The sequence below is a fragment of the Carya illinoinensis genome, chromosome 9 (assembly GCF_018687715.1).
Source record: "Carya illinoinensis cultivar Pawnee chromosome 9, C.illinoinensisPawnee_v1, whole genome shotgun sequence".
Lineage (NCBI taxonomy): Eukaryota > Viridiplantae > Streptophyta > Magnoliopsida > Fagales > Juglandaceae > Carya > Carya illinoinensis.
The window spans coordinates 38,701,696-38,772,096 of record NC_056760.1 but is presented as its reverse complement, the minus strand read 5'-3'; the positions used below and the strand labels follow the sequence as shown (position 1 = coordinate 38,772,096).

The 70,401-nt window shown below is 35.6% G+C and overlaps 7 protein-coding genes, 2 long non-coding RNA genes and 1 pseudogene across 16 annotated transcripts; 6 read left to right on the top strand and 4 right to left on the bottom strand.

The window, feature by feature from the left end:
* Positions 1-11,071: 11,071 nt before the first annotated feature.
* Positions 11,072-13,717, top strand: LOC122275584 (probable WRKY transcription factor 49). Its single transcript, XM_043084700.1, has 3 exons — positions 11,072-11,597; positions 11,720-11,863; positions 12,933-13,717. Exons 1-3 carry the CDS (start codon positions 11,299-11,301, stop codon positions 13,510-13,512), a joined length of 1,023 nt encoding a protein of 340 aa, XP_042940634.1. The 5' UTR covers positions 11,072-11,298; the 3' UTR covers positions 13,513-13,717.
* Positions 13,718-16,072: 2,355 nt separating this feature from the next.
* Positions 16,073-21,392, top strand: LOC122277077 (annotated as a pseudogene).
* Positions 21,393-28,325: 6,933 nt separating this feature from the next.
* On the top strand, positions 28,326-30,063 carry LOC122275585. Its single transcript, XR_006228605.1, has 3 exons — positions 28,326-28,481; positions 28,624-29,094; positions 29,482-30,063. It is a non-coding gene; the product is annotated as an uncharacterized LOC122275585 (long non-coding RNA).
* A 2,015-nt stretch (positions 30,064-32,078) lies between these two features.
* LOC122275200 lies at positions 32,079-33,972 on the bottom strand. Its single transcript, XR_006228499.1, has 2 exons — positions 33,696-33,972; positions 32,079-33,634 (listed from the first exon to the last, which is right to left on the bottom strand). It is a non-coding gene; the product is annotated as an uncharacterized LOC122275200 (long non-coding RNA).
* A 5,170-nt stretch (positions 33,973-39,142) lies between these two features.
* LOC122276183 lies at positions 39,143-42,281 on the top strand. Its single transcript, XM_043085747.1, has 9 exons — positions 39,143-39,300; positions 40,380-40,455; positions 40,542-40,607; positions 40,702-40,799; positions 40,888-40,925; positions 41,078-41,165; positions 41,256-41,606; positions 41,712-41,777; positions 41,877-42,281. The coding sequence occupies exons 2-9, from the start codon at positions 40,395-40,397 to the stop codon at positions 42,027-42,029; spliced, it is 921 nt and encodes a 306-aa protein (XP_042941681.1). The 5' UTR covers positions 39,143-39,300; positions 40,380-40,394; the 3' UTR covers positions 42,030-42,281.
* Positions 42,282-46,985: 4,704 nt separating this feature from the next.
* On the top strand, positions 46,986-49,557 carry LOC122276185 (uncharacterized protein At2g37660, chloroplastic-like). Its single transcript, XM_043085748.1, has 7 exons — positions 46,986-47,366; positions 47,470-47,741; positions 47,884-47,920; positions 48,010-48,107; positions 48,201-48,262; positions 49,009-49,132; positions 49,251-49,557. The coding sequence occupies exons 1-7, from the start codon at positions 47,312-47,314 to the stop codon at positions 49,368-49,370; spliced, it is 768 nt and encodes a 255-aa protein (XP_042941682.1). The 5' UTR covers positions 46,986-47,311; the 3' UTR covers positions 49,371-49,557.
* Positions 49,558-50,314: 757 nt separating this feature from the next.
* LOC122275021 (UPF0161 protein At3g09310) lies at positions 50,315-51,659 on the top strand. 2 transcript variants are annotated; one of them, XM_043083925.1, is made up of 3 exons: positions 50,315-50,694; positions 50,830-50,973; positions 51,063-51,659. In XM_043083925.1, the coding sequence occupies exons 1-3, from the start codon at positions 50,427-50,429 to the stop codon at positions 51,119-51,121; spliced, it is 471 nt and encodes a 156-aa protein (XP_042939859.1). In that variant the 5' UTR covers positions 50,315-50,426; the 3' UTR covers positions 51,122-51,659. The 2 variants fall into 2 exon arrangements, with proteins under 2 accessions (XP_042939859.1, XP_042939860.1); XM_043083926.1 differs by having other exon boundaries at positions 50,321-50,694; positions 50,833-50,973.
* A 499-nt stretch (positions 51,660-52,158) lies between these two features.
* On the bottom strand, positions 52,159-56,466 carry LOC122275020 (scarecrow-like protein 9). Of its 2 annotated transcripts, none has more exons than XM_043083923.1 (3): positions 55,215-56,466; positions 52,602-55,119; positions 52,159-52,452 (listed from the first exon to the last, which is right to left on the bottom strand). In XM_043083923.1, exon 2 carries the CDS (start codon positions 54,954-54,956, stop codon positions 52,680-52,682), a length of 2,277 nt encoding a protein of 758 aa, XP_042939857.1. In that variant the 5' UTR covers positions 54,957-55,119; positions 55,215-56,466; the 3' UTR covers positions 52,159-52,452; positions 52,602-52,679. The 2 variants fall into 2 exon arrangements, with proteins under 2 accessions (XP_042939857.1, XP_042939858.1); XM_043083924.1 differs by having other exon boundaries at positions 55,373-56,466.
* Positions 56,467-58,077: 1,611 nt separating this feature from the next.
* On the bottom strand, positions 58,078-61,335 carry LOC122275019 (scarecrow-like protein 9). Its single transcript, XM_043083922.1, has one exon. It carries the CDS (start codon positions 60,772-60,774, stop codon positions 58,519-58,521), a length of 2,256 nt encoding a protein of 751 aa, XP_042939856.1. The 5' UTR covers positions 60,775-61,335; the 3' UTR covers positions 58,078-58,518.
* Positions 61,336-63,111: 1,776 nt separating this feature from the next.
* LOC122276616 (telomere repeat-binding protein 5-like) lies at positions 63,112-69,340 on the bottom strand. 6 transcript variants are annotated; one of them, XM_043086476.1, is made up of 11 exons: positions 68,985-69,340; positions 68,375-68,454; positions 67,281-67,401; positions 66,341-67,181; positions 65,914-66,102; positions 65,727-65,783; positions 65,567-65,646; positions 64,712-64,950; positions 64,273-64,557; positions 64,127-64,190; positions 63,112-63,618 (listed from the first exon to the last, which is right to left on the bottom strand). In XM_043086476.1, exons 3-11 carry the CDS (start codon positions 67,350-67,352, stop codon positions 63,466-63,468), a joined length of 1,980 nt encoding a protein of 659 aa, XP_042942410.1. In that variant the 5' UTR covers positions 67,353-67,401; positions 68,375-68,454; positions 68,985-69,340; the 3' UTR covers positions 63,112-63,465. The 6 variants fall into 6 exon arrangements, with proteins under 6 accessions (XP_042942410.1, XP_042942412.1, XP_042942413.1 ...); XM_043086478.1 differs by lacking the exon at positions 68,985-69,340 and adding an exon at positions 68,915-68,975; XM_043086479.1 differs by lacking the exon at positions 68,985-69,340 and adding an exon at positions 68,930-68,965.
* Positions 69,341-70,401: the final 1,061 nt, after the last annotated feature.

Genomic DNA, 70,401 nt, shown 5'->3' with positions numbered 1-70,401 from the left:
TTTTTCATCATCAGAGGAGGAATTTTCAGAATCTGAACTATCACTAAGTGTGACATTCAATGCTTTCCCTTTGTTTTCTTGAAGTTTGGACATTCAACTCTAATATGACCATACCCAGAACATTCATGACACTGAACTTTATCTTTTTTCTCAGTTTTTTCTTTTTTCCAATTTTCAGTTTCATTTTTCTTAGCAAAAACATTTTTTCTTTGTTTTTGTTTACCACTTTCTTTATTAAACATGAACTTTCTGAATTTTCTAGCAAGTAAAGCAATCTCTTCATCATTCAGACTTTCTTCATCAGAAATATTTTTATAGTTTTCTTCTATAGTCTTTAAAGCAATGGACTTACCTTTTCTTGTTTGAGGAAGTGAAGATTCATATGTTTGCAAAGAACCCACCAGTTCTTCTACCTTTATTGCATCCAGATCTTTACTTTCTTCAATTGCAGTAACTTTGGGTCGAAATCTTTCAGGTAAAGACCTTAGAATCTTTCTTACAACTCTTGAATCTTCCACCTTTTCTCCAAGATTGAACCTGGAATTCACAATATCATTTAGTTTAGAATAAAAATCATCAAAACTTTCCTCTTCCAGCATTTTAATCTCCTCAAATTTGGAAGTTAGCAATTGTAATTTTGAGTTCTTCACAATTTTTGTTCCTTCATGTGTAACCTCCAGAATATCCCATGCCTCTTTAGCAATCTCACACATGGAGATTCTCTTAAATTCTTCTGGAGATACAGCCATGAATATAGCATTCAGCCCCTTGCTATTCCAATTACAGTTGGTGATTTCTTCTTTCGTCCAATCATCAATATTTGTTTCTGGTCTGGTCCAACCTCGTACAACCGCGTTCCACACTCGCTCATCTAATGATTTGAGAAAAGCTCGCATGCGTACTTTCCAATATGCATAATTTTCACCATTGAAGTGCGGTGGGGCAGTCAATGATGACATATTGCAGGGGCACGGATCACACTCGAAAGAGTGAACCACGCTCTGATGCCAAATGAAATTCCCAATGTACCCCTGTAAAACCACGAAATTGTCTACCAATTTCCTTGAACAAATTAGTTAGATCTCAATTATAAAGATTATGAAATGAATCAAATACTTTAAAATAAATAATCAAACTTGCAAGACACAACGATTGGTTACGAAGGGAAACCCTTTAAAGAACTCTTTAAAGGTAAAACCCTACCGGGCAGCCAAACCCAGGAAAGTCAATCTCATTATTTGAAGAACAATTACAAGTAATAATCAATTACAAAACCTTTGCAATTCGACTCTCTTACTTGCCTAGACAAACGACCCGTTTGTCTTCTACCACAGTAGCAGCCAGAACCTCTGGCGATCTTCAAATGTTGACCTCCCTTTTTGGAACTCCAAAGGCTGAAACCCAATCGATGTTGCTTCGCACTCAAAGCACGATCACACTCAAGAAGATATGAAAAATCCCATGAAAATTCTCAAGTGAATTTTCTCTCATAAACACACAGAATATCCTCTGTAAAATTCGTGGCTTGAAGTCCTTGAGGAGATACAAAACCGAGTCCCCTTTAAATAGAAGATCTGAAAACAGTTCTAGTTGTAGTAGGACTCTGCTGACGGTTAGCAACAGACGCGAAAACGCGTCCCGACGGACTGCTAACATTTCGGGATAACTTCTTCTGATATAGACTGAATTCTGTTCCGATTTCTTCTGGATAAGTGTACTGCTAACAGAACTCGATTTTGACTTCAGGAACTTATCTAAACAACTCCTAATATTTCTAGATAGACTCAACATTGTTTAGACATTTTTACATTCATCCAACAATAATAAATAATATGATAAGATAAGCCTTATCATTCACTCATCTAATCCTGGCCAACTTTTTTGCCTTTACAAAAATAAATTAGAAATACCATCTAATGTGTAAGTTCATACCTAACCCTACTTGAGAATTTAGTTACCCATAAATATACTGGACAACAAAAATTTTCAGAGAAAACTGAAGCGAACGGTGGCCATGTAAGTAATTTTCTCATATCTTCAGATCTGCCTCTTGTGCCTCATCTCCCTCTATTTCGTGCTAATAATATGCTTATATAGGGTAGGAAAGAAACCCTAATGTCCTTTTAATTTTCGCATAAAAAATCACCTAAATTTTAGGACTTATCTTGGCAGCCACGTATGCTCTTTAGTAGTTTGAATTTAGAAATCCTTATTAGAGATAAAGTTATAACCCTTTAAGATGGCTTTCTAATGCATCAAGAATCGAATCAATCTGATATGTGAGTAAAAGGATACAGTTAAAAGGCTAAAGTATGTCCAGACTGTCTCTTAGCAAATTTCAGACTTGGACTTCTTGTAATTTCATTTTATGATTTTTTTTCTTTTTCTTTTCTTCCAAATTGCTCTCAAACCCCATGAATGTCATCTTTTGAACTTGACTGGGCTTGAATTGCTCTTTTATAAACTCTAAAATTAAACATAAAAAAACTGCATAGGAGTATCTCAACGTAAATAGAAATTCAATTTAAGAATATACATTAATTCCTATGATTTTTATTCACATTTTATCATTTTAGTCTGATAATATGGTATTTAGAGTGCACTTTCGCAGACTCATCACACCCCCCTACTTACTCATTGCTAATCCGTAGCAATTTTCATGTCAAAACAACGAAAGAGACCAAAGAATATCACACATAAAGGCCATCAAGTCACACTTTCCAGATTCACATATCAAAACAATAATCCATCAAGATCAATCCATCTATTGCAATCCACAGAATGTGTGTGTGTGTTTTCTAAGCCATAACCATCGTACCATTAACGTTGACACATGCAACATCAAGAACGTCTCAAGCAAAAGGTTCAATTCTATAACTCACGGGTATAATAGTGTTTCATGTAAAGACTCTCTCTATGGAGTTGACAATAGGTGTATACACACTCTCATAGAAAATTAGGCAATTATGTACAAGCAACAAGCAAACATTGATCTTATGATAGAAACACTAACAAATGAGACCAGTCTTTCCAACAGTTTACTTAGGATCAGAACGGTCAACACAAAAGGTTGTAATGTGACTTGGTTTCGGGGCTATATGAAAAAAAAAGATGAAAGAGATTCAAAACTTCCAAGTACATACAAAGAGAATTTTATTAAAATATCTCAATAGACCACACTTCTCACTTGATGTATTCTCCAACTTTTCAGATCATCAAATAATAATGATTTTCCTTCTTCTTCCTCTTATCTTTTTTTTTTTTGGGGAGCTCGCTCAATTGAATGCAACTTGTACTCTTCTCTCTCTCTCTCTCTCTCTCTCTCTCTCTCTCTTTCTTTTGTCTTCTTCCTCTTCATTTTTTAATTTAAAATAATAAAATAAAATAAAGAAAATGCAAATTCCACACCTAGTATATACTTGGAAGTAAAAAAATGTAGGAAATTCAATGTATAGGTTATACTCCAATGTGGAGATGTATGGATGATATGAGCATATGAAAAAAAAAAAAGCTACATGTGTTTATTGGCTCAAAGTTGGCTACTAGGGGTCTATGATGGAAAGGGATAACTTGAAAGGCTCAAACGTTAATCCTAAGTTGACCTTTGTCATATCTCAAGTATATACACCATCGTACCACAAACCATGTAATGATATTCTTAAAAGAAGTGCCCAATTCAACAGATCAATGAACGCTTATCACAATTTATTGTATTTGTATGCTCTCAATCCTCTCCAAACTCACATGAATACTTAAGCAAAAGAGTTCTCTAGCTACATGCGTCAAACCACCATCTTACCACAAAATTTGGATAAGTGCATTAAGGGTTCTGTGAATGCTTAAGCAAAAATGATTAGGGTGAGTTTGGTGAATTCACGAAGATGGCTATAAATGAGAATAAGTACACATGTGAAAATGATGCAAGTGTGATGCAAATTAAAAAAAATTGACACATGAAAATATGCCACAGAGTTCCAACAAGCATTTTAAATATTGAATTTGCACCACCACCCCTAACTTAAATGAAACATTGTCCTCAATATTTAAGAATCAAAATTGAATGAGTAGTAACTGAAAATAGTAGAATACACCTGATGAGTGACGTGGATAGCTCGCTAAACACTAAAGATGGTAACCTGAAATGAAGAACTGAAACTATCCTGCAATAAAAAACAAAGAAAACAACAGCAAACAAAAAGGAAAAGAAAAAAAATAAGAAAAAAAAAAACAAAGCAAAAGAAAATAAATAAAGAAAAACATACCTGGTTGGTGTGGTCAAGGTTGATGACTGGATCCACAAGTGGAATGTATTCCATTTCTGGAACTTGCCTATCAATTAATACTTTAAGGCGTTGACAATTTACTTTAAAGATCCGACCATCCTTAGGATCTTCTATTTCTACCGCCCCATTTACAAAAACATTCTTCACTACAAATGGGTTAGTCCACCTAAACCGAAGTTTTCCTTGGTGCTTGTGAAATCCAAAATCATATAAGTATATTCAGTCATTAGGTTTAAACTTATTCCTAAGAATATTTTTATCATGAAACGTTTTCATTTTAACCTTATAGACTTTAGACTTAGGCAAATGTTTCAATTTAACTCTTGGTGCTTTCATATTTACAGGAATCTGTTTTCCACATTTCTTAGGTAATTCCTCAAATTTCTGTTGCCAAGCCTGTGTGTCATAATCCTGAGTTTCATAAAAAACAACACAAATATTAATAACATCAGATGAATCACTAACAGATGTATCAAACTCAGAATTCACAAGGGAATATTCAAGGGGATCAAAATCATGAGTTGTGTGAACTCCCTTGTCTATGAGTATGTCAATCATGTACGTTTGGTGACACTCGTCATCTGTTGGCTGTTTCTCAATATGGAAAATGTTGACCTTCATAGTCATGTTTCCAAAAGATAGCTTCATCAACCCATTTCTGCAATTTATAAGTGCATTAGCCGTAGCAAGGAAAGATCTACCTAATATGAGAGGAACCTTAGAGTTAGACTCAACAACTGATTGAGTGTCCAAAATTAAGAAATCAACAAGATAATAAAACTTGTCAATTTGGATCAAAACATCCTCAACTATCCCTCTCAGTTTCTTAACTAAACGATCAGCCAACTGAAGCACAATAAAAGTAGGCTTAATTTCACCCAAACCAAGCTGCAAATAAATGGAATAAGGCATCAAATTAACACTAGCTCCAAAATCTAGCAAGGCTTGCCCAAACTCATGATTCTCAATATTACATGCAATGGTTGGACAACTAGGATCCTTGTACTTAGGAGGAATTCGCTGTTTAATTAGAGCACTAACTTGCTCTGTCAGAATTGCTGTCTTCTTAACATGGTGTTTCCTCTTAACTATTCACAAATCTTTAAAAACTTTTGCATAAGTAGGAACTTGTTTAATAACATGCAAAAGAAGAAGGTTAATCTTTACCTGCCCGAGATTCTCCAAGATTTCATTTCTAGGATCCAAAGTTCGCATACCAAATTTTAAAGCTTGAGGAAATGGTACCTTAACTGAACTCTTGATTACCTCGGGTTTCTTGGGGAACTCGGTACTATCATTGCATTGTTCCACTTCAACATCCTCTGGCTTATCTGTTGTTGGGATGTGTAAAGACTTACCACTTCTTGTCACAATGACATTGACCTCTTTCAAATTTTTTTGTGCCATATACTAACCTTGGGGTGCTGATTGAGCTCGAGAAGGAAACTTGTCACGCTCATTCACACTCAAGGAGCTCATTATCTTGGATATATGACTCTTTATCTCTTTACTTTTTTCAACAACCTGCATAATCAAAGATTCAAACTTTTGATTAGTTTTACTCTGTGCCTCAATAAAAGCCTGCAAAGTGTCTTCTAAAGGACTCCTAGAAGATGAAGGTGCATGATATGGTGCAGGATATGATCTAAGGGGTTGTGCAGGCGGCTGGTTTTCAGGCTTTCAGCTAAAATTGGAGTGATTACGCCATCCCAGATTATAGGTATCAGAGAAAGGTGTAACAGGCTTCATATACATACCTAAGGCATTACATTGTTCCTCATACATCCCTCTCATCTCAGCAAATGTGGGACACTCTTGGGTAAGGTGATCTACCCCGCCACACACAAAACATGGTCCAAAAGACTCTGCATGATTAACCATGTGTGTTGGCTTTAAGTCTTTATTCTTCAACACCTCTAGCTCCCTAGTGAGCATCTCAATCTTAGCCTTTAGGTTATCTTCTTTCCTGAGATGGTAAATTCCACCACCATATAGGTTTCCTGTAGGTCGTGATCTATTTGTGCTCTCAGTAGCACTAGATCCAGTCTAAGTGTAAGCTTTTTCAGCAAGCTCATTGAGGTATTCTATGGCCTCATCAGGATCTTTCTATAAGAACTCACCATTACACATCATCTCCACAAATTGACGCTCTTTAGGTATAAGTCCCTTATAAAAATAGCTCACTAAGCACCAATTCTCATACCCATTGTGAGGACACATACTCAATAGCTCTCTAAATCTCTCCCAAGATTGATACAAAGTCTCACTGTCCTTTTGTACAAAGGTGAATATTTACCTTTTTAAAGCATTGGTCTTATGTTGGAAAAAGTATTTATTAAAGAAGACCTGAGTCATCTCATTCCATGACCCAATAGATCGTGGTCTCAATGAGTATAGCCAACTCTTAGCTCTTTCCTTCAAAGAGAAAGGAAAGAACTTAAGTCTCACAATGTCATCAGTTGCATTTTGACTATGAAAAGTCACAACTACTTCCTCAAACTCCCTAATGTGCACATATGGATTTTCATTTTCCAAGCCATGAAAAGTAGGGAGTAACTGTATCATCCCTGTTTTAAAATCCAATTGGCGAATATTAGCTAGAAACATGATGCATGATGGTGTGGCTGTGCGTGTAGGGCGGAGGTAATCCTGAAGGGTCCTAGTGAGTTGATTTTCTTGTTCACTCATTTTCTCAGAATTAGAAGAATTATCAAACAAATTATTGGAAAAATTAAACTCTGACTCTAACATAGGTCTACAAGCAAACTGACCCAAGACGACTCTATACCTGTGCATGCAAGGTAGAGAAAAATGCAACGCTAAAACAAACTACGAAAAGAAAAAGAAAATAAAAAAAAAAGATGCAGCAAGCTAAAAGAGGGAACGAAGATACCGTCTTTACAAACTGTTGAAAAGAAAAATTATCTCACAATTCTTCTATCGTCTCCCCAGCAACGGTGCCAAAATTTGATTACGCCCAAAGAATAATGCGGTAGTTGTAGCACAGTTTTGGAGTGTCGATTCCACAGAGAGACAAATTAAAAGAATAACAAGATGAATAAAGAAACTAAAGAAAAATATTAAATAAGTAATGGAGAAAAAAGATTAATTTTAAATGTAAATTAAAGTGAAGCAAAGTGATTAAAGAAAAAAGTACTCAAATTTGACGAACAGTAGAACATCGGGAATCCCTTGCACAAATCCGATATTTTAATTGTTCTTAATTTATTGAATAACTCAATTAGGAACTCAATTTACGAAATTCTCAATCAGAAAGTATAGATTTATAAATCAAGATTAAATCAAATTTAACCATTTGAAAAACTATTCACCACTTTTAAAATATATTCAGGGAGCGATATTGCAGTAAAAAACTAAATCAATATAGATAAATAATTGATCCAAACATTATCAAAGAACTAATTCATTCAATAGAAAAAGCATGACTGAATCCATAAACAGAATAAATTCTATGATTATTTAGAGAAGAAAACATCAACGATGAATTGAGAATGATAAAACAAAAGAGTTTTAGCAATTGAAAATCTGATACATGAATTAAAAATAAATTAGAAATACCATCTAATGTGCAAGTTCATCCCTAACCCTACTTGAGAATTTAGTTACCCATAAATATTCTGGACAGCAAAAATTTTCAGAGAAAACTGAAGCGAACGGTGGCCATGGAAGTGATTTTATCCTCTTTTCAGATCTGCCTCTTGTGCCTCCTCTCCCTCTATTTCGTGCTAATGATATACTTATATAGGGTAGGAAAGAAACCCTAATGTCCTCTTAATTTTCGTATAAAAAAATCGCCTAAATTTTAGGACTTATCTTGACAGCCACGTACGCACTTTAGGAGGTCGAATTTGGAAATCCTTATTAGAGACAGAATTATAGCCCTTTAAGATAGCTTTTTAATGCATTAAGAATCACATCAATCCGATATGTGAGTAAAAGGATACAATCAAAAAATTAAAATATGTCCAGACTGTCTCCTAGAAGATTTCAGACTTAGACTTCTTGTGATTTCATTTTGTGATTTTTTTTCTTTTCTTTCAAATTGCTCTCAAACTCCATGAATGTTCTCCTTTGAACTTGACTGGGCTTGAATTGCTCTTTTATAAACTTTGAAATTAAACATAAAAAAACTGTTTAGGAGTATCCCAACGTAAATAGAAATTTAATTTAAGAATATACATTAATTCTTATGATTTTTATTCACATTTTAGTATTTTAGTCCAATAATAAGATATTTAGAGTGTACTTTTGCTCACTCATCAGCACCTTATCTAAGACCTAATTTGCCGTTACAATACAAAAATTACTTAGGGATGGAATCAACGGATCATATTTTGACAATTACGATGGATATAACCATTGTAATAACACAAAAAGTCGTTACTAAAGGGATTAGACTAAGGCATTTATTGCTTTAGCAACGATTTCTTTTGCGTCAAATTCTAAATAAAAGGAATAGAACCCTTTTCTTGTAGTGAAAAAATGAACAAGGCAAAGAAAAATATAAATTTGTGTTCATAAGGTACTATGGAGGCCGAACATGTATACATTCTCTGCACTATCGATATAACACGATTTGATTTGGAAAAAAAAAAAATTATAGATGTGCAATCAGATCTTGTTGACTGGTCGGCATTATAAATGATGTATAATCTATATTAATATCCATTTGCATGGAGAATGATTCGAAATTGGTGAAGAACTTTTAATAACGTGTAATTTAATATATATATATATATATATATTTATTTATATTTATACATAGGATAAGCGTGAAAAAATTACACTAGGTCAAACTATTGACAAAAGGAAAAAATTTTATGGAAATACAAACAAAATGGTGACGTATAGCCTAACGAAATGGACTCCCTAGATCGATGCTTTTTATTCTACTACTACTACTACTACTACTACTACTACTACAACAAGTAGTTGTGTAAAGTAACCAGCTAGTGTAACTGAATTGTTAGTGTCAATAGGGACAACACCCTTTGACATATGTTTAAATATTTAGAAGGAAAGAGATCGAAGAGTCGATGAATGCATGCTTCATATTGCTGATGTAGTCTATTTTCGAAGATGCCAAAGCTAGGAGCCATGAGGCAGGAGGAAAATGCCTCTAAGCAACAGTGAAATACCCCAAAAATTCCAAAGGGATTACGGTCCCATGTACGATCGATCTTAGCCCTTGCATGCCCCTGCGCACCCCTTTTTTGTTTGTGCCTTAAAAGACCCGATTGTGTAGTTGCACAACTTGCACCGTCGCTTCTCGTGCCAACTGCATGCATGCATGGGGCCGGCTCCTTCCATCCATCGACGTGGACAGCTCCAACCCCCCCATCCCCCCACACACGTGATCCTCGACACCATGTGGGACCCCTCTTCTCACACACGCGCCGCCCCCATTCACGAGCCACTTGGCCCCCACGTAGAGCTAGCAGGGTTGACATTTTTTTGGAGGGTGAGGGCAGTACTATTTTAACCTGTGCCAACTTCGCTAAGCGACGGCTCAGCAGCTAACCTAAGCCCACTCTGACAGTCAACTCCGCTTGTCCTTACGCAAGAGGGCATCCTATCTTGCTAGCTCGCGGTTTTCTAGGATTCACAAAGTCAAAGCCCTCACGAAAGTTCCCTAACTTTGAAGCAACCACCCCCCTGCATATTGATAATTAAATCCATGCATGCTCATGAAGATAGAATTGTAAAAGTAAAAAAGAATTTCTCCATGCATACATGCATGCATGCATTATGGTTGCATATATATAATTAACAGAGTGGATGGGCGCCCTAATAAATTCACTGCAAATTTTGATAATTGTACGTCCATTTCTGGGATCGATAGCGAATCCTCATCTTGTCAAGGTGCTACATATGTCCAGGCTATGCTTTTAATTAGTTTCTTTTTTAAAACATTAACTGGGTGGGGTGGGTACTGTTTACTATTTAGTGATTAAATACTTTCAATCGTAGTTCTAGTCGCAGATACGTATATTCCAACTTCAAAGTATGCTTATTAATTTCTTAGATGTATTAATTTAAGTGCATATTTTTATATATGTTTAATTATATTCTGCACAATCCATTTCAAAAAAATTAGATAAATCTATGGCACTATTCACATGATGAGAATATTTATTTTTTAAATGGTTGACTCTAGTTTTCTCAAAAAGAACGGTACGTGAGACTTGCATACCAGCTTTTAAAACTGTATCTGGCCCTAGCTTACTTTTTTCCTAAACTTTCTTTAGTGGTTGACCTTTGCTATGGTTTAATGATCTGGTCGTGGATCAGGTGGCTTTGGTCCACCTTAATGCATCTATACCATTCGAACCAAATAAGAAGACAAAGACACACTGCATGAAAATACAGAGAATGAAACAAAGTAGCAGCTAACAGCTATATTATTTTAAATAAAAATAAAATAAAATTGACAGCACATCTACATGATGATATAAATATTATTTCAACAATATTATCATATCTGCAACTTTTGGACTCATGCACCCTTTGCAAAGCCCTAGGGTTATTTTAAAATATATCTATTTGGCAAAGAACTTAATTACCAAACTTACCCAGCTTCATGTATATAATATGCAAAGAATTTCCATGAGCAATATCATTTTTTTTGGGGTGGGGGGGTTTGCCCCACTGGACAGTACATAAACAAACGATTGATGTTACTGTTTGACACGGATGGAATTCTGAACTTTAAAGTCAAAGTCGAATACATACAAAACAGAAACACACCGACTCTTACTTTAAAGTCAAGAGACAAACACGTAGACATATCTCACATTAATCGACTCTCCTCCTTCAATATATATCTGCTCCACAAGTCTCCGGCCTCTCTCCATCTTTTATATCTCATTATAAGCTAGCTAGCTAGCCCCTGATCTTGATCATCTTGCTTTTGACAGTTAGAATTTTGTACCTATTCTTCTTGATCGAATATTATTGCAAGGTTGACTTTGGTGCTTATCCTATAGAGATAGCAATGGAGGAAGTAATGGCGGCTATGTGGACGACAGATAGGTTGGAAGACGAGCTGGTTAGAGAGCTTTTAGACAATCAGTCTCCTTTCTTTGTGCTACCTGCAGAGAAGATCGGTAGTAGTACTAAGGAACCCTACACTCGCAGTACTACTCATGATGATCCAGATCATCAGCACGAAGAGGATATTAACAGGCTCATCTCCAATGCCTATTCCGGGCCAACAATTGAAGATATTGAGAATGTATTGTCATTGACCACCTCGGAGGATCAGCCCCACCAAGAACTTTCATCACAAGCCAGGTTAATTTGAACTCGCTTTAGAACCCTTTTTTTAAAATAAAAGTTGGATGCATGGCTGTAAAATTATGGAGTTTTTGGGTATCGTTTTAATATGTTTACTTATAATATGCTGTCTGTTGCAGAGCATCTTTGTTGGAAAGAGGTATAAACAAGGTTGAGCACAAGTACACTCTTAGAATCAAGAATTACGGCAATGTGATAGCTGATGACGGATATAAATGGAGGAAATACGGACAGAAAGCCATTAAGAATAGTCCTAATCCTAGGTACGTAAATTTTTTCCTGCTTCTATTTTCCTTGTCATTTTCTTGGCCGCCAAACGGATAAAAAAATGTCGAGAATTACGTAAGTGATTCAGCTTCTGGGTTTTCATTTTAAAAAAATAAAAATAAAATTGAATAAGATGATATATGTTGTGGCCAAACTAGGCAGTCTTTTTCTGATCATAATTTGCATTGAGGCTCATAAAACTACTAGCTACAAAGTCTTGTCATGAACTTGGATTTCGATCTGTGAAAGATATTGGGGCAATTAATTTGTGTTATTAGACCATTTTCTATTCCTAAAGAGAATGATCGATCACCATGGCCAAAGTACATGTGATGTAACATTATTACCCTTTTTGGTTTTGTTCATGATATAATGCTCAGAAAGAAAATACTTTTTCATGTGACGTGTTAGAAAATTACTTTTATTCAATAATAAATTGGAATTATGCAGAAAAAATTACTAAATAAAAGCTATTACTGTCATTTTCATTGTCAATTCAGTGCCCCTTTTTTGCCTAATTTCTTTTAGCACATTCAATAAAAGGAATAGGTCGGTGGTGGATGATAAAGGGAATGTCCTTATTTCAGACGTTTTTCTCCGAATATGGCACGCCTTTTCTAATTTTTGCTTCACCTAAACAGGCCTCTAAGTGATTCATAATGAAAATTAAATGGCTAGCTAGCTAGGAAAGAATTTATTACCCGGATAACTGGTGAGATGTAATGAGTTCATGACTTCAGCAATTTGAGTCGATGTACGTTCAAAATGCTTGGGATCAGGCAGCTTCAGCCCCAAAATTTGAAAAACTCCCTTAAAATTTCATATTTACAACTTTATAAGGTATCTGGACGTATGTTTCACCAGACTTTAAGCCTACATTTAGATATTGAAGTGATTTCAAATGATCTATAAATAGTCTGAGAAAATTTGATTTACCAAACTCAGCCTAAGAATATTTCAATCCGATCATGAAATAATTGTTAAGATTTTAAGAACTCTATCACATGATTAGAATAAGAATTACAAATCACTTGTTATCTTCTTTGTGTTCTTGATGGAATACAGAAGCTACTATAGGTGTACAAATCCAAGATGCAGTGCAAAGAAGCAGGTAGAGAGGTCCTTGGAGGACCCAGAGACACTCATCATCACCTACGAAGGGCTCCACTTACACTTTGCTTTCCCATACTTCTTGAATGGCCAAAACCAAGCTCCAGCTCCCAGTACTCCAACAATCAAGAAGTCCAAGAAGACAACCTCAAAAGCACAAGACCAAGAAACCCAACAACCTCATGAGGAAGCACAGGACCATCAATATCATCATCTAGATCAGAGCCCTCCATCAGATCTTACTACTACTACTGCGCATCAACTAGCTCATGTAGTAAGCCCATCTGAGGTAGTCTGCCCACGAGATCATCTGTATTCATGGGGCCCAAATCATCAAGAAGGAATGGCCACACAAGGGTTGCTTCAAGATATGGTGCCATTCATGATTAGAAATCCTCCCAACAATAATATTAATAATATTGCATCCTCAAACTCCTCTTCTTGCTCCTCTTACCGTTCATCACCTACTCCAAGTACTTCACCTTCTGATTCTCTGTCTTGGTGTCCTGCTTATTCTGCTACGTACATGTTTTGATATAGGCTTCTAGCTAGGCATATTAGGTGTATGCATGGGTGGAAATGAACCCAATATTAAACCTTTCTGCATGGTTTGCTTTCCAATATGTGTATTTAATAATTTCGGTTTAGGTACAAGACATTATGTTAGGATAATAATATATATATATATATATGCACTTTTTTATAGCCGTTATTATATAAAGCAAGGAATAATTTATTTATCCTTTTTTTTTATTTAGTTTATTTTGACTTTATTAAGTTGTATTAAAATGGATCTTGTGGAAGAAATAGTTGTCTTTATACATATAATATATATATAGTCGTTTGTATCTGAAATTCGATCCCACCATCTACTATTACTTCTTCTTTATTTATAGAATTTTTGCATATTTCCAAGATGAAAATAAGCCTACTTTATGAGATCAGAAATTTTGATGAAGAGAGCACTGCATGCGCCCAAGGCCCCTAAGAGACGGCTCCTAAACAAATAAGGCCTCATAATAAAAGACGGCTCGTATTTTTCTTGGGCAACTTTCGGCGGCATTATATTTTAATCCCCTTACCCCGTTCAATTCCTCTATTCTCTGCATAAATATTTGTCAGTCACTACTAACCTAAAAAGTTTAATTAAGCTGAAAGAAAGATCGAATAGATTATTTAAAGAAAAGATATTTATAATTATAAATTGTATAATTATCGTATAATCGTTTTGAAAAAAAATAAATAAACATAAAATTTACATAAAAAAATTAATTTTTTAATAGTGAATCTCATTTTTTTTAAAGCAATTACGTTGCATTTATGCATATCACAGTTATCTATAGAATTGCTCAATTATGTATATTTTTCTTTACCATTCGTGGAATATTTGATTAAATGTGATAAAATATAGAGTTGGAATTCACACAGAACCTTTCTCTGATATACACTACATGCAATTTATCACTAATCTCAAAAAATTAAACTGATGAAAAGATGTAAATTTAATAATCTATATTTGTCTTAAACTTATTTTAGACCAAAAATCCATTTCTTCCTTTGATAGACATGCATTAGATTCTCCCGACAAAAAATTGGAAAAATCTTGATTCATTAGTTCAAAGACTTTTTTTCTGAAGGATTCAACACCGATACTACTACACTAATAATCTAGCCTTACGACATGCAAACTTTTTCCCCTGCTTTTCTCAGGTGTGCTTCAAAGATCATAAGCCATCTTCACTCAACCATTAGATCAAAAGGTGGCCACAAGTATGTGCAGATAGAAAATGACCCTTCCACAAAACCCGTGGGTTGAACCACTAATTGCCTCCTACTGCTAGACTAGGCTACCTTCTGAATACGAAAAACACTTTTTGTGGGTTAATTGTCTAGCTAGTTAGCTAGAATGCTTGTGATCATATGTTGAAATCAAAGCCATGACTGAAGCTTCAAGACTCTTCTAACTGGATCCGTTAGTAACAATCAAAAGATCATCAACGCGATCAAACATCTCATCATGCCTTGTGTTATGAAAACATGTACACAGTGATGACAAACAAGTGAAAGCAAATACAAGCAAATGATCAATCACACGACATGAAATTTACATGTTTCAACAACGTGCCTACGCCCACAGAGATGCAAAGAATTTTATTATGTTAAAGAATCACAAAATATACTTTGCGGCGAAATCTCACTGTTCATTAAATATATATTTATAGTATCACACGACAGAAACAATAATTTTTATTTTTTTGCATTATTCACTCAAGTAAAGTATTGAGCATGCCTCGAGTGAGATCTTTGCTCAATGCTCACTCGAGCTACATGTCGAGCGAGACTTGAGCGAACTTTCTGTTTGAGTTTCGCTCGAGCTACCTGTCACACGAACGTCAAGTATAAACTTTTTGCCTGACACTTTTTCTGACCACAAACAATGCCATAAATTTTCCTCGAGGACGTTGCCTCAGACCTATCGACTCAAGCTTGTGCTCCTTGGCCCAAGTCTCATTGAAAATCCGCTAAAAAACTATAACACATCCTTATTGGGTCGAGTCATTCAATTGGGCCAACACATCAACAAAACTAGGCTCCACATGAAACCCAACATTTGGTTCATCTTCCCTCCACTTTTTTACTTAATCCAACAACCGAGTAAGGGCTATATGCCTCACCTCAACTAATCGATCGTTGTCCACCTTGGGCAATTTGTACTCTTGCCATCTTTTCCCCCTTTTTCCAACTTGCGAAGATGTACTATCAACAACTAGAATTCTCAAGATTAATAGATGTGGTAAAATCTTGTGCCGTCCATGCTCTCTAGTGCAACTTTGGCTCCCTACATAGATAATTATTTAAATTAGAAAACCCTAGATTAGCCCCAACTAGGTAATTATGTACTTGTATTTCTAATTGTTGTTGGTATTTGAAAGTTGATCCCACCCTCTTCAATGAGCTTTTCAAGGGAGGGCCAGGGGCACATCAAAAGCATCACTATATATAGTAAGAAGTAAGAAGGACAAGTATCGATCGTGACACTTCTTCCTATTGCCACCACTTTGTCATTTTTTTAAGATCACAATCTTTTGCGAGACATGACGAGGCTACACATGAAGGTTAGTCATGTACTAAAGCCAGTTGCTACAACCCTTAATTTACAGTACTATTGAATTGAATTTAATATTTTATCAAATAGATGAATGAAATTAACAAAACAGCAGGTTCACTTAAAATAATATATGAAGGTTTAGGTGTATTTGGTTTCTATATAAATAAAATAAGAAAAACAAATATGGTAAAAATTATTTTAATTCCTTATATATTTTCCCTTATTTAGTAGAGTGTAGAGGAAATGAAGATAGGAATGAGGTAAGAGGTAAGGACGAGCTGGGGTAGCTGGTGGGGGACGAGAAAAAGAATGTGGAAAATGGTATTTCCTATACAAGGAGACTACAAGAATCTAAGGTCCCGTTTGGAATGTGAACTGAACTGAAATCAATTTAATTTTAAACTGAGTTTAACATCCAAACACTCAACTCAGGCAAGTTTGGAGCATGTGATGAGATATAAAATTCTCATCACATCATTATAATTTTTTCTAAATTTTCACAAAAAATATAATAAATAATTCAACTTTTTCAAATTCTAATTCAACTTTTTTAAATTTCAAAACAATAATAATATTAAAAAATAATATTTTAAATTTTCATCTAAAACCAAAATTCTCATCTCACTCTCTAAACTTATCCAAATCACTAAACTCATCTCAACTCAAAATCTCTTTGCACGTAGGACCAACAATCTTTTCAGCTCAACACCTCTTTACACGCAGGACCCACAATCATTTTCAACTTTCTATAAATATATCTAAACACATTTTCATAAATACATCTAAACACATCTTAACATCAAAACACATCTAAACTCATCTTAAGTGAGTCCCACAAAATTCACTCTACCATCTCAACTCACTACTATTCATATATAAAGAACTCAACTCATCTCAACTCAGCCCAACATCCAATCAAGGTCTTATCTTCATTTGATAAGTTAAAACTTTACCTTTACCTTGATTTTCCACCCTTACCAAATGTTTGAAATGTTAAAAATACTTACAAGTAAATTACCAAATACAACCTTGGGTACTCGAAAAGAATTAACGTGATAAAATAAAGACATATATATATATATAGGGATATTAAATCAAAGGATAACAATAATTGGATTGAGGAGAAATTGCAAGTGAGTACATAGTAGATACACAAATTAATGAGAGAAAGTATCTACTACAAATTAATGAGAAAAAGTATAAGTTATGTCTTGCCCCCACACTACAAGAAAATAACTTTTTGCGTCACCTAAATTTGTTGCAAAAAACATAAAATGTGTCGATTGTAGTGTCATTAGAAAATCTACAAGTCTTGCAACATCTCTTGTCACATTGATTAATTATGATAATAAATAATTCGTTGATCTCGTTTGATCACTTTTTAACAAAAACACATGATATAATAATTTTTTTTTTTTACTTAATGTATGATCAACTTAGCAAATATGCAGCATGATTATGTAAGACTTTAACTTGTTGAGCTTTTTATTTATTTATGAAACGATTATTTTTCGTTCTTTTAACCTCCTTAATTTAATGTTACAACAAATAATTGAGAGACAATTAAACATAATATTTTTCTAATCATTTATAATTATATCTTGAGATAACGAGAGCATGCTGAAGGAAATATTACACTTTATTTATTCTATTTCTTCCACTAATTTTGTGGCTAATTTAGAAGGAAATTATTTATCAGACTGATGCATATTGCCGATAGTGCATTTTGTCTTTTCTTTTAAAAATATTAAATAAAAATCAGATAAAATGTATTATCAACCCGATGCATCAATCCCTATAACAGGTCTAATTTGGAAAAGAAATGATATTTGCAATTGCAAAGTGCACAAGCGAATCTTTTTGAAAAATATGAGTAAATACGGGATTCACTATTCACAGAAAAAATTAATTAATAGATCCCACTTTTTTTAAAAAAAGATTGCGCAATACTTATGTACTTTACAACTAGGATCGTAAACTAATGGTATCGGTGCAATTTCGGTCCAACGCCAAAATTGCATCGACAGCTACTACACAGTGATAGAACTGACCGAAACCGGCCGGTAAAGGAGGAGAAAACCGGCGATGTCGGTTTTGGTGTGATCCTGGTCACTTATCGATTTCCCTTCAGCATCACGAGTAGCTGGAAACTGAGAAATGGAGTTTCGAATCAGCAAAGTTGCGATCGTGCGATGAGAGAAGGAGATGGCTCGACGTCGCGATATGAGAGAGAGAGAGAGAGAGAGAGAGAGAGAGAGATGGCGAGATGTACTGCTGTTGTCGTAGAGAGGAGAAAAAGAGAGAAAAAAAATTAAAATGAAGAAGAAGAGAAGACAGGGAGAAAGATTAAACCAAAATTAAAAACGACGTCATTTGGTGTATTAAACGGAGTCATTTTACTTAAAATATCTATAAATTTTATATCAACCGATTCATCAGTTTGAACCAAATCGAATAAGACCAGTGTCGATTTCTTTAAATTCTCACCGCATCCCGATCGATTCTCCATTGGTTCCGGCCCGTTCTATCGATTCCTATACAGTCCTATTTACAACTACACATAGCATTCCTTAATTTGGAAACCACCATTATCCTTTTTTCCCATTTCCTTCCTTTGCAGGTTGAACAACTTGAACTTCACGAGGATCAGTATAATATTGAGCTGTAAGAAGCGGACCCTAAAAGCCCACATCAAACCAATTTCATTCCCTGGGCCCATCTAGTTTTAAATCTCAATGTGAACGTTCCAATAATTGAAAGGGAAGAAACTAGGAAATCTATAATTGACAACGGTCTCCAATGTCTATCACTCCCAAGTTTACCTTTTCGGCTTTTCCCCTTCTTAGCTTCGGAACTCAGACGGGGAAGAAGTTGGTTCCAATTATAATTTCAATATCCGGAGCGTCAATAAAATTCCAAAAACATTCTCATCAATCCGTTACTCTTTTCCAATTCATGTCCTGATCGTCCATACAAATGATCTTCTCAATAAGTAGATGCTATGCGTAGCTTGGCTCGCTACACATATAAAACGGCCACGCCTTAGTCAATTTTTTAAACGAGTTTTTATACCTCTTCTAATGATTAATTAGATATATAATTTTTTGGCTGTGCTGAATTTAATTACCGGTGAGAGGATTATGTTACCGAATAAATTGCTCTTGCACTTAACCGAAAATGCGTGCATTTGTCGATAGCAGGTTAGGGCTTTTGAGAGGTTATGTGACATCCGGTTGAAATGGGAAGTAGCTCGTTTTGAATTCATACTTGTCGAAATTCAATTCCGTCTTCACAAACCCTAGGGTTGGTCACTTTTTTCAATTTTCAATTTTAAGTTTTAATTTAGATTCTTAAGTATCAATTACAGTCTATTGATGTTATTTTTCTTTTTCTTGGGGAATGTGCTCCGCAACTCACTCAACCCATTAGAAATCAATTCATTTCTATCTTTTCATCACATTTTGCCGATCCTAATGATCAGAATCAGGTCGTAAGTTTTCCGCACTCTTGTAGCAGTTGATGTATTGGTTTCTAATATATACATAGGTTGTCTTACTTTGCTACCTTTGGTGACTTGCCATATGGCTACAAGATTTTTTCAATTTATTTTATCACAATTGCACTATGTAATAGCCAGAATGTCGATGCCTTCATACTTTCTTCCATGTAAAAAGAAATGCGTTAGTAAGTTTGGTGTTTGAAGTTTCAATGATGTACATTTGGAGTCTAGCTTCCGCCTAATGATTAATATTTAGTAAATGCTTTCTTTTGGTCTGGCATCTACTTGTCTCTCATGTCGTCCTGCTAGGGTCTTGAATATTTAAAGATTATTTATTTGGTGAAGATGGAAACTTTATGGTCTTGAATCTCTTTGGTTTCGGCATTCCTAATAAGGATAAATTAATTATGATTCCTGATGTGTTTCGCTTGCATTTTATTATTTTCTACTTTGTAACTTTTCTTCCACTGGTTGATGCATTGCTCAAATTAGTTTGTAAGAGTTCAAAATAAACTTGAACATGGTCTGGTGATCACGTTTCTATTAAAAGTGAAAAAAGAGTTGTACCTGGGTACCATATAGGACATCAAAGATTCAAAATGGGACAGTGGTGCTAATGAACTGTATTAAATTGCATGTTGATATTACTGTGACAAAAGTAGTATAATAACCCAAAGCAAAGTAATGAAAACAGGGCTAACCTTGTTTTTTGCATTATTATCCAGTTTTGTATAGTTAGTTTTTCCTATATTAAATATTCTATGGCCACCTATTCCACCAAGACCCCCAAAGGGTTTTTCAAAGCAATAAGTTGGTGCAAACCTCAACAATTCTTGGAACCAGTTCACTTGAGACACATAGGTATATTTTACAGGTGTAGTTGGGTGTAATGAGGCTAAACAGAATATCTTATTACTTATTAAAAAAAAAAGAATCCAAAGAAAGATGAGTTGGGAGCAAGAATTCCAAAAGTTGCACTGCTTGTAGGTCCTCTAGGCATTAGGAAGAAGCTTGTTGCAAAGGCAACTATAGGTGAAACTGGAGTCCATTTTCTATCTATATCTTGGTCAGATTTTATTTTTGTTTTTATCTTGTTGGCCTTAAAAGAATTATAATTTTTATTTGTGTTTGGCAACAATGATAAGAATATTATTTAAAGTGGCAATAGAATTATTCGTAATCATATATATTAATGAGATTGATGCAATTGTTTGGGCTAGGGTCTATGAAGGTTTCTCACGTGGTAATGATGAGCATGAAAGTACTCTCAATCAATTGCTTGTAGAAATGGATGAGTATGGAACCACATCTGGACTTGTACTTACTTGCACTAATAGGCCTGACATTTTGGAAAAATCCTTGTCGAGGCTTGGCCAGTTTGATTATCAAACTGCAACTGACAAACTTTATATCAAGGATCATATTCAGGTTTTTCAAGTTTATCTAAGAAAGCTAAAAATGAATTGTGAACCTTCATTTTACTCTCAAATACGTGCTGCTCTTAGTCCTAGATTTAATGGAGGCTGGAGCATACATTGCAAATGTTTGCAATGGAGTTTGATTTTTTGCAAGGAATGAGAGTGCAAAGGTCCCTATTGATCATTTTGAGGTAGCATAGATAGGGTCAAAGGTTTTTTGAAGAAGAACTAGGTAAAGTTTATCTCAATCTTGCACTTAAGGAAAAAAAAAAAAAAAAAAAGGAGTACTACTTTTTCTTACATATAATTGGTGTGATTGATGCATGATGAATTAAAAGAGTTGTTGGCTCTGATTGTAAATGTTTCACTAATCTTCAAACTATATTTCAAATGGCTTTATTTCTGTTCTTAGTTTGTATGCTAGTACTCTTCCCAACTACTTGTTTTGCTAATCTGTGACTTCTAAAAGCCCCTAAACCTAGAACTCATAATTATAGTGTACAAGAAAGATGCCTTCGTAGAATTTAAAGTAGCGTCAAAATTTGATTGCTCATTTCAAAGTAAAATCCAAAATTTAAATGAAAGAAGACTAGATCCCTTTGTCAACCATCCCTTCCTTTCTTTGTAAAATTTAATTTACTGAAATACGAATATTTAACTATCATGAAAATCACATAATTATCTTTTATGCGAAAATAAATATTTCGTAAAACATACCGGAATTAACCATAATGAGATCTCCTTCTTGAAGAAAACTTGTGGAAATTATTTCTCTCACTTAACCCATTTTCTTTGCTTCACAAGAATGTATGGGAAAATCTGATAAAATGAAAATATGAGTAAAGGGACACAATTCCTACGTACAAAAAAACAAATAGTTATCCTACTTCCCATAAAAGTAGGTAGATAGGAAAATAACTTCCCCTATTATCTCTCACTAATTAAGTAACCGTGTATCTCTGTTCCAAAGCCAATAACCACCTTAGCTCATTAAGTCAAAATAATGTCCATATTACCCTTTCATGTGGGACATATTTTAACATTCTCCCATTTAGCCCATATGAATGATACTTATTTGGATTGACAACGTAAACATAATATGCCCATAACATTAGCTTATTTGCACTTTAGTGAGATTACAATAATATCATAATTAAATAACTTACCAACATGAGTCATGGATATAAATATCAATAAAGTGACATCTTCCCTTCCATGCACTACAATGCTAGCAAATCACTTAATTATAATCTATAATAGGAAGTAACTGTAATGTCCTCATAATGTCTTTGTCAAAGACTATTCTTGTCATCAATAATCCATCTTCATAATTGCGTAATTGATGGTAAGTAGGAAAAAATGTCAGAAACACAATTAGTGATATCCCTATAGATATTATAGAACAAAAAACATAAAGATCCACAAACATATCTCAGGGATTGCAACAAAAACCCATGCGATCAACATGTTCCTTAAATGTCTTTGGTGCTAACCCCTTTAGTTAAAGGATCTGAAATCATAAGCTCAGTCTTAATATATTATATAAACACTGTTTGTTTATGAACTTCCTCCTTAACGGCCAAATATTTGAGTTCTATGTGTTTAGCTCTATTAGAATATTTGTAATTCTTGGAGAAAAAGACTGCTACAGAATTATCACAATATATTCTTAGCAGTCTGGCAATGCTGTTGACAATTCCAAGTCCTGAGATAAAATTTCGCAATCATAAAGCATGAATTGTGGCCTCAAAGCATGCCACAAATTCATCTTCCATGATAGATGATGCTATGATAGTCTGTTTGGCGTTTTTCCATGATATTGCTCCTCAAGCTAATAGAAACAAGTAACCAAAAGTTGACTTCCGACTATCAACACAACCAAAAAATCTAAGTTAGAGTAGCCAACTACCTCCAACTTATTAGACTTTCGATACGTGAGCCTACAGTGTCTTGTTCCCTTCAGGTATCTTAAAAGCTCCTTTGCAACTTTCCAATGCTCTATTCTGTGATTAGTTTAAAATCTTCCGAGCATTCCAACTACAAAACTAATGTCCGGTCTTGCACAAGTTTGAGCATATATCAAACTTCCAATAACAGATGCATAAGGAATATTTTCTATTTTTTTTCTTTTCTAATGCATTATGTAGACAATCATTTTCACTAAACTTGTCCCCTTTACAAATAGGAGTAGGAGTGGTCGTACATTCAGCCATATGAAATCTTTCAAGAACTTTAAGGATATGTCCCTTCTGAGACAACCCTAACAATCAATGTGATATATCACGAAATATTTCAATTCCTATCATGTAAGTTGTCTCACCTATATCTTTCATTTCAAAGTTCATAGAAAGAAATCTCTTATTTTCGTTCAGTAAACCAAGATCATTACTGGCAAACAATATATTGCCAACGTACAGAATCAAGACAATAAACTTGCTCACACTGACCTTTAGATATATACACCGATCAACAGTATTTTCCTTAAATCCAAAGGACATGATGGTATCATTAAGCTTAAGATACCATTGTCTGGAAACTTGTTTAAGTCCATAAATTGACTTCTTTAATTTGCATACCATATGCTCATTTTTTTTAATCAAGAAACCTTTAGGTTGATCCATATAAACTTCTTCATCTAAATTCTCATTCAAAAAAGTAATTTTCAATCCATTTGGTGTAACTCCAAATTAAAATGAGTCATCAGAGCCATTATGATCCTAAGAGAGTCATTCTTCAATACAGGAGAGAACGTCTCTTTGCAATCAATACCTCCCTTTTGAGTGAAACATTTTGCAACAAGTCTAGCTTTATATTGTTCAATATTACCATTGCAGTCTCATTTGGTCTTAAAGGCCCACTTACACCCAACTATATTAAAACCTTCAGGCAATCAACCATGTCCCAAACTTCATTTTGTTCCATTGATTTTAACTCATCATTTATAACATTAATCCACTTTTCAAAATCAATACTTTCAATGGCTTGTGAAAATGAAACTAGATCTTTACTTATCCCTAAATCATAATTAGATTATTGAAGATATACCAAATAATCATTTGAAATAGCTAATCTCATTTCTCTTTGAGATCTTCTTAATACTATTCCTTGTGATTGTTTTGCAGTTAGTTCATTAATGACTTCTCATTATGGAGTGACTGATCACTAGATCGTTGTTCAATGTTATCATAATGTTCGACAACTGGAGAAACAACAATTTCCGTTGAAGTTATGGGTATCAGGATAGGCACCTGAACTTCTTCAATGACCATATTACGTGATACATCACTTCTACTAATTTCACCATTCTCAAGGAATCTAGCATTTCCAGTTTCAACAATTCCCGTAATATGGTTAGGACAGTAAAATCTATACCCTTTGGACTTTTTTGGATAACCAATAAAATACCCGCTTACAGTTCTAGAATTTAACTTTTTTTTTATATGTAGATTACAAAGCCTAGCCTATGCTAGACAATCCCAAATATGAAAGTGTCTCAAACTCTAGCTATTTCCTTCTCATCCACAATTCAAAATGAGTCTTTTGAACTGCCTTATTAGGAACCTAGTTAAGCAAATAAACGACTGTCTTAAGGACCTTCATCCATAATGAAATGGGTATTGATGAGTTACTTAACATACTCCTAACCATTTCCATAAGAGTGCGATTACGCCTTTCAGCCACACCATTCTACTGAGGCGTACTAGGCATTGTGTATTGTGTACAAATACCATGCTCTTCTATGAATTTAGGAAACGGTTCTGGACATTGTCTTATTCCGTCATACCTTCCTTAATACTCACCACCTCTATGAAAGTGAAAAATCATCGATGAAAGTGATAAAGTACTTTTCTCCACCAAAAGATGTTGAGTCAAAAGGTCCACATATATCAGTATGGACAATCTCCAAAAGTTTTTCACTTCTTGTGGCACCTTTCTTTGTATGTTTGGTTTGCTTTCCTTTAATGCAATCCACACATACATCAAAATCAGTAAAATCAAGATTTGAAAGAATCTCATCTTTTACCAATCTCTCCATTCTTTCTCTGGATATATGACCCAGTCTTTTATGCCACAAGAAAGAAGAATTCTCATTAACTCTGCTATGTTTAGTTCCAACATCATGATGCAGGGTGAGGAGTGTTTTAGCAAAGTTTTGTTAAGATCAAATCTATATAACCCCTCAGATAAAACACCAGAACCAACAAATAAGTCATTTCTCAACAAACAAAAACCCTTATATTCAAAATACAAAGCATAACCTTTGTAATCAAGTCTTGACATCAAAATTAAATTTCTATAAATAATAGGAACATAAAGAATATCAAATATGTGCAAACAGTGGCCTGACTCTAAAAACAAATGTAAAGTTCCAACACAAACAACTAGTACTTAAATCCCAAGACTATAAAATGCTAATTTTCCTTTATGTTTTGGATCGAAAGGTATCCCTGCATCGAGTTTAAAACATGAATAGTAGAACCAGAGTCAATCCACCATTTATTAAAATAAACTTATGTAATATTTGATTTGAAACATACATAAGCCAATAGCTTACCCTTCTTCTCGAACCATAGCTTACCCTTCTTCTCGAACCAACCTCTACATTTCAGGCAATTTTTCTTTAAATGCCCATAGTTATGACAGAAATAGCATTTCGATCCATTATGTTCCCTCTTGCGAGCCCCATTGACATGAAAAGGTCCCGCAACCTTCCATGAATCTTTCTTGAAACTCTTCTTCAGTTTCTTTCTTTTGCTTCCAACTCCATAACTCATAACATTAACTGAATGTTGTCCTTGTTGCCTAAGCCTTGCCTCTTCTTGAATTAACATACTCGCATTCCACTTTTTCTTAACACTGTTATAGTGAATCTGAAATGGCCCATACTGAATAGGTAAGGAATTCAGAATGAACTGAACAATGAAACTTTCATCAACATTCATACCCAAAGATTTGAGTCTAGCAGCTAGAGTGGTCATTTCAAGGACATGCTCATTCATCCCATGGCTACCATCAAATTTCATGGTGGTAAGTTTAGTTATTAATCTCCCTCCAAGGGACTTGTCCGCTGAAGAAACCGATCTTTCACAGCCTTGAAATATCCCTTTACATTTTCAATTTGAGGAAGCATTGACTTAATATTGTTCGTAATACACATTCGTATAAACATGATGCTCAATATGTTCGATCTTTCCCATGACTTAGACAAAGCTTGCTGCTCCGAATTGCTTGTTTCAGTAATAACAGCCGATTTGTCAATTAGCAGTGCTAAGTCAAAATTCAAAATACCAAGGTGAAACTAGATCTGTTTCTTCGAGTCAGAGAAATTAGTTCCATTAAATATCGAAACAAAAGAGGCTAGTGAATGAAGTGAAACAGGAATTCACACTGCAATAAAATCATCACAAAATTAATGCTTTGAGAAAATCACTTCCATTAGTAATATTGCGTTCAATTTTTGGATTAACTAATGCAATATGCTAATATTCAAATTTAATGATGATTTTCACTCACCTAGGCATAACTGATAACTCTTCAAAGTTTGATTGGTTTGTCACCCTTGGGCATCTCTTCCAGTCTCACTATCATTTTATTAGTTATCCTAATTAATTTAATGACTACTTGAAAGTTGGTGCACCTTTAGTTCAAACCATAATAATCAAATAAATATTCCATAATAATTTTGTAAAGTCATAATTCAATTCAATATTTATAAATTTTCCCATCAAGATCACTTTGGTGACAACATACTAACCATAATATAAATATTGATTGATAAATAACCAAGCAAAAATCTGTCCACATTCAAAACAGATAAATAATATCCCAGAATAAAATATTTATCTTGAAAGAGAATAGCTCAATTGGTAGGCATGCATTGTTTTGAGCACTATGTTCTGAGTTCAAAACCCTCTACTAGCATTCTCTTTTAATTTTCTCAATTACATGCAAAATCTAGCCTTATAACAGTTCAGCCCATGCATGCATAAATACAATTATTAACCCAATAAAAGTGAGCCCATAACATAGCCACCATTGCTAATTTACTATCATAAAACATGTAAGCGGCTCATACGAAATCAAACAAAAAAAAAAAAAATAAAAATGGTCTACATGCATTAAACCATATGGCCCAACAAATGCTCACCAAAAAGTAATCATTTAGACAAAATAGTAAGCCCAATAAAACAAAGAAGATGGCTAGCAAATGTCATGACTCGAAATAATTAATGGAACATTTATGCCAATAATTCGACAGTTTGAATTGTGAGTAAATGAAACCATTATGCAACCAACAAATTCGAAATCAACTTATATGAAATCAAACCGAAACATGCTAATAAATATCCACATGGAATCATGATATTCCAATAGCGTAAAATCCCAATAAATCCGGCCACTATATGCTTTCATCAAGCTTTCATTAAATCCGGCAAACATCATATATAGGAATTTTCGGAATCAGTGAACAATGAGTTCCAACACTATGAACATAAAACATTACACATAAAACAATAGCGTGATCAAAAAATAGTAATGAAATCAATCTCCATATTAAATAAATAAATAAAATAAAATAAAAAATCAACTATCATGAAAATCACATAATCATCTTTTATATAGAAATAAATATTTCATAAAACATATTAAAATCAGCTGTAATGAGATATTGTCCTTGAAGAAAGCTTGTAGAAATTATATCTTACACTTAACCCATTTTCTTTGCTTCACTAGAACGTATGAGAAAATCTAATAAAATGAAAATGTCGGCAGAGAGAGACAAGTTCTTCGTACAAAAAAACAAACAGTTATCATACTTCCTATAAAAGTAGGTAGATAGGAAAATAAATTTTCCTATTATCTCTCACTAATTAAGTAACCGTTCATATCTTTTCCAAAGCCAATAATCATCTTATCTCATTAGGTCTAAATAATGTCCATATTACCCTTTCATGTTGGACATATTTTAACATTCTTTTGTGATCAAAAGAAGACTAGATCCCTTTGTTTCACTTAACTTCTTTAGATTTAGTTCATTGGAACGTTGCAACAAATTATAGTAGTGTAGCCTCGTGTAATATTTCAGAGAACTGTCAATTCCTGCAACAAAATTTATTTTACTTGCCGAGAAGATTTTTGGAACAATCATACATGTTTGGATAAAATGGGTGGGGTCAGCCAACCAATCTATCGCTAAACTTTCTTACACATTTTAAAAACGTTAAACTATTTGAATTAATTAAATTTAAAGAGAGAGAGAAAATAAATCTTTTAATACATGAGTTGATGCAGTTTTTTTTTTTTTTTTTTTAAGAAAATCTTTTAATTACATGAGAGAGGAAATCTTTTCAGAAAATATCATTTGATGCAGTTTTTGGCAACGATCTTACTTAGAATGCAGTTTTCTGCAACGATCTTATTTAGAGTAGTGAATATCTAATAGCATTGTGAAGTTCTTCAAATATTGAGCTAAATAGGTGAGTTTTTCATCACCAAAGAGAAAAGCAGTATGGTGAAGGCTGATGCCAACCTGGATGATAAATAGGTTATGTTTGGCAATGATGTAAACTTCTGATTGAGTCAATTAATTATGGCACTGTGGTTTTTCTCTTGGATCAGGTATTGTTGAGGAAGATCCTAACTGGAGCCCAGAATGACTTAGAGAAAGTGACCAAGACGACCTGTGCCCAAGTTGCAGTCTATGGTTTCGGAGATAAGGTGGGGTCTTCTTTCTTTTCCTCAAAGGGATGATGCATTTAAGATGACTAAAACCTGCAGCAGCAAGACTGGTTAGCTCGATATTTGACAGAGAAGTTACAGGATGGATGGCTAAGGTTTACAACAGTACTGATTAGCTGATAGTGGAGCACAAAGAGGCACGTATCCGAGATTGCAAAACTGTTTGTTTGAAAAGGAGGTCTTTCATCAAGGTGACTTGTGAGTATTAGGAGAGCGACCATTGAAGTCAAAAACGCCCACAGATTATGATAGGTTTAGGCAAGGGTTCCAAGAAAATAATGAGGCTAAGGGAACTACAAGGAACGGATCCAGGGAACTCAACAGTGCAGCTTCATCCCGCCTGCCCTCAAGGTAATGAGTAGATATTTCTGCCATTACACTAGGCGGTTGGGTGGGGCAAGGGTTTTGTAATTTGTCACACCAGATGCTTGTAAAATGAGAGGTGCTATTCATAATCCTTTTATCATTATCCTTTCCGCATCTCTTGACGTGGGATTATTAGCATCAAATGATAAAAGGATGATGAATATTATTTTCTTTTAAACTAGTTTGATTGTTGTCCTAATATCATGCGCATACTAGTTATGCCTATAGCGGATGCCCTGCTGGATGTAAGGGCTCAGGGCTTCTGGTCTGTTTTTTAATCTTCTGAAAATATTTGGTAAAGGCCATTTAGTAACTCATGGTGTATGAAATTTGGAATAGCGTGTGGTCACTATTGTTTTATTGTGAATGCAGGAGTGGACTCCTTTTTCCAGCGTGTGTGTGAAGGCATAGGTGATCACGCTGCCCACGTGCATTTCTTGTTACACTACATGACATGTTAAGGTCCCTAAAAAGTGATTGGTGTGGTCATTAAATTACTCTTAAATCAAACTCAACCGTACTGACTACAGAGAATATGTGGAGAGCAAATATGTGGTGCAGGCATATAATTCCATGCATAAAGGTCTCTGTCACACAAAATGGGGCCCTAAAAGGCGAAGCTGTGATTTTCTGTACAACCCAACAAAACTCACACTGCTTGTAATCCTATTTCGTCCTGGCCTCCAATTTTAGAATACTTCAGTCTTCATTGCATGATAATGTATCCTACTCATCAGGGGAGGGGAGGCTGCAAATGAAGTTGAGGACAGGTGGGTGTGTGTGAAGCTGAGTGGATTTTTGATGCAATGTAAATGTCTCTTTGGGTCATTGAATCTGACCACATTAATCTCTATTTTTGTTTTCTTTCTTTCTTTCTTTCTTTTTTTAATATTATCTGATTTTTTTAATATTGGGTTTTTAATGAGGGAGAATTATGTTTAGGACTCTTTTTTTGTCATTTTTTTAATACGCTTTTAATGACAAATGTACTGATTGATTCCTTCTAACCAGTTTTGGAAGCCGGTTTTCCCTCATATGACAGAAATGGTAGCCCAAAGTTGTCTAGGAAATAATTAGCATAATGATTTTTAGGATTTTTTAAGGGTTATGTATTAAGATTCAAGACTTTTCCTGTTAACAAATTTAAATCGGATGTAGTTTAGCTTATAATAAAATTGTTAAAACATGAGGTGGCTGCTTAAGTTTGGACGGTGTAAAAGCCAAGTCTCCCGACAACAGACGCACACTTAAGAAAAACATGCGAAAACTTTTTTCCTTAGTATGGTACTGCATTTATAGGTTGGATTCGATCCGATCTGTTTCTTGACGAAAACAAGGCAAAGAAGACAAAATCAACTCTTTCCAATACGCCAAGGAAGTCGAAAAGTAGTCTGATGATCAGATCAAGAAAGGTCAACACATGATGAAATTATGGAATGAGTTTGGCAATTGAGCTAGCTGTCGGCAATTAATGGCAGCAACCATTCATTGAAGGAGTTCAGCAGTACTGAACAAAAGAGTTTTAGATATTTTAATTTGTTGAGGCTGCGAAAGCTTTGCATGAATTTCAAAGCTGCATGTATGCATGTACCAGCAGAAACTACTATAAATTTATAAGGAGTTGTAGTTGATGATGGACATTGGACGCTGATCAGGAAAGTTGACAAGGAAAGATAGGAACAAGTTTCAACAAATTAGGAGATCAGCCTCTGAGGGGTGACAAGATGATTAATTGGATTAGGCTGGAAGAATTCGACTGTGATACTCCACCTTGCCCTCGAGGACGAGCAATTTAAAGGGGTCAAAATCATGTTATGGATATAATAATTAGCCATTTATTATTTATAGCAACTTCTGCTAGTATTTGTTGGGCGTTGCTAAGGGAGAGGGAGTACACTTTGTTTAGACATTAATTCTACATGTTTGAATCGTGATAGTTGAATATTAATATATATATATATATATATATATATATAAAAATGTGTGTGTGTGAATCTTTTGTTAGCCTTTAGAGGAATTTGATTCATTCCGAATTCTTTAATTCGGTTGGGTTCGCACCATGTCATTATAATTAAATGGGTCAATTATCTTGACTCAAACACTACAGTACACACCTATCTCACAAATTAATCTGACACGATTCATTTATGTATCTATTCACAACGCGATGTATTTAACCCTTAAAAATAAATAAGAGGATTGTTATAACCACAAAGAGATTATACAAAAGCAATCACACAAACTGACGTGATTTTATATGATTCGTTAAATCTACTTGACAATAAAATAAATTTACAATCTAACGAATCACATAAAACAACGTACGTTAATTTGTAGGATTACTTTTATGTAATCCATTTGTAACTAAAATATTTCTCAATAAATAATATTCACAAACACTCAATAACTCCTAACGTTGGAAGACATGGCAAAAGATATACAAGAGGATTTCAACAAAAGGTACTTTAAATGAGTGTCATGCAGCTTGTCAATTCACAATTAATTCAATTTTCAACCAAAACTCAAGTGACGATTTCTCAGTTCATTAGGTTCTTTGGGTTACCCGAGTAATCAAAATGTCTTTTTTTCTTATGGGGTCACTCGGGTAGTCTATGAATTGGCCTAACATTATCTCAATTATTAATCGGATTAGATCGAGTCGACCTGAATTATTCCGAATCTAATTATGTATATCGATGCTAATCTTTATCTTCACATGTCGTAACCGTATGGATTATGCTGGTTTATTAAAAATTGTCAATCCAAAGATCTTCATTAATGAACTTGTAAATTTTTATACTTATCCATTGCCGGCCAGCTCAAAACGGTAAATGTTGTATAAATAGCTTTTGTTGATGGAGATCACTATTTTACTTTTCGAAGTTAGACCAAATTTAGAAAGTAAAGTAAATATATAGAAGAAACCAAGATTTTGTTCTTACCTAGCTAGTCACCGAACACATTCTCGATCGTTACAATTCCAATTCACCAACTTCCATAATTATCAAAGGGAACAGAGGTGACCAGCGTCTTTTAAGCACAGTACTTAAAATTGGTTGGATGCTGACTCTACGTACATGTGCGTGCCAACTTACTTTTTTTTTTTTTTATGGGAAAATGCATCTGCATTCATTCATAATCGAAGTTACAACTGTGACTTATCAATACAGGAGAACCAAACTATAAGTCAACTAACGCAACTGCTCAGGAGCTTCCCCATCAACAAATTTCTTTGTGACGGACATTGTCTAAACTTCTACACCTTCTCTCCTGACAACAGTCAAAAGAGAAAGCGCTCTGTCAAAACCAGAGCTGAAACAACCTTCCTTCCGAAAAAGAAAGGTACACACCGCTCCATCCTCCCAAGGAGAAAGAGAATAACCAAACTCTCACCTCCCAAAGAGGAAGAGTACTAACACCTACCTTCCTCCAAAAGAGGAGTAGGACAAACACCCACATTCCTCCAAAAGAGGAGTGGGACAGAAGCCTATTTTATTATTTATAAAAAACTAAAGCAGATTTACTACAAAATAAAACTAAGGGGCTGGAAAAACAAAAAGGCCCAACCTGAACTAAAGGCCCAACCTGAACTAAAGGCCCTACCCGAGCTAAAGATCCAGCCCGTAGGACCATGGGGGCCCAACCCTATTAGGGTTTCATCTCAACACAAGCCACCGCCGCCCATCTTCCTCCCCACAAGCCTCTGCATCCTTCCCCCGCCCGGCTCCTGCTCAGCCCTTCATCCCTACAGGTTTCGACAGAAAGTTCTTTTGCCGCTCCGTGGAGGATGCGGCGTACTCCCTGCACAAGGATTACATCACCGTCTCCGTCGCCTGGCCACAACCACCAAAATACTTCAGCTAGACTAAACGGACACAGAGCCAAATCCAAAACCACACAGAGACGAAAAAACCGAGGCTTATTCCCAACCCCCAATCAAAACACCAGATCTAAACAGATCTAACAACCAAAAACGCAAATAAAGAAGAACTTAGAAAAACCATCTAACACTGCGACACCCGGTTTCCGCCACCAACCAAAAGAGTAACCACCATGAGAAGCATCCGGACTCCACCCCAACCCCTTTAAAACCTCCATGCAGCTCGGCTTACAACCCGAAAACCAACCCTCTGTTTTCCATGGATAAAACAGAGATCCTTAACCCAGCGGGAAGCACCCCAAGCCAACAAGCAAAAACATCATCTCCAGGAGCAAGTCACCCGATTCAAACTCAGGTTGTAACCCTCTGAGGAACATCCCACAGAAGACTATACAAAACAGTCAGGGATCTCGCCCAAAAACGAAACCGAGAACCTCCACCCCAAAAGAAAACCTCTCCGCCCAGCTGGGTGTAAAAAAAGAAGTAAAGGTCTCGGGTCACAGCCTCTGGTGGAGGCCTCTGGAGCCGATCTTATTTCAGGAAGAAAAGCATTGAAAAACAGAAATGAAAACAGAAAAGGTTGGGGGGGAGGGAGGGAGGAGCCGAAGCTCCACCTCCCTCGGACGGTTACCTAATTTCTTTTACCTAGAGAGAGGATAGAACGGCGGCTCCTCCCTCCCTCGGACGGTTACCTAATTTCTTTTACCTAGAGAGAGGATAGAACGGCTTACCCATTCTTGGCTAGCAGTTGTAGACCTCTTTACTAGGTGAATTTTCTACGTGCCAACTTACTTGTGATGGAATGATGGGACTGAATTTTGTTTGGCAATGGGGTCAGTCATTCAGCACGCAAGCTTTAAAATCATTCTGGCCAAATTTCACCTTCTTTTGAGAGTAAAAGCTTGCCCATGATATCAAGCATTATTGGCCTCCTTGCTGTAAAGCAAACAAAGGAATAGTCTTAAAGAGTAACTAATATTTGACAATCATTTGTGTGGTTATTGAATTTGTCGATTAGGATTGGGATAAAAGCCTTAGGTTTGGAAGTATGTTCTTTTTAGATCTATGGTTCCAATTTTTCTAGATACAAAAAATCTCTAGATATTATAGTATTGGAGGATTTTTTTCTTTGAATTATTTTTATAAAAACTTCCTTATCAAGAGCATGTGCACTCTGAAATTAGTCGGAATATTGTCTCAAACATCTAGTGCCAATAAAAATATTCTTTAGTGTCCAATTATCATCGAGGAGAAGTGATGGTAGGACATGGTTGAATGTTTCTACTCCAAAAGAAAAATGCTCTATAATATATAATTATCTTACGTATTTTAATAGGAGTGAGTTGATATGGTAGTGTATAACAACGCTTAAATTTGTTAATTATTGTTAACAATATTCTTCTAAATGGTTGATAAATAATATTATATTAACGTAATGTAACGAGAATAAGATCATGAGAGTGCAATCAATGTATAGGATAATTCACGTGCGAGAAACGAAGCCAAGCTTCAAAGTTGCCAACGATACTTATCTTACAATAATAGTGAGGCTGTCCTTCAATAATAGTGAGGCTGTCCTTTTCTGTTGTCTTTTTATTAATCTTAGATGATGTTTGTTAAAAGGAGCCATTGTTTCATGCTTTATGTAGCAGCAAAATTGACAACACTTAAATGAAAAATTGACAACACTTGAATGCCAAATAAGTATATATATTGTCTAAATCATTTTTTTTTAACAAAAATTTTATATATATTCCCTTTTACGTATTTTTGTACATTCTATTAATATGATTGACTATGCCATTTTTTTAAAATTATTTTGATCAATCATATTAATAAAATATATAAAAAATATATAAAAATAATTATATATAACATAACTTTTTTTTATTTACAGAGAAGCGGAGATTTTCAAATAACAAAAATGGTAGAAACTCAAAAACCAGATACTATTTTAGAGCCAACCTGACTGGTTTGCCAGATCAGAGTGTACAATCTCCGATGGTGTAGCTTTCCTAGTGAGCCAACCCCGCCACTGATGAATCTGCAGGGGGGTTTTCCCAAAAAACAATTGCATCAGTATTGTAATAATAATAACAATAGTAATTGTATTTTATAGGAATATGATAATATATGGGTCATAGTCATAGCCAGCCCAGGCGTTTGAAAACTGAAATAATTGAGGGAAAGAGTTAGAAATGGTGCTTTCCCGGACTCAGCTAACCCACCTTACCACCATAATATTTTTATTTTCTTTCTCCAAAAACGTAACCATCTTTCCTTTAAATTATTGTGAACGAGAAAGAATGCTTAAACAAATTAGAATCTACATCCCCTTCATTCATCTATTTCCTTTTTATCTCATATAATTTTCCGCCCAAACATTTTTTTACATGATTTAAACAAAAAAAATGATGCTTGCAGTTATGAGTGTATAAGTATCGTATAATCATTTTAAAAAAAAAAAATAAATATAGAATCTATATGAAAAGAAAATTATTTTTTACAGCAGATCTCACTCTTTTTTAAAGAGACTGTATAATACGTACACACTTCACAACTATATGTAATATTAATCTTTGAATAAAAAAGACATACATAATATGTGAATTTCATGAAACACGACATATGGTGTACGTTGTCTATAGGCAATATGAAATTCAATGTTAAGTATTGTAATGTCGGTATCTTATTGTTTTGTCTATCTCTCTTCGAGTGGTAGAAAAGTACTTGCTCCAGAAAATTATTGGAATAACTTGGCCGGTGATCCCTTTTTTCCACAAGGTGGTCTCAGGGCTCCAATTATTTATTCCCAAGTATATAATATAATGAGAATCCAGTTGTGCTGTGGTCTACATTAGTAGGTTAGTCATTTTCACTATAATAGTGGGAAGTGGCTCCTTCTCTCTTATATGTGTACGTACATAAATGCATTCGCACATCTTCACAAGCGTGCAAGCAGCGTGGCAAAATTGACAGATCAAGCCAAGTAGCATCAACACGAGTTTGTCGATGACTTCACGTTTGTCGCATGAATAGATCTGGAACTCTCTTCGTAACCATGAGTTCTTTAAAACGCAACGACAAAATACGTGCATTAGTTAATTTATACATTAGCAAACACCTTGCTTGTTAAACAAGCATTAATATATCATTATTATATTGCAATGAAAACACCAACCCACAACATTGGAAAGAGTGGTCTTGACTCTTGAGTGCATATTTTGGTATTATATGCATATTGAATTGGCAAGTTGCTAGGATCTTAAGAAGCTGCTAGAAATGAAATTAGATCATTGATACGTATATATTTTATACTTGAGAAATCAGCTTCATTATTGTCGGTTCAACATTATGATATTTGGTAGATTTTTATTGATTTTGTGGATGTAATTGATCATTCTAAAAAGAGAGAAATTAGGTCCTGTTTAGAATTTAGATTCAACTGAAATCAATTCAATTTAGTCTAATTTTAAGTTAAGTCAAATATCTAAACACTCAGCTCTCAAATTATTAAACTTATTTCAATTCAAAACCTCTTTATATATAGGACTCACAACTTTTTTTAATTCAACATCTCTTTATATATACGGAATCTATAATTTTTTTCAACTTTCGATAAATACATTTAAACTGATAGGTCCTATAAAACTTACTCCACCATCTCAACTCATTACTATTCATAAAAAACTTAACTTAACTCTCATAGCGTGTTGCTTTAATTGAATAGAAAATAATTCAAAATACGGACCTAGGAAGAAAACAAACAAATAACAAATGAAGAGCTGTACCAACCAAGGGAGAAAAAAAGAAAAGAAAAAAAAATCATATTAATAATTGAATATTTGGCACCATGCAGAGAGTTTTGAAAGGCCAAAATATTCATCATTGAAAAATGTTAAAAAAATATTGACCAAGTGTTGAAATTAACCACCATCAACTTAAATTTATTTATTTTTAAGGTAATAAGTAATTCAAAGAGTAATAATCACAAAAAAAAATTATTTATATAAATAAATAATTAAATAAAAGATTTTGTCATTTAAAATGAGGCTAGCAATCAATTTAAAAATAACACAATTTAAGATGAAAGAAGATGAACATTTATCTTTTTTATAGCACATAGTTTCAAGATTTGAGAGGATATGTTATCATTTCGTCTTTGGACTGCCTTGGATGTTGAACTCTACTTAAAAAGCAAAATCAATGTTGACACGTTCCTTTGTTTGGTGAACCCCTGATCAATTACCAATTTATCACATTCTTTCTTTCTTTCTCTCTTTCTTTCTTTCACTTTTGTCCTCTATCACCCACACCTAGTAAGCCTCCTCTTCTTGGGCACATTAATGCTATTTTTATCCCTATAAAAAGGCTTGATCAAAAATATCATATGCTAGATGCCAATCTAGATCTACCATGTTTCCAGCTGTGTCCAGATGTATTAGGTTTGGAACCCATAGCTATTCATCTGAGGACCATAATGCCCCTCACTAGCTCTCTCCCTCTATTTCATCATCATTTGTTTTAAGGAAAATATTTTAGTCATAAAAAAATTATACAAATTTATAAACAGATGTAACTTGATATGGTATTTTAGATTATAAAGTTCATTTTATTATAAAGTATATTTAACGGATTTTATGAAATCACATAAATTTATAAATTTACTCTGTATAATCTTTCTACATATGTAGCAGTTCACTTGTTCTAATTCCTAAGTTGATTTGAAATTATTGCAACAAAGTTTCATGGGCTTTCTCTTAAATTATTTTTGCACAACTGTCTATTTTATAAAATGACTTTTCAACATGTCAAATAGGTCATATTCATCATAGGCATATATACCTTCTCTAGTCCCTTCTTGCTTGTTTGAAATATAATATTTTTCCCTTGTTGAATTTATTGTCCCCAATTTAAGCAATCGAGATAATTTATACAGCATATCACGTAATGGGTTTCTATTATATTTAAAGTTATTTTCAACGCAAGTTTTTCTACCTACGACCGTGGGATTAGAGATCTTCTTCAATTGCTGCAACTCATCTATATCACACGGTGGCCTCTTTGGACGTCGAAAACAATCGTTTAATTAGACTTCCAACTCTAACCACTATTAAAGTGGCCTCTTAGTATTTATTTTTTATTTTTAATCTTAAAAAAAAAAAAGAGAGATAGGGTGATCAGCATAGCAATTCTGCCTGATCAAGTATAACTATAGGAGCTCTTCCCCGCTATAAAATCCAATTTAAGCTATAGCTACTGTTTTAAGGGTAAATTTATCATCACAACATTTCCAAAATATCCATCTGATCCAAAGTCTCACCTCATTACTCAAAAATCAGACTTTATTACTACAAGTAATTTTAATTTACATCTTAATTTTTAACTTTAAAATTAAGAAATATCAGTTCATACCAACTAGACTACCATCTTGATAGTTAAAATAAAATAAGGAGTGGAATATAAAGACTTCCCAGTAGATCATCCATCTTAGTACTACTTTTGCTCAAGCATGCTTAATTGTGTGAAATTCTGATAGGATCCAGTTTATTAGCGCGGGTATACTCGCACTCCCTCTTAGTAGTATTATATAGTAGTTAATTGGTCAAGAATACTTGAAATCATTTGTGTTATATATTATGATTGTGGGACACCTAGCCTCCATCATTTGTAACTTGAATCATTTATATAATACAAATATCTTTGCCATGGGAGAAAAAATATATAAATAATGAGTTACACATTAATGATATTTTATGCCTAATAAATATTAACAAATAAAACGTGAATCTTCATTAATATAAACAATGATTGATCCCTATAAAATTTTAGAGAACCATCTCCAGGAAATTAAAAAAAAAAGGTTAAAAAAGTCATTTTTAATTGGAATTAGATTAAAAAAAAAAAAACAATGTGAACAGGCGTTGTACAGTTAGGCAAGACGGGAATTTTGTGTACACAGCCAATCGGTGTAGCAGAAGTACAATTTTACACGGTGTTTTGAACTTTGTGACCTTTGAAACAGTGGCTTTCCTGTCACTTTCTTAAATTATTTGTTTTGAATTTTAATTAATTAAACGTGGTTAAATAACTAAATTAATTAATTTTCAATTCAGAGAAGTGCTCAAGAAGCAACGGTTTCTGCCTATTTAAACCCACCTCTCCTCCCATTTCTTCCTCCTCCCACTTCCTCCTCCTTCCTGCATCACATTCTCTTTGCATTTCTCTCTTTGCCCTTCGCGAATACCCCCTCCTTTCCTTTTCGTTTTTTTTTTCCCCCTTTTCCTTCCTGTGATCATTTCGAGTTTTTGGTAAGTCTTTATTTGGACTCCGTGATGTTTTTCTTTTCTTGCATTTTAGTTTCCCCTGGCATTATCACAATGCATGAAAGCATATTCGATTTGGGTTCTGCGAATTTGGGTTACATGGTTTTGGTTTCTGGGGTCTTTGAATTCTGTAGCAATGAATGGTTATCTAGGCCATGTTGTCTTCTTTTGGTTAAAGAGCTTTGTTTTGTTTTGCTTTGCTTTGTTTTTTTGTCTTTGTGTTACTGTTCCAATTTCAGCGCTTTCAACTTTTGTTAATGCTGGGTTTTGTCTCGAAATCAAGGGGCAAAAAGTTTATACTTTGCTGCAAAGTGAACTACACTTTGATTTGCTTTGCAAGTGAACCCGTTTTAATCTATCTAACGTAATTAAAGGTTGGTTTTAGTTTTATTCCTATAACAGTTTTTTAGGCCCGACAAGTGATATTGTGATTCATTCATTGAAAAAAGAAATGTTTCGTTCAAGTTCCTTTTCTAATTTCCATATTCTTTTATATATCTTCGACTTTATGCAAATGAACAGTTGGAGTCTCGTAGAAGAAAGTGAACTAGTTTTTCGTTTCAATATGCAGCCTCTTTTTAGTTAGGCCGGAAGAGTTTGTGTCTTGTGAGTTGTATTTGGTTCTTAAAGGTAAAACACACGGTGGAAAGGGTTTGCTAAATCACATGAACTTTGTTCAGAGAACCCGATGGTGTATTTATGCCTTTGCGGCTTTGTCTTTGTTGGGCACAGCTAATATTTGTTGCCAGCTAGTTGTTTGATAATGGAACTTGAGCTTTTGGACGTTCCATTTAGGTTTTCTAACCACATAAAGTCGCTGGTCCCCCTGTTCTTGATTCAAGATGTACTAGTGGCTGTGGCTTGTTCATTCAGAAACTTTACAAATTCTTAACCTGAATAGACTTTTCTTCACATTGTGGTAATCTGCGTCAATAGGAGCCTTTAATTGGTTTAAAGCCAAGAAAGTTTGTCGTTTGAAACTCAAAATGAATTTGCATTTAAACTTTGGTGGGTTTAAGTTATCGTGGAGCTTAGTGTTCACTTGTTTTTGTTCTTTGCTCAAGGGCTTCTGATAAAAAATGGGATTCGAGGACTGCTACAGACAGGGTCAGAGGCCCAAATATGAATGCCTTCTGTTTGGTATGCTATTTTATACTGCAGATTTTGAGTGCTAGTCTCAATTGGCTCTTGGAATGATTTTGTGACTATATGTTCGAAACTTGCAGATCTGGATGACACTTTGTATCCTCTTAGTTCTGGTATTGCCGCAGCATGCCTCCAGAATATAAAAGGTAAGTCCAAAAGGTAGTTAATTTCTTCGATTTCTATCTTATACATGCCAATTATGCATTTCTAATGTGTATATGGATGATGCCCTTGTTGTAGATTATATGGTCGAAAAACTTGGCATAGATAAGAGCAAAATCCCTGACTTGTGCAACCTTCTGTACAAGAACTATGGAACAACAATGGCTGGTCTTAGGGTATGGATTTGATTGATTAAGAAATTTTATCATTGGAATAACCTGAGCATACCGATAAATTATGTTTTATGGGATTCTCTTTTTGCAGGCAATTGGCTATGATTTTGACTATGATGAATATCACAGGTATGGAAATTCCTCTTCTTTGGCTTTTTCTTGTCTCCCTTTCTTTTTACCTGTTGGTCTCTTGTGGTGTTGATCTTGAAGGATTGTCATCTTTTACTGTGCTTGTGTGCTCTTTATAAAGGTGATTGACCTTTCGCTTTCATCTGTAACAGTTTCGTTCATGGGAGATTACCATATGAGAACTTAAAACCCGACCCTGTTCTGAGAAGTCGTTTGCTGAGCCTGCCTTACCGTAAAGTTGTAAGTAACTGATTAACCAAATGGGTACCCTAGCAAAGGAAATAAGCGTGACTGTATTCTTATTGATCTTTCTTTCTGTTTTGCAAATAGATTTTCACAAATGCAGACAGAGTCCACGCAGCCAAAGTACTCCACAAGCTTGGATTAGAAGACTGTTTTGAGGGGATCATCTGCTTTGAGACTTTGAATCCCATTCACAAAAGTGCTGTTTCAGATGATGAAGATGACATTGAGTTTGTGGGATTAAACAATACTTCTGCTGCTAGTGCTGATGTTCCTTCCACAAACACTAGCAGTAGCTCTGATATATTTGACATCATTGGGCATTTTGCTCAGCCTAACCTTGGTTTGGCATTACCAAAATCACCCATTGTCTGCAAACCATCAGAAGATGCCATAGAAAAAGCTCTCAAAATAGCCAACATAAATGCTCAGAGAACTGTAAGAAGATTATCTTTAAGAACTTCAGGATCATCTTTTGACTTTCTTTCGATGATGAACTCTTTACTAACATTTCCTTTATCATTGATATGCTTGCTCTTTCAGTTGTTCTTTGAGGACAGTGTTCGAAACATACAAGCTGGAAAACGTGTGGGTCTTCATACTGTGTTGGTATGTCATTGGGAATTCTCTACCCTTAACAAGATGACTCTTTGCTTTGTTGTTATAACAACTAACCCCATATCCTATTGTGTCAACTCTGTTTTGCAGGTTGGCAATTCCCAGAGAGTTAAAGGTGCAGATTACGCTTTAGAAAGCATCCACAACATTAGGGAAGCAATACCAGAGCTCTTGGAGGCTGAGATGAAATCAGAAGTTGCCTACCCTGGCAAGGTTGCAGTGGAGACTTCTGTGACAGCTTAGTTCATAGTTTATCACCAATATGACAAATTAAAGAGATCATGTATTTGGGATCCTAACCTTCCCATGCCCCAATATCATGATTCTGTAGATGATGTAGGTGTTTCTTTCTGATTAATTATTTTATCCCCCACAAATTGTCATTTTCTTTTGGCTCCAACTCAGTGTTCACTCCCTGTGTTTCAATGGACATCTTTGTCACTGGAGTCATAATCAACATGCAAACACAGAACAAAAGGTTGGGGTGTCGTGCTACTTTGTGTCTTATAATTTAACATGCAAGACTGGGAATACTTCGACCTTTACTAATGTGAAAGAGATGCACAAGTATAATACCATGAAATACACGCTAACCATCGTTAAGCAGAGTACTTTGACTCGTTTAATCATTTCGTAATACGACGGAGTAGAATGACTAATACTGTTATTTATCCTGAATTTGAAGGACGCAATGTCAAGCAAATTGCGTATGATATTCAATGTACAAGACCTGGTATTGCTTTGATAGTTAATTAATTAATGCAAAGAGTTGTACAAGTTATCGAAGTCATATACCGCATACGTACACACAATTAGTAGGAGGAATACGACTTGTCTACAAAAGAGAAAAAAGCTTTGTCAATACGATAGACTGGAATATTGTCATGGTGAATCACAGATATGGAGGAAAGATCAATAGGATAGACTAGAATAAGAATATTGTGATTTTAGGAGAAGCTGGCCTACTGTTTGCAAATTGCATCAATGAATGCAAGAAAGTGGGCCCATTCATCATTAGACGTTGATTTTACATTATATGTTTTGAGTTGGCACAAGTTGCTGGGACATTACTACAAAGGCATATCAAAATGTTTATGGCATGGGACTGCTGCGGCAAAGGAGTTTGCGTGAGTTGAAATAGAATATTGAGATGAGATGAGATAGTTTTAGATGAAAGTTAAATAAAATATTGTTAAAATATTATTTTTAATATTATTATTATTTTAAAATTTGAAAAAGTTGAATTGTTTATTATATTTTGTGTGCGAATTTGAAAAAATTGTAATAATGAGATGAGATGAGTTAAAAGTGTTTTCTTAATTCAAACGGCTTAGGATGCTGCTAGAGCCACCGATAAAAAGGTACCAATTCAGTACTCACAGTATAGATTATTTTTCTTTTTTTTTTCTAAATCATTTGTGTCAGTTTTTTTTAATATTAAAAAATAAATACAATTTTTTTTTTTAAAAAAAAAAAACACTGGTCGGTACATTTTGTCAATAGGAATATCAGTTTCCATAAAATAAATAAAATCCAATAATGTTCTTGCCATAATTTTTTTTCCCAATTTGCACTTAAATTACTGAAATTAAATTACACCCTAAGTTTTAAATTTGCAAGCTATCAAGATTTGATTGTTTAACTAACTTCGATAAAAACGTTGGCAATTCCATTGGCACGTTTGATGAATGGGCCCATCACGTGGATGCAGAGCCACGAGTAGCCTAGAACAAAAGGAACGGAGCAGATTCCTTAATTTTGAAGGCCCAAAATTTGTGGGCCTTCAGAGTCAACCATAGTACTGCCCATTACCCTTTCAGACCTAGCGTGTTGGTTGGACGGGCCTTGATTTTTTATAATCAAGTTAAAATATATTAATTATTTTTTATACTAATGGTTAAAGATAACATCTTTAATTTAATTTTATCTCTAATACTAATTAACGTGACAGACTTTTATATATATATATATTTTTTGTTACAATAGAAGACGAACAAGCATGCATCGGTGGTGCTTTCTTTAATGTGTGTGTTCACCACCGACACCGACAGCTTTTTATTATTGTTACAAATCATGAATTGATTGATTTGTGGAAGTGGGAAAAAACTATGGTGAGAATGACAAACAACTAAAATTTAGGTGCATTGATTGTGTAAATAACTAAACTATAGGTGCATTGATTAAGTATTTGTTAGTATAGTTCAACAATCTAGACTTAGAGTAGAGCTTGAAATTATGAACCATCTTTATTGAAAAGTAAACGCAATTAATATGTGAGAAAACCTTCCCACCAGTCAGTTTGATTTTTCTCAAATAATAGCCCTCCAATGAATGTTTGTCACGTTGGGCTCCCACTTCTCAACCCATATGCCTGCATAATAGCTTATAAGCAAGCTGAAAAAATTAAAATTTCCCTCGAACCCCCCCTACCTTCTCCCTCTCCCGCTGACCCTCATCCTCTCCCAGTGCAAAAATCGTCGGCCAACTCCTTCTATTTAGAACAAATGGTGGGCAAAAACCATGGGCAAGAAGATGACCCTGAAAGTGAGTAGCCTAGATAGGGTAGGAAAACTCAAACTTCTAGATTTTCTCACTAAGCAGTGAACCAAACACCACCCCCCCAAATCTTTTAGCTTCATCAATAAAATCAAAAGTCTAATCGAAGCTAAATAAGGTTCAGAACAATGATAAGCATCAATAACTCCAACAAGAGCTTTTTCTCGCAATAGTGCCTAAAAACTGAACCGCAAAAGCTGTAGAGGTTGTAATGGTGATAATATTTTTGTGAAATTGTTCGTGTCTCACTTCTAATCTCTTATAATTCAGCCGTTCTTTTTATATGAAATTCGAGAGGGCTCCTCCTGCAAACACTCCAATGTTAAAATCAATTCAAAAATATTATCCTTTTAAACTTTAAAGATTACCTGTATATATAGACTCGTTTATCATATATATCTCATCCAAGATTTATTAGAATAGTCAAGATTTAAGATTTTGAATAATCTTATCACTTCTTGTTATTTTTATACTTCCATTAAAAGTGACGTTATGTATGTCTCTTTTTAAATTTTTTTTAACCATCGTGACTTTTGAGTTCATGTTGGGCCTAAATTCTAAATTTTTTAATATTTAATATATTATAGATCATTTTTATATATTGAACCCTCTTATTGGAATGGTCCTCTAAAAATATTAAAGATTTTTACTAATGAAGTGGGGGGATATTTTGTGAAATATCAAGAATAGTACAAAATGTCGAGCTGCTTCATGTTCTCGTCGGCGTCGCTATGGTTTTATCATATGGTTTTATCAGATCAGACCAGCTTTGTTTAGTGTAGAACTTTATACGTGGCTTGTTTTTATTGGGAGCTGTTAAATGGCCAAAAACAGCCGAATCGTTTCAAAGGGGGATTGTCAATATCAGTACTACTATATACAGTTGTGGAATTACAAATACAGTATAATCGCTTTAAAAAAAAGTGAGTTCCACGATTAAAAAGTTAGTTTTTTTTTCATGTGGGTCCCATATTAATTTATTTTTTTCAAAACGACTGCACGCCGCTTGCACAATCACGACTGCAAATATCATTTCTCTTATCAATATATACGTATGTCTCTCCTTATTTTATAGCAATAGGAGAGATTCGAATGTAAATCGGTATGGTATAATTATTTTTTTATTTTTTTCAAATAAATTAATAAAAAAATTTTTAATTATTAAATTAAAATTAAGTGAATAATTAACGTAGATTATGTAACTAACTCATTAAAAAATATTTTATATGGTCAATGATAATAAATTAGATGAAAATTATATTATTTACTTATATAATTATTATATAAAAATAATATATTAAATTATTAGATGTACTTTTAAAATATATATAAGGGTTCGGTCCGATCCGGTTTAAAATTTATAAACTCCGGGACTGGACCGAATGGTTTTGGTTTACAATTTATGAGACTAAGACCGATTGATCTAGAGTTCAGCCCCATTCGAATGAGTCGATCTAGTCGGTTTTTTCAATTCAGACCAACCGGCTTACACCCCTAGGAGAGATCAAACAAAAATAATATAAAAAAGAGAATACTATATATATTCATGCAAAACTAAGGTTATAAATTTACTTTGTTTTCCAATTTATAAAAACCTAAAACATAAAACGTTCCTTCTTCATATTTCTTTTTTAAATTTATAAAAACTATAGAGAAAAATTAAAAAAAAAAATTTCAAAACCTTTTATGATCTCTTTGTAATAGAGAGAGAGAGAGAGAGAGAGAGAGAGAGAGAGAGAGAGAGAGAGAGAGAGAGAGAGAGAGAGAGAGAGAGAGAGATCGTATAGTCATACGTGGCCTAATGGTCGTAGAAACAATAATATTTGAGAGGAGTTGGAGAAGAAAATTATGAAAGATATATAGATTACACCATACAAGCATATTATGAGATCATGCATGTCATATACGCGCATATAAAATAACATATTCATATCACTTGAAATTATATATATTATAAAAAATAAGTAATTTTGATCAATATTTTTTAAAATATAATAATGAAAATATTTCATATCTATAATATAAATATTATTATTTCAATCAATAAAACAATTATACAAATTTTATTATTCTGATGAAAAACTCATGCGTTGTCTTGTAATTGGAGTCGGTATAATTGGTTAAGTGTACTAGCATAAAAATAAGTATTACAGACATAAAGAAATTATATAAAAATAAATTCATAAATTAACGTAATTTTATATAATTTCTTATATCTAATTTTTAATAAAAATAATTTTATAATATAACGTATCACATTAAATTATTAAATTACATTAACTTATAAATTTATTTTTATATAATTTCTTTATCAAATTTCTCTACTTCTATTACTCCCAAGTGGTTTGATATATACTAGATTCGAGGTCTCGTTTAGTTACATATTTTAGATGAGATAGGATTATATATTTTGTTGAAAGTTAAATAAAATATTATTATAATATAATTTTTTTATTATTAATTTTGTTTTAAAATTTAAGAAAATTAAATTATTTTTTATACTTTGCATAAAAATTATAATAAGTAACGAGATAAGATGATATAATTTAATTTTAAATAATCAGGACAAACTTACGTGAATGTTAATGTTCACGCTAAGAAAGGGAACGGAGAATTCGAAGAGCGAAGGGATCTTATGGATCACAGCCAAAGCTTCGGAAGGTAGGAAGGAAGGTACACAGATCAACGTTCCGATTGAATATCTTACCGACGGCCGAACAGATGGACGTCCCATCCTACTAGTCTTTCCTCAATGGCCATCTGTACACGTGTCCCATTGGCATCGCCACAACTACCTCAACGCTCTTCTCATAAAGAATTCGGTCAATGTCATAAACACAGCTCACTGGCGATAAGGGTTCCAGAAACTTCGACCCCCGATTCCCCGTCTTTATTTCACTGCTTCGTTCTTGGTACCCATTTCTTCAGAAACAAAGGGATCTCGACGAGTTGGAGTGGTATCATCAGCAATGGCGGAGTTGGCTCGGAGCACGGTCCTTGTCACCGGAGCTGGTGGCAGAACAGGTGCCCCTTCTTGTCTTTAATTCTCTATTTAGTTCGTTTGTTCTCTGCTTTACTTTAGGCGAGTTTCGTATTTACCTGGGTTTTTATGGGTTGGCTTCGGCAGGCCAGATAGTTTATAGGAAATTAAAGGAGAGGTCAGATCGGTATGTTGCAAGAGGTCTCGTTCGAACCGAAGAGAGCAAGGGGAACATTGGTGGAGCGGATGATGTGTTTGTTGGGGATATAAGGGATACCAGCACCATAGTTCCTGCAATCCAAGGTATTGATTCTCTCGTAATTCTCACGAGCGCTGTGCCCAAGATGAAACCTGGGTTTGATCCAACCAAGGGTGAACGGCCCGAGTTCTATTTCGAAGACGGAGCTTATCCTGAACAGGTAGTTACTGTTGCTCATATTTGCTGATATTTGGACGGCGTTATGTTCTTCAACATTCATATCAGCTTCAAGTTTTTTCTTTTCTTTTTTCGGTAACTGTTAATTTATAGCTTAATGTTGACCCAATATCTTTGCTTATTAGGTTGATTGGATTGGGCAGAAAAATCAAATAGATGCTGGTGAGCTTTTGCTTTCCTCCTGTCCACTTTATTTAAATTGTGTTTGCTGCCCTTTTTGTTTCTCTGAATTATATTGATCCATGTGACAGCTAAGGCCGCTGGAGTGAAGCACATTGTGTTGGTTGGATCTATGGGGGGAACAAACCCGAATCATCCATTGAACCGCTTGGGTAACGGCAATATCTTGGTTCGTAATCCCTTTATAAAATTAATATTAAATTACTTGTTTGCATGTGGCTCTCTCTTGGGTATTGTATCTTATGTCCTATATATATCACAGATATGGAAAAGGAAGGCTGAGCAATATTTGGCCGACTCTGGTATTCCCTATACAATTATAAGGTAGACCCATTTCCATGCCTATTAATTTCTCACACTGAACAATGTTTTTTTACCTGTTTACCTAGATGATGCTTGGATGATGAATGAAGATATGAATTTCTTGTTAGTGGGATCAATTATCAATAGTCTAAATCGTGTTTTATTCCCTTAGGGTTCCGTTTCTGTCCAACATTTTGCTTCTGGAGACAACCAGCATCATGGTGTCCTATTTTTTTTTTTTAAATAATAATAAAATAAAATAAAATAGATTAGAAAACTAGTGGACTCCATTCAATAACCATATCTGCATTTGATTACCTCCATATCAGGACGTTATATGCCTACAACAATTTCTACCCGTTGTCTTGTGACTTGAGAATCTCTCTCTCTTGGAAGTATAGCAGATAGGACATTAACCTTTGCAGTCCACTATCCGTTTTAAGGATATAGCACTGGCAATCTGTAACAAATGTCAATACAAGGACTCCATGCCTTAAAGATGAGCGGCTTTGTACTGAATGGCCATGATCTCTCTCTCAGGAGCGCCCTTTTGGCTGCAAGTTTTGTCGAAGTGCAAATCTTTGAAATTAATTGAATATTTTATTTAACTTAGAATGGTTTCCTAAGGGTCAGATTTATCTTCAAACTTTAATTGAATGAACCAGATACTCTTCCGTGTTATAGTAATTCAATTGAGAATTCTATCACTATGTTAATAATACTATGGTCAATTGCCCATTGACATTCACCACCTTGCTGGTTGATAGAGCCGGAGGCCTGCAAGATAGAGAAGGAGGAATCCGAGAACTTCTTGTTGGAAAGGATGATGAGCTTCTTCAGACGGAAACAAAAACCATTTCCAGGGAAGACGTAGCGGAAGTATGCATTCAGGTGGTATTTAAAGTTGTGCTGCAAGTGTGGTTTTATTGGATTTTTTTTAGGGAGTTAGCCGATTTGAAATGTTTGGGGGCATTGCCTTTGCTAAGCCGACTCTCTTTCATTTCAACAGGCACTACAGGTTGAGGAGGCCAAATTCAAGGCGTTCGACTTGGCCTCAAAGCCAGAGGGAGTTGGTACGCCCACGAAGGATTATAAGGCGCTCTTTTCCCATATCACTGCCCGTTTCTGAACTGTTAACGGCCATTAAAATTGGTCTAGCTCTTAAGGGAGGGGGATTATTTTCTTCAAAATATTGTTTAACTTTATCAGCTCTATCTGCTGAGATTCCTAAAGCATTGCATTACTTTGTAATTCAAGTGTGTAATTCAGTGAACACTATAGATTTTATGAATTTCAACATTATATGTTGTTTATCATCTTTTTAATCATTTTTTTATTATTGTCTTATCAATTTATTGAAAATTTATTTATTATTCATTTGCATTAACATAAAAAAGGATGAAAGAACGATCATTTGAAAAATAATGGATATCATTTCACATAAAAAATATATATATATATATATATATCTCAGGCTTATATTTCTGGAAGGCAAATTATAACAATATTTAGATTTCCCTGAATTATGAGTTATCGGTTACAAAATTTACATCTTGAAATCATTATTTTATTTTAAAATTATTATCCAAAATTTTTATTTATTATATAGCATATTTGCTGTAAATTTATATATATTTTTTATATTTATGGAATAGAAAAAAGTACAATTATACTAATAATAATTTTGAGGAGACAAAATCTTAGGTCGAGTAGCAGCACCATTAGATAATCCAAAGGAAAATACTATTATGTCTTAATAGTTTACTCTTTTTATTTTGATCCCTCATGTTTTTATTTATTTTTAATTTTACTCTTTATTTAATTGTTAAAAAATTAATATTTGTGTATTTTTTATTTTTTAAAATATTTAAATATATTAAAAAATGTCAAAAAGAAAAAAAATATATAAAAAATAAAATTTATACAAATAGACGCGCCCAACGGTGAAAGACGGCGGCACACTAGCACCGCCTTAATCCAAAAAAAAAAAAATATATATATATATATATATATATAAGAGATATTGATTAAATAATAGATAATCTAAATTCTAATCATTTAAAAAAGAAAAACTACAAATAAAAGGGGTGGGCGTGGCTTTGTGATCTCTCGCGTGGACGAAAATTGGAGGGGGAAAGATTGTTTGCTCGCTCTTGCTATAGCTATTGCTGTAACGACGCCTGACATGGCAGTTGTTCTCTCCCTTAACACCCATAAACCCTTCCCTGTCCTCCTCCCTCTCTCATCTCTTAATTATCGTTCTGGCCCTATTCGTAAACGCAATTCCATTTATTTCGCTCCCATCAGGATCCCAGGCCACCGACACCCATTCCTTAACAATTTATCGAACAAAGAAGACTCAAACCCAGAAAATGCGCAAGAAGAAGTTGCAGACCACGAAGTGAACGATTTAGGGGTTAAAGCTGCTCTTTCTATGCTCAAATTTTACAAAAGTTGGTACTTTTTTTTTCCTTTTTTTTTTTTTATTTTTTATTTTTAACGTATATCACTTAATTTCTAAACTGTGTATTGTTCATCTGTTGTTATATTTTATATATTTTCAAGCTAAAAACTTTGTATCGATTAAGCAGGGGAAATCTCGCCGTTGTTGCCCCGCAGTTGTCGTTATGTTCCAACTTGTAGTGAGTACTCCATGGAAGCTTACAAAAAGTATGGAGTCGTTAAGGGCACTGTCTTGACCGCTTGGCGTCTATGTCGTTGCAATCCCCTTGGTAATCAATCCTAACATATATTTGTATTTTCTTTAATATATATATCTATATATATTTGTTGTAATATAAATTTTCTATCACTTTATCAGGTGGGTCTGGATTTGATCCTCCTCGGTGGTTTGACGAGAGAAGTCTCCCTGAAGAATGAGGCATCTTAATCTGCTTGCCGCTAATTCAACAGTACTTTGTTTTTTTGAGGATAAGGCTTCAACTTCATCAGTGCCAGCATTTTTTTCTACAGTTGCACAACGGATTGATGTGCGTACGAACTGCGCACTTACAAACTGATGTGGGAATTTTTTATCTTCTAACATCGTCTGTCTGTGCATAGAAATAAGAATGATTTTTCTATTAACATTCTTGTCGCTCATTGATATATCCTAGTGACTAGGGAGATGCAATGATGCATTAGCTTGCTAAAATGGTGTTTTATTCGTTTTATGGGACAAATTTTCTATACTGATTGCTTATCTTTCTTTGGTTTTGTTCTTCAGCCGTGTTCCATTACCGTCTTTGAAATTCAGTTGGGGAGCTTGAGAAAGAACAGATCTATAACGAACACTCATGTTTTCATCATTTTTGGACCGTTAACATTGTTCTAGATTTATGTTCTGAGATGTCTTGGCTGTACAACTAATTATCTATAGGTCTGTATGAAGTTCAAATTTAGCTTTAATGTTGTTAGATTTAGCAGTGCATTGCGTAGTTGAGAGTCCAGACACTTCGAGAGTCACAATCTTCAATCAGACTACTGTCAAGGATATGTTCTGTTGACTCCTTTGACCTTTATACCAAACAAAAACTCTATGTACTCCATTAATGTGAGTAGTAATATATAAATGTGTCTCCAACTACAGAACGTTTAGATCGAACAAATTAAGAACCATAATTCTGTGAGGAAACACCACTTGCCAATCTGGAACATTAAATTAGTCAACGTGGCACAAGGGAGCAGAGGATAAGAAAGTATATTGCAATGATACGACGCATAAGTAAAATGTTGAGCACAATGGCCTATGGAGAAAGACAAAGGCCAATTACATTCCGCTAAATAAGTCGAGAGGAGCGTATAATTGCATAAAAGTATTCCAATTCAGCAAACAGCTAACAAAGTTTCTCATTAAAGAAAGAGGGGACGAGAGAGTTCCTGACAACATCAGCAGCAAACCAGAGCTCCCTTCCATGTGGGGAAAGATACTATAATTTCGTTTATGGTTTGTTACATCAGTTTCCTCTTTTAAATGTTAATATTATTCTTATCAAAAAAAAAAAAATGTTAATATTAAGTTGACTGTGTGCATTAGGCAACATTCAAAAACCTAATGGACTGACTAAGAGTAATTAGAATACAGCATTTGTGGTGAGGAACGGCTATAACTTGAATATTCAAGTCCTCTACAAGATAACTACATACCACCACTTTACACAACAATCTTCTCTCCAGTCTGACCACTTTTAACTGCCAGGTTACTGATTAACCTAATTAAAGTAAGAAGCCGATTAATCACAGATGAGAGCAACTGCAAGAAGAAAAGGGGGGGGGGGGGGGGGGGGGGGGGGGGGGGGGGGGGGGGGGGGGAGGAGGAGATCATTGACACAACAATAGCAGAAACAAGTAGCAGCATTACCTTGGGTCCTCAATCATCATTTTCAAATGCCAAGGAGATGAGAGGCAGGCCCAATAAGACAAGTGTGCCTGTCAAGCGTTAGGCCGGTTTCCAACAAGAAAGGGCAAAGATGGTTCGTCCCTTCCATCCTTGCAACAGCCACCGGCTATCTTCATCAATGACAAAATCTTTGTGGTAACTGGACCTCACCTTAGCCATTGCTGCCTTCACAACCTCCCGGTCGAAAGGTAGCTGGGCAAGCCCAGCTCTTAGGTTTCGGAGTTGCCATTGCTTGTATGTTTCAGGCCTCTCCACTCTCTCCGAGCCTTCACAAGCTATAACATTCAAAGCCTCCCAACCAAAGATCTCTTTCTCAATCAGCATTCTTTCTCGATCCTCTCGAGGTACAATAGTTTCAAGCATATCAAACAATGCAGAATAGTGAAACAATGCCTCTCGGAGCCGGGTTACAAAGAAAGGGGCATTGAAGGCACCACTAACAACCCCATGGACGAAAATAACTGGATTGATCTTCCTCACCAAATTGAGGAAGGCATCTCTTGAACTGTCAACTGATACGGATTCATCATGCAAGTTCTTACCTCGATACAAGCAGTTTACAACAATCAACTCATCCTTGTTAATTTTAAGTTCCTCGATTCGAATGGTTTCCCATTTCTTTGCTATGGCATGATACTCAAATGGCACATCGAAACTCTCAGCATAAGTTGCCAAGCGACGTCCGGTTTCCTCAACTCGCTCTGCTGGCCGAAATCCAGGTTGGGGAAAATCTATTCCAGTAATCCGAAGCTTTGGGGGTCCACCAGGTCTCCATGAGAGCCGCTGAATAAGGGTGGGCCATTGGAAACCATAAAGGATACCAAAGTCTATGACATGGAGACTTGTTGCCTCCACAGCTTCAATCTTTATCGTCTTATTTGATATAAAATTAGATATCTTCCTAAATGGGCAAGCAGCAAGGTAAAGATGGTAAGCTTTCAAGACGTCCGCAGCAGATGTTCTTTTATTAACTAGACCTTTATATATCTGGCTGCCAGTTCCAGCCAAGCGTGCCTCAAGTCCATCAACAAAGATATGGGCCAATCTCTGATTTCCATCCCCAAAAGGAGTAGAGTGCTGCCTGATCTGCTTTAGCAATTCATTTGCACTCCTCTGATCATCAGCTGCAACAGCTTGGGAACAATGAATAAGGAGAGTTCTCAAATCCACCACCTCCTTGTTTCTACTTTGTTTCTTACTGCGTCCCCTTCCACCATTAGATCCTTTTGATTTCCCATTCCGAGGCACAGTTTTGCTAATTCCATTCTGCTGTACAATTTTGCTTTTGCCGTTCTGCAATGTCTCCTGAAGGGCTATCAAGTGGGCCTTACCTTCACCTGCGCTACAGAGCAACACCATATCAAACATCTTGGACCGTAGAGTTGATTCGATATACACAGTGGCTTGCTTACTACACCTCTCATCTTCTGTATCTCTATCCTCCCCTCCATGAGGATGCTTCTTTCCCCTTGAGCCAGTAGGTGAGTCCTCCCCCTCAACATCCATCTCCACCTTAACCTCCCTCTTGCCCCTTCCTGCCTCAGGCTTCTGAAATAACAACCCATCTGCCTCCGAGTTAACAAACAACTTACTTCTGGTTGGAAGAAACTTACTAGCCTCTTCAACCCCCTTCCTGAATTGCCAAACAGATTGGTTCTTGCTATTTGAATCAGGCACCTGAAAAGTACTACTTGGAAAACCCACCAAGGCATCCACACTACTCGTCTCACTATTTAAATAGATATTCGAGGACTGAGAATTAATATCAAGGGGAAGATTTTGTAATTGGGAGGTATATTCTCCGTGATTTTGAATCAAGGAATTATCACCAAAACAGCTACTACTATTAGTACTACTGGCATAATTACTGTGATATACGTAGTGATTATCATCTGTGCTCTCATCATTTCCATTGATGTGATTTGTTCTATGAATCGGGGAAGGGGGGTATTTTTTCCCAAGCAACTCATAGAACGATTTCTCGGCAGCTTGAAGTTCCAGAGAATCCTGAAGCATGCAAGACTTATCCTCCACGCCCTCTTCCATGAGTATCTGACTTATGAACCCCAAAACAGTGTCGGAAAAGTCACAGTCCTCCGAGTAATCCACACCCTGTGCCCCAGCTGAGGACGGGGTCATATGACTCGGTGCCTCATCCGGTTGATGGAAATGAAACCCCCTATACTCGTGATCAAAAAAGGAGTTTCCGAATCTGGGTCTAGAAACAGGGTTTTGATTAGAAAGAACCGAAAAAGATTGATTGCCCAATTGGATTGCATCAGTGGAACCCGTAAACCCCCTAGGATGTGGATCCATTGTCGCCTCCCTTGTAAAACCTCAATCAGATGTCATCTTTTTTCCAAGTCCTCCATCAGAACTCTGCTTCAAGAATCCAAATACTAACCTCAATTAATTGAATTTTCAAAATTAAACACCAAGTTTCTTTTCCAAATGACTTGCACTTGCTTTTGGCCCCCACCTAAAAAAAAAAAAGAAGAAGAAGCAGAAATCCTTTCATGAACACCTCCAATAGCAAACCAAGAAGTCCCAACTTTTCGGGTTTCACGAACAAACCTTGTAAGTCGCAGAATTTAGCAGAGAATATGGATCAAAACTAAGAAAAAATCTTCACTCTTTCGTAAAGCTTGAATGCACAGGATTCAAATTCAATACGAGAAGGGAAACAGCTTCAAAACAAAAAACTAGAAAATGAAAATTAGGGTATTCCGTACCTCGGAGAAACCCTAGCCACGGAGAGAGAGAGAGAGAGAGAGAGAGAAGGACGTCCTATGTTCGTTTCCTAGTTAATGTTCCTTTAAAAGCAAAGAAAACCTCCATCCGAGGTTAGTGGACTCATGACTACAGAAACCATGCGCTTTCTGCGACTACCTATTCTCGATCAGTGGAACCGGTCGGAGGAGTGAGGGGCAGAATAAATAAATGATTGGAAAGTGTTTCATAGAAAGTGTAGAAACTGAAGTTGAGTGTCGGCAGCTTTAAAAGCTGTAAAGTAATGAAGTGGGGTTATGGGTTGATCCCCACTTCAAAAGACCATATTTTGAATGGTTTAATGGCTTCTTTCTTATGCTAACTAATGAATTGGGTTTTGCATCTCTATGGAGTTTGGGTGCAAAATAAAGTAAAAAGAGGGACAGAACAACTAAGGATTCGTATCATTGTTGGATCCCAATGCAGTACTAGTAGAAGTGGATTATGCCCTTTCTTTCTCAATTCCCATGGCTAATCTATGCATTACAAAGACGAAAATGTATACAGGGTGGGATATACATGATGGAAAAACTGAAACAGTATAATTCTGAAAGCCAAGGGATGAATCTAGCAGAAGTGGGTTATGCTCTGTTTTCTCAATTCCCATGGCTATATATGCCATTACAAAGACGAAAACGCAAACAGGCTGGGATAAACATAATGGTAAGACAATCTAATTCTGAAAGAAAAGGGATGACTCTCTGTAGGTTTTGCTATGAAACTTCATTTTAAGTTTTGAGGAAATGCTGTCCGAAATAGAGCGCGGAGTCAATCGAAACTTGCCCTGTTGAAATAGTTTTGTCACAAGACCCAAAAAAAAAAAAAAGAGACTTGCCCTGCTGAACACGACTTCCATCTTTCAAGCCTGCTCTTGTTAAATTTGCCTGCCTCCCTCAGACGTCTTTGTCACTAATGCTGTTTATTATATTGTATATGCTCATCTGCTAATCAGTATGACTCAGAAGTTGAAATCTTTGCAGCCGGTTGGCTATGCTTTCGCACTAAGTTGGAGAAATCATGGAGGTCCACCGCAGAAGATACCTATATAATATATATATACATATTGAGAGAGAGAGAGAGAGAGAGAGAGAGAGAGAGAGAGAGAGAGAATGTGCTTTGCCCGTGGAATACATATAATTGACTATTGAGATTGAGTATGATTCGTTCCCTTTGCTCCCAAGTATCAAATCATTTTTGTAACTCTGTGTTTGGGTGTTGAAGTATCTTCAACACTTCTCACTACTATTTATTATTTTATTATTACTTGTCACCTACTTTTTTTACTATTCATTACTTTTTACCTACTTTTTATTACTATTCATTACTTTATTATTACTTTTCACATATTTTTTATTACTATTCACAACTCTCCTCAACACCCAAACCAAATGTATCAGAAATTCAAATCTGAAATTTGGTGGGAGAAAGATTGTAGCCCAAAAAGAATTTTACCACGCTAAAGAGAACCTATGATAGTTTCATTCTTTATTTTCATTTTTTCCCCTTCATTTTATATTGAGTCAAAAAAGTATTTTTTTTTTTCCCCTCATTTTACTCTTTGCCTTTGTGTAATGATTAAAATTCCCACATTCTTGCACCATAATGATTATTTATTTAGAAATATAGAAGACATCGCTTGCTAAGCTTACTTCAGAGTCAAATAATCTTTTAATTTGTGCAATGACTAAAATTTATATAAAAAAAAATTGTACTTGTCACACATAATGTTTTTTTTCCTCTTATCAAATATATGGTATATTGATGATAAATAGAAATTTTCAATTAGTTGAAGAAGAATAAAATTAAAAAAAAAATAAAATTTTAATAAAATAAAAATAAGTGTGGTGTATAGGGTTGACAAGTAGCAAAGCTCGTTGGGCACAACCAAAAAAAAAAAAAAAACCACTCCTAGCCAATGAATACTCCAGCCTTTACTCAAAATGCTCATTCTCACAAACTTTAAACAAGTTACAACTTGAAGAACAATGATATAATATTTGTCAAGCTCGTATGAGGAATGTCTGGAGATAAATTATTAAATTTCCTATATCCCAATCCTACTTTTTTTGTTTTGTTTAAAACAAATATCGGTTTCCAAGAAGGAAAGGAAAGAAAATAAAATGTATGGTTTCCGCATTAACATATTATTATTATACATAAAAGATTACAAAAGGCCCCATACCAGACCATGAATATTTTGGACAAGAAGACAAAAATTAAGAGGTACCCTCGTACTTCATGGGGACACAGACCGCAATTTGCGCGAGACAAGAAGAATCGACGATTCAACGCAAGTATAAACTCAAGCAAAGATGACCATATCGATGTGTTGGAACTTGGAACGTACTTCTTGGTAATTCCATTTGCATCCTACTACAGATTATTTCACGAACATGTTGGCTTCAACCTCTTAATTATTACAATTTACATGTAACATGCCTATTATGATGATTATCGAGGAGAAAAAAACAAGAATACATACTACAATGAAATGAAACACGAGGAAAAATGTTGAACACAATGGCCCATGCAGAATGACAGAACTCCATCACATTCCGCATGAAAAGATGCGAGGAGTATATAATTGCATAAAAAAGTAATCCAATTCAACAAACAGCTAACAGTTTTGCTCATGACAGAAAGAAGGGAAGAGAGGTTCTTAACAATATCAACAGCAAACAAGAGCCCATAAAGTATTATTTCATTAATAACTCTGTTCCATGAGTTTCATCCATACATGTTAATGTGAAGTTGACTATGTGCATTAGACAACATTCAATAACCGATTGGACAGACTCAGAAAGCGTAGTTAAAATACAGCATTTGTGCTGACAAAGGGCTATAACTTAAATCTGCAAGTCTCTACAAGTGACTGCATACCCCTGCATTACCCAACAACTTTCTCTCCAGACCACATTTAACTGCTAGGTTACCAATTACTCAATTATAAAGTAAGCAGATAAATCACAGATGACAGAAACTGCAAAAAAGCGTATTGGTAAAACAAAATAGAATCAAGTAGCAGTATTACCTTGGGAGCTCAATCACCGGTTTCAAATACCAAGGAGATGAGAGTAAGGCCAATTAGTATGTGTGGCTATCAAGTTCACTAAGCCGGTTTCCAACAAGAAAGGGCATAGGTCGTTCGCCCCTTCCATCCTTGCAACAGCCACCGACTGTCTTCATCAATGACGAAATCCTTGTGGTAGCTGGAGCTCACCTTAGCCATTGCCATCTTCACAAGCTCCCGGTCAAAAGGCAGCTGGGCAAACCCAGCCCTTAGGTTTCGGACTTGCCATTGCTTGTATGTCTCGGGCCTCTCCACTCTCTCCCAGCCTTCACATGCTATGACATTCAAGGCCTCCCTACCAAAGATCTCTTTCTCAATCAGCATCCTTTCACGATCCTCATGAGGTACAATAGTTTCGAGCATATCGAACAGTGCAGAATAGTGAAACAATGCCTCTCGAAACCGGGTAACGAAAAAGGGGGCATTGAATGCACCATTAACAACCCCATGGACGAAAATATCTGGATTGATCTTCCTCACCAAATTGAGAAAGATATCTCTTGAACTGTCAACTGACATGGATTCATCATGCAAGTTCTTACCTCGATACAAGCAGTTTACAACAATGAACTCATCCTTGTTAATTTTAAGTTCCTCCATTTGAATGGTTTCCCATTTCTTTGCTATGGCATGATACTCAAATGGCACATCAAAATTCTCAGCATAAGCTGCCAAGCGACGTCCAGTTTCCTCAACTCGCTCTGATGGCCGAAATCCAGGTTGGGGAAAATCTATTCCAGTAATCCGAAGCTTTGGGGGCCCACCAGGTCTCCATGAGAGCCGCTGAATAAGGGTGGGCCATTGGAAACCATAAAGGATACCAAAGTCTATGACATGGAGACTTGTTGCCCCCACGGCTTCATTTCTTATCGTCTTATTTGATATAAAATTGGAAATCTTCCTAAACGGGCATGCGGCAAGGTATAGATGGTAAGCTTTCAAGACGTCAGCAGCAGGTGTTCTTTTATTAACTAGACCTTTATATATCTGACTACCAGTGCCAGCCAATCGTGCCTCAAGGCCATCAGCAAAGATATGGGCCAATCTTTGATTTCCATCCCCAAAAGGAGACGAGTGCTGCCTGATCTGCTTTAGCAATTCATTTGCACTCCTCTGGTCATCAGCTGCAACAGCTTGGGAACAATGAATAAGGAGAGTTCTCAAATCCACCACGTCCTTGTTGCCTCTTTGTTTCTTTCCACGTCTCCTTCCACTGTTAGAACCTTTTGATTGCCTGTTCCGAGGCACAGTTTTGCTCATTCCATTTTGCTGTACATTTTTGCTTTTCCCGTTCTGCAATGTCTTCTGAAGGGCTTTCAACTGGGCCTTACCTTCCCCTACACTACACAGCAACACCATATCAAACATCTTAGACCGTAGAGTTGATTCAATATACACAGAGGCTAGCTTACTACTCCTCTCATATTCTGTATTATTGTCCTCCCCTCCATGAGGATGCTTCTTTCCTCTTGATCCAGTTGGTGAGTACACCCCCTCCTCCTTCATCTCCACCTTGACCTCCTCCTTGCTACTCACTGCCTTGGGCTTCTGTAATAACAACTCATTTGCCTCCAAGTTTGAAAAAAACTCACTTCCAGGGGGAAGAAACTTACTAGCCTCTTCAACACCTTTCCTGAATTGACCAACGGAATGATTCTCACTATTTGAATCAGGGACCTGAAGGGTACTACTGGGAGAATCTACAAATCCATCCACACCACTGATCATACCATTCGAATTTCTATACGAGTTCTGTAATTGGGAAGTATATTCTCCGTGATTTTGAATCGAGGAATTATCACCAAAATAGCTACTACTATTAGTACTACTGGCATAATTACTGTGATATACATCGCGATCATCATCTGGGCTCTCACTATTTCCGTTGGTATCATTTGTTCTATGAAGCGGGGAAGGGGGGTATTTTTTCCCAAGCAACTCATAGAAGGGTTTCTCAGCAGCTTGAAGTTCCAAAGAATCCTGAAGCATGCAAGTCTTGTCCTCCACGCCTTCTTCCATTAGTATCTGAGTTATGAATCCCAAAACAGCATCGGAAAAGTCACAGTCCTCCGGGGAATCCTCCCCCTGGACCTCATCCAAGCTCGGGGCTATATAACTCGGTCCCTGATCAGGTTGAAGGTAATGAAACCCCCTAGGCTTGTGATCTAGAAAGGGATTTTCGAATCTGGGTCCAGAAACAAGGTTTTGATTAGAATGAACCGAAGAAGATTGATTCACCAATCCCATTCCATGAGTGGAACCCGAAAACACCCTACCACGTGAATCCATTGTCATCTATTTTACACAAGCTCAATCAGAAGTCATCTATTTTCCAGAGCCTCAATCAGAACCCTGCCTCAAGAATCGAAATGGAAAGCTCAATAAATTTGATTTTCAAAACCAAACCCGAGGTTCTGTTCCAAATGACCTCTGGTTGCCACCAAACTAAAGACGCTTCCTTCAATCCTAGAAAGCTATTAAAACAAACATTAACACCTCCAAAAGCAAATCAACAAACTCTAAGTTTTCGGATTTCAAAAACAAACCATGGAAGTTGCAGAATTAAGAAAAGAATATACATCAAAATCCAAGAAGAAATCGCCACTCTTACTTGAGCTTGAAAGCATTGTAGAAAAATTTAATACGAGAATGGAACAGCTTCTAAAACCTAGAAGATGAGAAGTGGCGCGTTAGAGTTCCCTTACAGTGAAGCACAGAAGAGTAAAGCGTACCTCAGAGAAACCCTAGATATGAGAGAGAGAGAGAGAGAGAGAGAGAGAGAGAGAGAGAGAGCAGTGGAGCAACTGTAAGAGAGCAGGAGGTCCTATGATCCTATCAATTGTTCGTTTAATTTCTGAAAGTAAAAGTGAGCTCAGTCCGAGGTAAGTGCATCGATCACAGCCGTTGACTTGCAGTCCGGTCTATAGATTACCGGCTATAGCCCGTCAAAATCTCAAAACGTGACTGGGAGTCTTGTCCTTCTCTAGATAATGGCACTGTGGAGTCTTAGCTCCACAGTCCACAGAACCACGAGCATTCCGTGAACGACGCGTTTCCACGTCGAAATGACGATTTTGTCTCATTTGACGACGACCGATAGCCAGACAAACAGTGGCCTTCACTTTTAAAAGCAGCACTCTCGTTTTCCATTTTCGAATTTCTTAAAAAGGGAAAAATAGAGAATGAAAATGAAATTTTAAAATCAACAAATTTCGTTTTTTTTTTTTTTAAAAAAAAAGTGGAAATTTGTCATTAAAATAAATTTTTTATTTTTTAAAAAAATTATGTAATAATAATTCTAAAAAAATAATAATAAACTTACATTTCTTTTATTATTACTTTATAACTCTATTTTAAATGATTAATAATTATATATAAATAAAATAATTTTTAATGAGTAGCATTGCTCAAGGAGGGAAATAATAAATCAACAATATCTTCAGATATACTTAGTGCACTTTTAGTTAGTGCATCTGCAGCAGTAATGATGGCCTTCGAGTAATGGTAGGAATCCGCACTCTAATTAATGTGGTTAACAACATTTAAGACATCACCTTCAAGTATAATATTCTTAATACCAATCTCTAGAGCAAACTATATTGCTTGAAATGCCCCATATGATTCAGCTGTATGAGAGTCTTGACCAAACCGAGACCTTTATCCTTTTTGTCGCAATGACATGTCTTTCATAATCTTTTACAATAATTTCAATGCCCACCTTACTATTTTTTCTACACAAAACTGCATCTCAGTTTTGAATCTTGCAAATTTTGGGTGACAAAAATAAATTAAGAATTTTATTGGAACTTATATACGAACAAAAATAGTTAAAATAAAGTAAAATCTGTTAAGCATTACCTCTAACCTATAAATTGGTACATAATATAACTCGTTAAAAAGATAAAATGACTTTTCATTAATTATTTTATATAAACATTTATCTATTTGGATAATGAGATAAAATGAGATAATTTTAAATAAAATTAAAATAAAATATTATTTTTTAATATTATTATTATTTTAAAATTAATAAAAAAATTAAATTATGATTTAAAAAAATTAAATTATTTATTATATTTTATATGAAAATTTAATAAAATTATAAAAAATAAAATAAAATGAGACACAGATGTTTTCTAAATTCAAAACCCTTGAGCTGAGAAAAAAAAAAAAAATCAAAACCCTTGAACCCATTTTCCATCGCGTGGTTTGAAAATCTGGCTACACCACCTACCACGCACCAGAGTTTTATTTCCATCAATCAAACATGCAAACTCAACAAACATGCCTCGGTCCTCAAGAGGTAGCAGCTTGCTGAGGGGGCAACAAGAAGGTTCAACGCGCGGACGTGCATGTCTGGAAAACTGGAAATCTAAGGACAATCATTACACGTGACTGCAGAGACTAGCTAGGAATCCTAGGAGTCGTTTGATTATGAGTCCTTGTGTCGATCTGTAGGCTATTTTTCCCTGGAATGAGGAAACCGTGGACGGTGGATGCATGGTTTTAAATAGACTAGACTAGACTAGACTAGACTAAAGAGTGGACTATGCTTCGGTTTACACGAGTTTTAGTTCTTTACTTTTTCAATTTTGTTGTTTTTCTTAGGCATCCATCAACATACACACTAAGTCGGTGAAAATACAGCTCCTTTCACATGGACATGGACTTAAAATACTATATAATATTCCTGGCGATCAACAATTTTATATACAACAGAGAACGACAACACTTGAGAATCTACAACACAATTGCAGCAAGACATCAAGAACTTTTTACATCCCAGATATTAACACTGTACTTGGTCATTTCTCTTAGGCATGTTGGCATTTCTTCAACAAATCATGTACAGAGGACAAATCCCTTCGCCGTATGGAGAAGGAGATATAATTGATCTTTTACATAGTAATGAACAAATAACAAGAGATCTAACCCTTACCCTTTCTTCTCTACACGCTCCTTTGTATTTCTCAAGAAGCCAAGCCCTCAGAAAGCTGTTTTGAGCTGTTGCCTAGTCTGATGCTTTGACCAGAAGGCATGGGCAGCTAGCACCCTGTCTAAAAGTTCTTGTGGAACAGGCTCTCCCCTCCTCTGCTGAGGGGAGATTCTTGCTGTGTGCACTAAGGTCTTCCATTTATCCTGCATCGTTATACCAACATATCATTGGCATAACAATATGCAATAAATTTACAATAACATAGAATGATGTAATCAAAGTCTTGTAGGTAGCTCAACAACTGCACAACTAAGCTAAGTTTCAACTCCCACCGTAGAAAATTTGGCAAAAATTAGATAGGTTATGGCAAAAAACTAACCCCAGAAGTGGCAATATCCTGGCATCTCATATAGAACGTGCTACAATATTACAAAGAATAACCAGGAAAATAATCTATCTGAAAGTAAAAGAAACCCACATATTTTTTTTTTGATAAATAAAAGAAACCCACATATAAAATGGTAGAATGAAGACAAGAGGGATGGAGGAGGGTGAGATGCAAGGATCATCAACTGGTTAAACACGGTCACACTCCCTAAAGGGCATTTTACCACTACAATATTAACAAAACAAAAAAAAACACACCAGGATGTGGCGGAACTTTCCAATGAACTGCTCACCTAAGTCTACAAACTCAGATGAATCACTCACCTTCAAATCCACGTAAGTCCGATGATTTGCACTATCAAAAGCTCGCAATTTAACATCACGCCACCTGCCACCCAAATGAAGTGCTTAACTCAATAAGATGCAACTCACATTCTGAAACAAAGCAACAGGGGTAATCATGAACAAACCTTCCAGTTCCAAGTTTCTCAACTGCCTGAACCAATGCTTCTACTTCTGAAACAGAGAAAGGTCTCCTGATTCGACGCTGTACATATTCAGAATGCGATTTCCTATGAAAGGGGACCACAGCTAATGCCTCTGTGCTGCTTGATGGAACTGCAACTAAGGCCTGGGTCTCTGGCAAGTTATTGCCAGTTAAAATATCAGCAAGGGAGGGAACTTTGTTGAGGTTGCTTTCAACACAACTGCTCAAATTCAACAGAGGATCTGGGGAGACATAATATGTTCCAGATCTGGGAGGCAATTAATAATTGACACAATATAAACTCTCTAATTCACAAACATAAAAGATGATAAAAAAATATAAATAAAAAAAATAAAAACCAGAGGCAAAAGGGCAACAAAAGATGGTGTTATTTATAAAGTTGAGCCATCCGATGTTGTTACCTGGAAATCCCATGAGACGTGCCACCAGATAGCAAAGAAGGATCTTCGGTACACACAGGTGGTGTGATTTGGGTATGTCTGGGCTCCAATATAAAGCCCAAGTTCTGACGCTTCTGATCTTGAGAGATCCCAGTCTGAAGTAGGGTTTTGTTGTCGTCTCTGACCATCTTTCCCTGAAGCAGGATTCCAACATGCAGTCCATTTCCAAGTACAGCAGTCATTGCCTCCATAACTGTCCTCTAACGAAAGAATAAAAATCAGATTAAAAAACAATAAAATGGAAACATATCACCGACGTGGATTTTTTTTTTTTTTTTTGCCTCCATGCCAAGTGTTACAGGAAATGCCCCAAGCAATATTAACTAAACAAAAAGAACCAGATGTTCAACTATAAGACACTCGTTATTGTTGTTAGATGATGTTAATCTTCATCCTGTTATGCAATGATGTTAATACGTGAACAACTGGAGCTCAATGAAACATCCATAGCCAGTTTATTTCCCACAATAAGTTTTAAAAAAGAAAATGCATTGTCTATCGACACGTACAAAGGCACTAATCCTCTTGTGCTGACAACAAATTCTACTACAAAAAATACCTGACATGAGATGTAGAAGACAAATAAAATGAAGTGAGAAAGAATGCACAAAATATTAAGTACTGATTCCCAAATTTGTCCCCATTAAGTGTAAGCCCCAAGCACAACCCAAAATAAGCATCTCAAACTCCGGGTGTAGTTTGGCACTTACTGAATTTGTGCCCATATCCTTGGTTTGCCTCTTTTGAAAAAAAAAAAAGGACAAAAATATTGAAGCATATTAAGTAATCTCAATGATATTGGGCAATATGGCATACCTTCAATGAACCAACAGTTGCAGTTGCAGGAATCTCTATAAAGAGCTCTGGGACCTTGAAAGACTTAATGCTGAGCTTCACTGAATAACAAATACAAATGCATAAGAACCTCGTAAGTGGGAGTAGATCCTATAGTTCACTACATGACAAGCTTACCTACCATTACAACCCTTGCACTCATGTACTTGACCTGTTACTGAGGATGATGCTCCAATTGCTGCATATAAGAGCCATGAATATTCAGTTAAAACTGTCTATATACCAAAAGCCTAAATATAAACGGAGATTAAAAAGGAATGCAGGCATCCATGCATTAAAGGAATGCATCCATCCGTTCATTGTTGCACCTGCAGAACAGTTGTCACAATTTCTCTTTTTGGGAAAACTGCTTGTGTCTTCATGGTGGAATCCACCATCAGATGGGCACAGTGGGCTTTGACTATAGAACTTCCTCTTCTTGAAAGGATAGATATTCTGAGATCTTTCATCTTTATGATAGTATGTCCCGTTGCAATACATTGGCTTCATTTTTGCACCTGGCATGTCATCCCAGAATTGAACACTACTGTTAGTTAGTCATTAAACTACAAAAAAGTTGGTCTAGTATACTAAAATGACATGTACGAAAATGGATTTCCCATCCTCATAAACTTCACATCAAAAAGTCCTATTACAACATGGAATTCAATGGACTGTCTCATAAGACCTAAATTTCATGCTAACAGTGCATAATATAACATTAAGCAAATTACAAATTCTAAAATAAACCCCTACCCTTCAGATTTTGGGGTCTCCACTGTCTAGAAGCAGAAAGTTTCTTTATTTTCCTTTCTCCAATATCTGGTGGTGGCCGTGGCCTAGAGAACTTTGATATCGTGCTGGCTTGAGTACACTCAACAGAGTTTTCGTCATCATCTCTACTAACTACTTTCACATGATCACAATGCTTTGGGAAAGGACCATGACTTATGCAGTCCCTCAACAGAGATGCCTTTGCATCACTTTCTGAACCAACCTGGGCATGAGGTTCCATGTCCAGTTTGATCAGATCCTCTGAACTGCCAATAACACATGGAATTCCATCTTTTTTACCTTTACTTTTATATGATTCAGCTCCTAACTTCCCCTCAAACATGCATCCTGCTTTGTCTTCAAAATGTTCCCCAAAGCAAGGGGAATCACCAAGTGTACTGCTTGCGGAACATCCACAGTTACTTGTGCTACTCACGGTAGCCCATTTCTCAGCAAAGATTATCATCTCTGACTGGCCATAAGTATTTGATGTAGAATCAATCTCAAGCATATGATCGTCCCGATCACAGGAAAACCCATTTACTCTGTAGCTTTTATGGTGTTCTTGCAAACCTGGAGCATGGGCAAAGGATTTATTACTGCAATTTCCTTGACAACAAGGGTCTTTCTCTAAAGATTCTCCTTCAACCCCTCTCTCTCTCTTAGAGTTGGAATACAGAATGTGGTGTGAATCCTTTACACAAGCAGCATTGGTTGGAACAGAGCTTTCACTCTCTTGCAATAAATTGCCTGCTACACTAGCTAAAATTTCAAATGCTCGTATCTGATTGCCCCGACACTTCTTTCTGATTGATCCCCGACCCTAAAACCAGGGATTAAAAACGTTTATAAAATCAGGAAACTGACCAAATCCATGCAAAAATAGGTCAATATGCAACTTGGAATGGTAGCAACTGTTTACCCTTGCTGATCTTGAAGCTCGAGGAATCACAGGAACCTGGAAGCCAGTGAAATTGTACTCCAAACTCCTCATTAGATAAAAATAAAGAGCATTCTGATTTGCAGACAGCCGGAATGAGACTCTGTGGAACAAAAGACACCATCAGGGCCTGTCAGACACTGAATATAAAAACAATGCAGATAGTAACATGAGAACAACTAGAAGAACTTTTCAACGATGTAACTAGGGAACAAAATTGGTACTAGAAGCATTTTCTATGTCAAAATACATCAATATTTTGAAAATGGCAACGAACAGTACAGCCCATCAACACAAAAGGTTCAAGACTACTTCAGTAAGGGCCTGACTGTCAACAAAACGAAAACAAATATAAAAGAAACTTAAAAAGGCATCCCAATCATTAAAAGAGAACGCTTAATCACTAGAAACTTTTTAATTCAGAAACAAATTGAACTCAAATATTTGGACTCCTAATCCATGAAGAAAAGAGCAGGATAAAAAATGCTATGTACTATAAAGGTTCACGATAACATTTACCAATAGTCTTGGAAACGATGCAAGATGCAAATATCATCTTGCACATCTTGGACCAGTTCTCAATCCAAATTTCATTTAAATTCCTCATTCACCAATGAATTAAAAAAATCTCCCAAGTTCCAAGCAAATAAATATTTGCAATAAAAAAAAATTTGTGCAGCCAAATGCTGCCTTACTCTTGAAACAAAAAGAGAAATAAACCTCTTTTATTTATGTGCACACGGGCTTTGCCTATTTTTAAGGATCAATAAAACCTTTTTTACCTATTCACAAAAAAAAAAAAAAAAAAAAAAAAAAAAAAAAAAAAGGAAAAAGAAGAAGAAGAAGAAGAAGAAGAAAGGAAGAAGAAGAGAGAGAGAGAGAGAGAGAGAGAAGAAATGGCTCAAATCATCACCATCTTGGGATGATGATCCAAGCAAAGTTGAAAAAAAAAATAACCAGAGATAGAGCTGCATCATAGAATAGGACTAATAAAAAATTTATGCTAGCGATTGAACAATAAACAAAAGAAAATTAATATCTTACACGGTCCGTTGGAAGCAGACAAAAAGACTTACATTTAAATAGGTATTCGAGCAACCCCATCATCGAGGACAATTTATGCCCACCTGAGCCAAGGACATATATACCTCAGTCTCTGTAAATCCAAACAGAAACTGCATTAACAATTATATTAAAAAAAATGGGAGAAAGAAAAAGAAAGCCAAAACACATCAGCAAATACCCTAGGGAGAACCTTCAGAAAAAAATAATGGCAGAAAATGATACTTCATTTTCTTCCCGAAACGGGTTTTGGGATACCCTAAACCCTTACGGGAACAACTTCTGACGAAATCAGACATCTTAAACGTTTTCACATTACTCACACAGAGAGAGAGAGAGAGAGAGAGAGAGAGAGAGGGAGAGAGGGAAGAAGAAGGAAAAAGAAAGAGAAGGGGGGGGGGGTTTGGTGGGCGCGCTGTAAAGCATGAATCTTCCCTTTAAAATGGAAGAAGAAGAGTATTGCAACAATAGATGACCCAAAACAACGATGAATTGGTGGAATGTGAAGACCAAAAAACAAATGTAAAAACTAAAGGTATGATCTGGGTCCTAACTTGACGAAGGAGCACCTGCCAGATTCATCAAAGTTTTCCATCAGAACGAAAAATAAAATAAAATTCTCACCTATCAAACTGGGTTTTGTCTGATCATAAAAAAAACCCCCCAGAAAACCACCCAACCTCTCCAAGTTTAAACCCCCCAACACCTTTTAAACTTTGATCCTCGTAACTATAACTGGTCCTAACCGGTAACTTGGCTTGGTGTACGTTTTACCGGCAACACTTGGACCAGTTCCTCCGTTATGGGTGATCCACTCCTCTCCGTATGAGTTCTGTGTCCGCCACGTGGAAGTATCGCCACACATTTTGGGTCCATCTTATCTCGTTCACGTAAACATACACCGGGTAATTTGGGTTTCGAATTGAGAAACTTTTGGGCAAGGAACTTTTAGGACAAGCAATTATTCCTCCCTTTTCCGCCCGTCTTTTTAACTATTTCTAGTACCTGTATACCGTATGCGAAAAATATAAACTTTATTGAAAGTTTGGATTGTACAGAATAAAAGCATCTGGGGAGATTACATTCTTGAGAGATCACATATATGGCCTAACATATATATGATGCACAAAGCACATATAATGTTTGTTAATTTCATGATAATATTCTCCTTCCACTTTTCACTGGAAATAGTTAGGTGAATTTGGCATATTTCAAACCTATGCAGCTCAAAATTGAGTAAGCCAACATCATTTATTTGAAAAAAATTCGAATCGGTAGCCCATTATTATTATTATTATTATTATAGGAACTTTTACCTCGGACTGTTATTTTTTTTTTTAATTTGAGAGAGAGAGAAAATGTTCAAGACTTCAAGTGCTTTCTTTTGTAATATTCACCATTTTATTTTATTGTTGAAAAGTTGAACGCTCGGGACAGGAATGTCGTTGATTTTGCAAGAATTGCACCCCCAATTAATTTCCCTTCCCTGAGTTGCGAATATGGGTGGACATACAGAATCCTAAACCTTCTCCAATAAACATGTTGGATGAATCGACTGAAGGGATTGAAAACATGTTCTAGCGCAATGTGGCAAGTAAAAGTGGTTGAACATCACGTCCGTCATTTCGAGGGTTCTGTTATAGAGCTCTAGAGTAGAAATAGGACCAGTGCATGATTTTTATAAGCAGTCCGAACCCAAAGAGCAAGAAAGATGCGGACTGATGAATCTGTAGTGTAGGTGTGCCGTAAAGATGACGAAGGGAAACCGAAGACAGGGCATTAATGGACATAAAACCTTGGAGGATGGATAAGGGTGGATTTGTATGTGTGGTGATCAGAGGACGACAGACAGCATAGAGTGAGAGTCGGTGACCGATGGATGGCGAGAGGTTGATGCCGCGCCGCTGGCCCACTGTAAAAGGTTTCGTACTGAGTAATCCCGTCGACGGTGGGCCCCGGTGGCTGTCTGGCCTCCTCCCTTTCGTAAAGCGGCTCGCCAAGAACATCGGGGCGGGGGATTTTGAGCTTTTTCAACCTTGCA

What these genes read in the sequence shown, in the direction of transcription:
- LOC122275584 (XM_043084700.1), top strand. Translation starts at nt 11,299, where the DNA reads ATGGAGGAAGTAATGGCGGCTATGTGGACGACAGATAGGTTGGAAGAC. An exon ending in GAACTTTCATCACAAGCCAG is followed by an intron (nt 11,598 to 11,719) that starts GTTAATTTGAAC and finishes TGTCTGTTGCAG; the next exon opens with AGCATCTTTGTTGGAAAGAG. An exon ending in AAGAATAGTCCTAATCCTAG is followed by an intron (nt 11,864 to 12,932) that starts GTACGTAAATTT and finishes GATGGAATACAG; the next exon opens with AAGCTACTATAGGTGTACAA.
- LOC122276183 (XM_043085747.1), top strand. Translation starts at nt 40,395, where the DNA reads ATGGGATTCGAGGACTGCTACAGACAGGGTCAGAGGCCCAAATATGAA. An exon ending in ATGCCTCCAGAATATAAAAG is followed by an intron (nt 40,608 to 40,701) that starts GTAAGTCCAAAA and finishes CCCTTGTTGTAG; the next exon opens with ATTATATGGTCGAAAAACTT. An exon ending in ACATAAATGCTCAGAGAACT is followed by an intron (nt 41,607 to 41,711) that starts GTAAGAAGATTA and finishes TTGCTCTTTCAG; the next exon opens with TTGTTCTTTGAGGACAGTGT.
- LOC122276185 (XM_043085748.1), top strand. Translation starts at nt 47,312, where the DNA reads ATGGCGGAGTTGGCTCGGAGCACGGTCCTTGTCACCGGAGCTGGTGGC. An exon ending in GAAAAATCAAATAGATGCTG is followed by an intron (nt 47,921 to 48,009) that starts GTGAGCTTTTGC and finishes TCCATGTGACAG; the next exon opens with CTAAGGCCGCTGGAGTGAAG. An exon ending in TGGGTAACGGCAATATCTTG is followed by an intron (nt 48,108 to 48,200) that starts GTTCGTAATCCC and finishes TATATATCACAG; the next exon opens with ATATGGAAAAGGAAGGCTGA.
- LOC122275021 (XM_043083925.1), top strand. Translation starts at nt 50,427, where the DNA reads ATGGCAGTTGTTCTCTCCCTTAACACCCATAAACCCTTCCCTGTCCTC. An exon ending in TATGCTCAAATTTTACAAAA is followed by an intron (nt 50,695 to 50,829) that starts GTTGGTACTTTT and finishes GTATCGATTAAG; the next exon opens with CAGGGGAAATCTCGCCGTTG. An exon ending in ATGTCGTTGCAATCCCCTTG is followed by an intron (nt 50,974 to 51,062) that starts GTAATCAATCCT and finishes TCACTTTATCAG; the next exon opens with GTGGGTCTGGATTTGATCCT.
- LOC122275020 (XM_043083923.1), bottom strand. Translation starts at nt 54,956, where the DNA reads ATGGATCCACATCCTAGGGGGTTTACGGGTTCCACTGATGCAATCCAA.
- LOC122275019 (XM_043083922.1), bottom strand. Translation starts at nt 60,774, where the DNA reads ATGACAATGGATTCACGTGGTAGGGTGTTTTCGGGTTCCACTCATGGA.
- LOC122276616 (XM_043086476.1), bottom strand. Translation starts at nt 67,352, where the DNA reads ATGAGGAGTTTGGAGTACAATTTCACTGGCTTCCAGGTTCCTGTGATT. An exon ending in TGAGTGCAAGGGTTGTAATG is followed by an intron (nt 65,647 to 65,726) that starts GTAGGTAAGCTT and finishes TTTGTTATTCAG; the next exon opens with TGAAGCTCAGCATTAAGTCT. An exon ending in GGACTTACGTGGATTTGAAG is followed by an intron (nt 63,619 to 64,126) that starts GTGAGTGATTCA and finishes ATAACGATGCAG; the next exon opens with GATAAATGGAAGACCTTAGT.